At 45.6% G+C, this 71,437-nt stretch overlaps 1 protein-coding gene across 1 annotated transcript; it reads left to right on the top strand.

Annotated features, from left to right (window-relative positions):
• The first annotated feature begins 37,851 nt into the window (after positions 1-37,851).
• LOC131592294 (G1/S-specific cyclin-D2) lies at positions 37,852-69,228 on the top strand. The gene is made up of 5 exons (XM_058863711.1): positions 37,852-39,153; positions 40,625-40,840; positions 43,339-43,498; positions 54,606-54,736; positions 64,936-69,228. The coding sequence occupies exons 1-5, from the start codon at positions 38,959-38,961 to the stop codon at positions 65,089-65,091; spliced, it is 858 nt and encodes a 285-aa protein (XP_058719694.1). The 5' UTR covers positions 37,852-38,958; the 3' UTR covers positions 65,092-69,228.
• Positions 69,229-71,437: the final 2,209 nt, after the last annotated feature.

The following is a 71,437-nucleotide window of genomic DNA, read 5'->3' as shown; positions in this document are numbered from 1 at the left end:
TTGCATAAAATGGAGAATATGACAAAAATACCTGTTGTGCTAGCATTAGCAGGGTATTTCCCCCACCCTTCATAAAAATACAGTGCTGGGGAGTTTAGTTTAACCTCCAGCAGCCAGATGTGCCATGAGGGTAGAACTGGGAGCAAAAACTTTTTTTTTCTTTTTTTTTTAAGCAGTCTGGTAAAGGAAGTTGTAAAGCAACAAGTACTGTACATTATGATTCAGAGCAGCAAGGGACAGCTGGAGAGACTTGATTGGCTCCAGCCCAATGAAACAGAGGCTTCTTGTGACCAGCTGCTGTGCTGCAGCATGAATGACAAGGGTAATAATTGATTACTAACTGGCAGCTCAAAAGGAAGAAAGAATTAACAAGAGTGATGAGGTGCTTTACAGCTTGGTAACTGTAAAATCAGTGGAACAATTAGGGGGAAAAGAAAGGGGTTTCACTTCTTACCTTAGCGTTACAAGGACAGTGCTAGTTAGTGTAAATCGCATGACAAGCAAGCTAGAGGGGCAGGTCAGTGAGGAATATGGGGGCTTTGCACACCCACAGGTCCCACAGAATCATTCAGCAGATTTGCTGGGGAGCAGCTAAAACCCCATCAAAAGCATCCAGGCCATGCCAATTACATTGGTAGGCAAAGCAAGGTCTCTGAGGCACCATCCGTAATATCATAGAAGGGCTGAAACCTCCAGCAAATGGTGCATTGTGGCAGACCAACCCTTTGCCTTTCAGTGGGTGCTCGATGGCACATACACTGTTTCTGCCCTGAGAATAAATGCATGCTTTTTTCTTTTCCTTTTTTTTTTTCTTTTTCCTTTTTCGCTATTCTTGTAAATGGCTTTTGTGTTTACCAGTAAATGCACTGGATGCATTGTCGCTACACCTTTCTTCAAGGGGCTTGCACTGACCTCATGCTCTGGGCCATGTAAAACCTTCTGGCCACTGAGAGCCAGGCACTGCCCCTTTTTCATGCAGAGTAGCACCTCACTTTGGGCCAGATCATGGCCAGCATGCCAATGCAAGGAGTAAGGGATCATAAAGTGTCCCGTGTCTTGCTTCTCACACACAGGGGAATAATAGCCTTGTGCGGACTATGCCCTTTCCTTAGCCCAAGTGGGAAGAAGGGAGAACTTGATGGATCCTTCGTTTCCTTTCCCAAGGCATCTGGCAGCGAGAGGCATGTGCTGTGCCAGCTCCAGACCCGTCACGCTTTGCTCCCTTCCCAGAGCAGCAAGGAGACAGGTCTGTCCCAGCGGTAGCTCAGCAGTGGGTGGCTCCATTCCTGGGGCTGAAGCACGAGGTCTGGTCTAGCTCCCTGTGAGCAGAGCTGAGAAAATCAATGGGACTAATCATGAGGAAAGGTAGCATTCAGCAGGAGCAAAGCTGGCAGCCTCTGCTCTGACATATGGAAAATGCTCTTCTAGCTGGTCGAAGCCTCTTCAGCCCAGCCCACCCTCAACCCCCCTCCCCTTCCACTCCAGAATCTGCCATCTTTGTGCTTATGAAGTAGCTCTTTACCCATGACAAGGCCAGACACCTTCCAACTCACAGTTAATAAGATCTATCTATTCTATCTTTGCCTCTTTAAAAGCTAAACAAACAATCCAAATTGGGGGTTTAGCCATCTTCTATGGCCACTAAAATGAAAGCTGTCCTGCCAGAGCTGAATTCTTATTACCTGCCTCAAATGACTGCTCAAGGATGGTGCATCATCCACTTCTCTCACTGGGCTACCAGCTTGCCTCAACAACTAGTAAGGAGCCGATTTTGATTTTTTTGAAGTACAAAGACAGAGAATAGACACTGCCATAGCCTGTTCAGGGTCTTAATCTGATCTTTGAGACCAGTGAAGTAAAGAAGCAATGCATGAAGGCAACTGGGATTGGTTCCACTCTGCAATCAGAAGCACAACACCTTGGGCTGTGTGGCAGGGAGGGCAGTGGGCTCAGGTTGCTGCTGTGGCATTCCACCAACTTGAAAGGCTGCCATGACAGAGGGAAGCTGGGCTGCTCCAGGGCAGGGGGAACTGGGGCTGTCCTTGCTCCCACTGAGTGGAGCATTAATGGAACAAATTTCAGACAGAGGAGAGGGCAGTGGAGCTCAAGATGTAAAAATGCAAATGGTACCAGAGGCATGTCTTCATCAGTTCACCCTTGAAGACTCTCCTAAGGACTGCAGAGGGAACTTTACTAGAAAGTCTACCAAAAATTCAAGGCCTGGGGGTGGGTTGGCAGGTCTGGGGTTTTTGTTATTATATACACAGTGCAAAAATGTGCTTGACTAATCTAAACCTTGTGTTGCTTTTTTATACGGCTAGAGCAATTATAGCTGAGAAAAAACCCCACACATCACCCAATATGGAAATATGTTTTTTTCATGTTTGACATTTTTACATTTTTACTGACAGGGCAAAGCCTATGATTTAATCGGTCTCCATTTCCCATAACTTCTGAGAAGGGACTGGCCCCTCCTCCACATTTCTCAAAGGACTTATGATTAGAAAGAAGGCCATGAAAAACCCAAAGGACCTGACTCCATCTATCATATAACACTGTTGAATGAGAAAAAAAAAAAAAGAAAAAAATAAATACTTTCTCCCAAAACTCTTGGTGTGTGCATTGCAGTGCACATAGGGGTTATGCCTCTGTGGCAGAAATATGAGGATTTTGAAGAAACACAGTATTTTTGCCACTTCTTGGGAAAACAAGAAGCTTTTTTGCTTTTCTTTTACTGAAGCACATTCCTTCCACATCCCCCTTTTTTTGTTTATTGCTTTTTGTAGTAGGAATGCCACAGCTTGCGGGAGGAAGGAAGGAAGGAAGGAAGGAAGGAAGGAAGGAAGGAAGGAAGGAAGGAAGGAAGGAAGGAAGGAAGGAAGGAAGGAAGGAAGGAAGGAAGGAAGGAAGGAAGGAAGGAAGGAAGGAAGGAAGGAAGGAAGGAAGGAAGGAAGGAAGGAAGGAAGGAAGGAAGGAAGGAAGGAAGGAAGGAAGGAAGGAAGGAAGGAAGGAAGGAAGGAAGGAAGGAAGGAAGGAAGGAAGGAAGGAAGGAAGGAAGGAAGGAAGGAAGGAAGGAAGGAAGGAAGGAAGGAAGGAAGGAAGGAAGGAAGGAAGGAAGGAAGGGAGGGAGGGAGGGAGGGAGGGAGGGAGGGAGGGAGGGAGGGAGGGAGGGAGGGAGGGAGGGAGGGAGGGAGGGAGGGAGGGAGGGAGGGAGGGAGGGAGGGAGGGAGGGAGGGAGGGAGGGAGGGAGGGAGGAAAGGCTCAGTTCTGCTCTTGTTAAAGGTGATGGACCCTCCTTAGAGTGTCAAACAAATTGATTTCAGTATGTACCAAATGAGACACAAAGTACCAACATCCAGGCCCAAGAAGAGAGAAGTGCAGCTGTTTCCTCCACAGAAAGTGGAGAGATGCAGCTGCAAGCAAGAAAGAGCAAACCAGGTGGTCACAGAGATGATAAGAGCTAGAAGCTGAGCAGAAATTATGTCATTATTCCAGATCAAACTTCAGAGCTTGAAAAGAACTAAACATTAAAAACATTCAAAATAGAAGATACTGATCTTCTCCAATCTGTAATTGTACAATCAACATCTTTCAGCCCTCCTAGATGCATGCTGGCACTGTCCCCTCATGATGGGAATGGGAGGCTGCCACAGCTGACCAGAAGAGATCTCACTCTGTGGAAATATTGCATAAAAGTGCTCTGAGCATCTGGGGGCAGCCAGAAGTAAGATACACACTTGCTCTGCAGTCAGAAAAGTGATTTGTTTTAAGTGCTCTTTGCAGGTAAGACCTTGCTTTCAGTGAATTACCACTTTTCCACATTACTAGGTTGATGTGTTACCTGTGCAAGACCTTTGTCCATAGTAGAAAAGAATATTCTGATGTTAAACTGTTGGTTTGGTTTTTCTCTAGACATTAGCAAAAAATAGTTTAGTTATAGATAGTTATAGTATATAGGTTATAGGAACAAAGAGGTGGAAAGGCAGATTTCTCAAGCATGTCTGCAAAAAAAGTACCTCTGTGGTGACTTCTGATGTGACATTTCAGAGTCCAAATTCAAATCCTCAAAGGCCTCACCTGGAACCTGGGACACAAAGAGAACAGAAGGTTCAACAAGTCTTAGCAGGAAAACAGGAACAAACCCCAGCTTTCCCCAGGGCTGCCTCTGCTGACCAACCTGAGCCATGCCAAGGAAAATTGAGGGCTGTTTTCAAGGAAAGCTCAGAGCCCTGGCTGCCACTGCAGCACAGGGGGAAACAGAAAGCAGTGATCAGGAGAGTAAGAAAGAAGTAGCAGGGGTGAACCAGACAAGATAAAGACTGGAACAAAAAGTCAGTTAGAATAAAGAGAGAAGACTGGAGCTGTGTCTCATTGAAGCTGGCATGAAGCTACAACTTCTTCAGGAGGCAGAGACAGGCCCTGATCTCTGCACTGTGTGACCAGGGACAGGACCTGAGGGGGAATGGTGGGAGCTGTGTGAGGGGAGGGTTAGGGTGGGTATCACCCAGAGGGCGCTGGGGCACTGAACATGCTCCCCAGGGAAAGGTCACAGCCCCAAGGCTGCCAGAGCTCCAGGAATGTTTGGACAGCGCTTTCAGGCACATGGTGATTCTTGGGGTTAGTGCTGTGCAGGGCCAGGAGCTGGACTTGATGATTCTGGTAAGTACCTTCCAGCTCAGTATATTCTATGATTCTGGGATCATTAGGAACTAGGAATTTGCTCACAAAGGTGTGGAATGCAGTGGGTAGGTGCCTTGTGAGATCCTAAGCAGATTAAAATTACTTGTGATTCAAATTGAAAGTAAAAGGCACTGATGCACTCAAGTGCTTACAAGTAAAGGGGGGTTAGTACTGTTAAGCAAAACAGAAAGTGTGGGAGAATAAACACCTATTCTCTGATTGCATATTCTCATTTCTTCACCTACATATGTGCAGGACTTCCCCTCTGCTGCTATCACAGTTACAGAAGAAAAATGTAATTTTTAAACCAACTTAGTTACAGTAAAAGTCAGCAACAGATAGTGCAAGGCCCTGGGAAAACTCTTCTGAGAAGGGCCTTGGTTTTATGGTAAAGAACCAGACAGAGACTTCTATAAAAGGGACATCTCCTGGGTCCTCAAGGTTGCCTGTGTCTAATCAAGTCATTCAGTGCTTCTGTGCTTCAGTTCCCAACAGTTGGGAGGAGCTGATTCCACAGTGATTGATCTCATACACAGCATCATGGGACTGTGCCAAGGGTGTATTTTGGAGGTTGGGTTTGAGATTTCAGTTCTACTTGGTCTCTATTTTTTGTGAACACCCATGTGCCTCATTCAGCACCAAGGGGGGTTCAGGTGGCCACACAAAGCCTCTGCCCTGTGACTGCCTCTCATACACAGTGGACCTGTTCCTTTCCTGCACCTCCCTGGAGCACCAGATTCACCACTCATTTGCAGAACAAATTCATGACAAAAGGACCATGGCTCTGCCTGCTGGTGTTGAGCCCCACATACCAAAGGTGATTCCCAATTCTGGAACAAGTGCACATGGGCGGAAAAAGTTCAAGACTTAGGGTACACAGCAGGGTAAGAGGTGTGTCTTTAGTCTTTTTACATTAAATTATCACAGTAAAATACAGGAACAGTGTAGGGAGGTGAGATGTGCAAAAAAACTTTGGATTTTGGTACCTTGTGATAGCCAAGCAGGTAGGACATGAGGTCACATTAGGGAGACTTGATCTTTTAAATGTGATGTTGACCTGGATCCTCCTTTGTAAAGTGCTTTCTAGATAGGCTGAATACGATCATTTCATAGCTCCTGCCTTTCAGAGCTTGCAACTCTTCCAGTGTTTCAGCTGAGCTTCCCAACACATATTTCTGCTTCGGTCTCATTCAGGTGAGGGAAAAAGAATCATAGAAAGGCCTGGGTTGGAAGGTACTTTAAAAAATCACCTCATTCCACCCCCCTGCCATGGGCAGGGACACCTTCCACTATCCCAGGTTCCTCAGGGCTCAACCTGGCATTGAACACTTCCAGGGATGGTGCAGCCACAGCTTCTCTGGAAAACCTGTGCCAGGGCCTCACAGGAACAATTTCTTCCTCATATCCAATCTAAACCTGCTCTCTGTCAGTGTGAAGCCATTCCCCCTTGTCCTGTCACTCCAGGCCCTTGTCAAGAGTCTCTCTCCATCTTTCCTGTGGCTTCCCTTCAGGCACTGCAAGGCCACAATGAGGTCACCCCAAAGCCTTCTCTTCCCCAGGCTGAACAATCCCAATTGTTCTCTCAGCCTTTCCTCCCAGCAGAGCTGCTCCATCCCTCTGATGCCCTTGGTGTCCCTGCTCTGGAGTGGCTGCAGCAGCTCCCTGTTCTTCCTGTGCTGATCTCCAGGAGAAGATGGATGCCATGGATCTGAAGAACAGTTAGATCAGGGCACTGTGCCTGATGGGAGCAAACCCAACAGGAAGGATATGATCTTGCAGGATATGTTTGTCACATTACTTGAAGTTCTTAAGATTACAAGGGGAAAGGCAGCTCTTTCACTCAGACTCCAAGCCTGGGGATTTCCCACTGTCTCAGAAGAGCAGTGCAAACATAAAAGGGTTTCAGAGCACTTAGAAAAGTGACACTGATGAGAGATGCAATGAATGAGCACAGAGCAAAGCTCTCTCAGTTCATTTAGATGTAAGGCTTAGAGCTTAGGAAAGGGGAGGTTTGAACCAAACCTGTGGAAAACTCCTGTGGAATTTAAAAGAAAAAAATTATTACAGATTTTGAAAACTTATTGGGAATATATGTTCCCTTGAAAAGGTTTTGGGGGTTTTTCATTAGTTTCCTTGAAATCTGTCCTCACATACTTCTGTGGATCCTCCTGGATTCATACCTATTACATTTCCCTAGACTTTTCCATGCAGACATGCAAACTGAAACCACAGAAAATATTTTCATGCACCCTCCACCCTCCAGAGCAAACCCACCACATTCTCCCCGACTCTAGCAAGGTGTGATGTGGCAGCCTTCTCAGAGGTGCCAGCCAGCTGCAGCAGGCAGAGAGGCAGCACAACCTGGATGGAGGGAAAGAAAGCCAGCTTTTAGGGGAAAAACCTGTGTTCACTGCCTTTTCCCTTCTTTCTTTTGCAGCACAGCACTGAATTGATTGATCAACAAACCTGAGAAAATTTATAAGCCACCCTTAGCAGACACTGGTGACAGTCCTAAATCTGAGGTGTCCACAAGCTGGCACATTCATCTCTGGTGAGAGTAAACGTGTCTCTTATCAGGACCAGAGAGAACTGCTCCCAATTACATTAATGTTGAATATGGCCCCTTCAGTGACTTATTTTTAATTGTTGGACATTGTTAAATAAAAAACCAAAACAAAAAGAAAACAAGACCAAAAAAACCAAACCAAAACAGAAACCCAAGAAACCTAAAAAACTGGAAAAATGTGCGTTCTATCAAGTGTTTTGAAACTGTGCGGGTTGGAGAAGGTTCAGTTTTTAATAAAGGAAACATTCATTGCATCCCATTTTAAGGACTTCCCTTAGATAGAAAGGAGATGGGAAGCTGAAGCTTTACTCTTGGTAGTTCTCCCTTTGTTACCAAACAGCACTACTTTAAATGAAAAAGTAAAGAAATAAAAGGAAACTGTGTAACTGTGGAGGCCAAAGCGGTTTCCTTACCTTTACTAAGGTCAAAGCCTCGCATCACATAGACTGTAAGAGTGTAGGGTGCTAAACTGGCACTGTGGGGATCCTGACTGTGTCCCATTCACAGGAAAAGGTGTAAGACTAGCCTTTTCCAGCTGCTCTCAGGTTAATTTTTGAAAGGTTCCTCCTATGAATGTAAAAAAAAGAAGTCTTTTAGAGGCAGATTTAAACAGACCTGGAAACTTAGCATATGATCAGGCAAACCACAGTCTTCAGTCCTATTAGTGCTATTACATTTCTATAGGCATTTCCCATCAGGATGGTAAAGGCCTCTTGAGTTTTAGGTGTTATTCATTCTTCCCAGCTTCCCTGTGTTCTGCTTCCTCATTGTTCTCATCTGCCTGTCCATCCTAGCCTGATTTGTCATAATTTCATGTTGACATACTGTAGTAAGACAATTGCAGCTGCTCCCTCTGAAAAATGCAAACAGGGATCTGTCATCCCCTCTCCCCTCCTGCCCTCCCCCTCCTGGGAGGGATGGATTTCACTGGGAATGAGGGACCATGGCCACCAAGAAGTGGCCACGGTCTGTCTGAGCAGAGGGCTGGCAGATGATCCCCCATCCCTGAGATCTTTTGGATATCCCAGTTTCTGCTTAGGCTAAATGCTCCCCCCTCCATGTGTGTGTGAGTGTGTGAGTGTGTGAGTGTGTGAGTGTGTGTGTGTGTGTGTGTGTTTATGCAGCAAGCTCCGGGATGCAAACGGCATTCCTCTTATCATACGGAGAGAGGATGTGAGCTCATTCATAAGGAATCCCAGCTCTGGGGTGCCCCACTCACTTAATCCAAGCATCCTTTGCATGCTCCTTCTTCTGAGAGGGTGGAAGAAAAGCAAGGCAGAGTGCTATTGGCTTCTAATAAGTGGGATAATATATTTCAGAGAGGAGCTCAGACAGGAGAGGAAATGAACTTGGCTAGACAGTCACTTAAAAATAATAAAAAAAAAAGGGGTGGGAATTTGCAAAACTTATTCCATTATTTCATGTAAATATACTTGACTGGTTTAAGACAGACTGATATAATCATAAAATGCTGAATAAGACAGATTTAGCAGTGCAGCACCATTTATTAGCCTGCTTGATAAAGAAACAAACAGATTCCAGGCCTGGTCGTTGCTGGCTGTCAAAATAAGGAAAAGTCTAAAACTCTGTGAGCCTCTGGTGCTGGAAAAAGGCCCTGGGAGTGTTACAGCACCCAGATGGACTCCCTGGGGCTCCACCTGGGTGGAGGATCTGCTGGTATGGTGAGCTTTGCACATCTGGGCTCAACACATCAGCAGCGTCAGTGTTTGACAGAAGGATGTGATGCTATGGTTAGGGCTCATTCTGAGGACATTAAAAAGCTTGGGATGGTTCAGAAAGGAGCTGATGTGATCCTGAAAACCTGCTGTGAGACCAGAGGTGGCTGTCACCATAGGCAAAACAGGAAGGTACCACCTGAGAGGGCTGACACAAGAAGCCCAGGCTCACACAAGAAGCCTGTGGAACGCAAAGCACACAAATGACCTCCCAAGTCTGGAATCAGAATCCAACCCATGACATACACATTTCAATTGGGATTTTTGTCAGAAAACCGTGCTTGAAATCACAGAATCACAGAATATCCTGGGTTGGAAAGGACCTATAAGGATCATCAAGTCCTCCAGACCTTGCACAGGCACCCCAAAATCCCACCCTGTGCCTGAGAGTTTTGTCCAATCTCTCATAGAATCACAGAATCACAGAATCACTGGGTTGGAAGAGACCTTCAAGATCATCGAGTCCAACCCAGCCCTAACACCTCAACTAAACCATGGCACTGAATGCCACATCCAGTCTTTTTTTAAACACATCCAGGGATGGAGACTCCACCACCTCCCCAGGCAGACTGTTCCAGTATTTTATCACCCTTTCCATGAAGAACTTTTTCCTAACATCCAACCTAAATTTCCCTTGGCTCAGCTCAAGGCTGTGTCCTCTCATTCTATCAGTTGCTGCCTGGAGAAAGAGACTGACCCCCACCTGAGTGTGATAGGTGATAAGGTCTCCTCTGAGTCTCCTTTTCTCCAGGCTGAACAACCCCAGCTCCCTCAGCCGTTCCTCACAGGGCTCGTGTCCCAAGCCCCTCACCAGCCTCGTTGCCTCCTCTGGACGCGCTCAAGCGTCTCAACATCCTTCCCGAACTGAGAGGCCAGAACTGGACACAGAACTCACAGAGCAACCTCACCAGTGCTGAGCACAGGGGGAGAATGACCTCCCTACTCCTGCTGGACACACTACTCCTCTCTCCACTCTCCTGGACCTCTGGCAGCCTTGGGGCCTGACCATTCCCTGGGGAGCCCGTTCAGTGCCCCAGCACCCTCTGGGGGAAGAACCTTCTCCTCATATCCACCCTAACCCTCCCCTGACACAGCTCCATTCCTTTCTCCATGTTCCCACCTTGCTCCTGCACAATGCTGTAATCACTGTCAGCAGGAACAGGATCATCTCTGTACAGTACTGAGATAAATTGTTAAAAACAGACAGGTACACATTGCAGTGAATTAACTTTGCCAGTGCATGGGATTTATTATGACTCCATGATACTCTTCTGTTTAAATTTCCAACTCCTGGAGAAATGTGGTGACCCAAGCAACTCACTCGTATTCTTTCAGTGAATCATCTGTGCTTGCTGTTGATGAGAAAGCTTAGAAATGTAACAGGAGATGAATGAAAACTGAAAAATGTGAACAGAACTTAACTACTTCCTAAATCTCATTTTTCAGCCACTCCCGTAAATACTTGCAGCCTGAACTTTTGGCACTGGCAATATTTCTTGTGTTTTAAAGTGCAGGTTGTGGATCACAGTTTGACAAAATTAATGCAAAATTACTGGCACAAATATGCAAAATTTAAGACTTGCAGTTTTGTAAGTGGTTTGTAATTTAAAAAAATTAATTTTAAAAACGTTTTTAAAAATGTCATTGTTCTACTGAGCTCTTACCATATTTTACTAATGTTTTCAGACATGTGACACCTGATAAAACTATTATTAAAGAATTTGAAGGGAAAATGAAAATTGAAATGAAATGAAAATTATTGCAGATTTTTTTTTAATCTTTATTGATACTTCAATTCAGCTAGCAATTCTGCATACTATTTTCAAACCTTAATCTTGAATTAATTGAAAGGAGCCCCATTGTCAGAAGAATTCAGTTTCAGCTGTAAATATGTAGGACACAGAAAACCAAGTCCCTCTGAGGTATCACATTATGAACAGCTGGAAGCAAGGCACAAAAGTTGACCAGGCAGTTGAAAAACTCTGGCCCATAGTGAATTCTTGTTGCTGTACTCTTTTAAAGTGCAGAGGGTTGAATATATTGATCCTATATTGCTTTTTCTCCACATGTAGCTCTTTCCAATTCAAGCCAGGTTTAACCCTAAAAGGACACCACATATCTGGAGACATCTTTGTAATTTCAACTCTGAGGCAGAAAATGCCTGTGGTGATTGATGCCTTTTCCTGGAGGTATTTCCATCAATATTTGTGAAGTACTCAAGGGAAAGGGATGGTGAGTGTGACAGACAACCACAGGAAGGTGGCAATTGTCTCTCCTCACAGCAGGGTTCAGATGTGGATGGTGAATTACAGGGCTGCACACTGTCCCTGAGGATAAAACAAATCACAGGACCGTTAGGGTTGGAAAAAACCTCCAAAATCAGCAGCTCCAACCTTTTGCCCCTTTCACCACCTTGACACCCAGCCCAGAACACTGAGTGCCACATCCAGCCATTTTCTGAACACCTCCAGGGGTGGAGACTCCACCACCTCATGGGAAAATCCTGCCTGTCTGCCCACTGAACCAGCATGCAGGGATGGAACTGGATGTTCCTGTCTCCAGTCACTTCCCAGCCCTCAGTGTGCCTGCACTCAGCCACAATGGTATTGCTCTCCCCATAAAGCCTGTGGCTTATAGCTGTCTGGGAAGATCTACTTCCCCCTTTAAAAATAACACATAATACTGACAAAGTGAGAATTTCTCTTCTTCATTTAAAAAAGTAACCTTTAGTGTTCTCATTTTCATTTTCTGAAAAATAAGGCTCACTCAAAGAAACATTCCCTGGAAGGAAAAACTCATAAGCTTTCTAGATACAAATGTTGCACCTAACTTTGTACAGAATTAACAAGCGCTCTCAAATACATTAAAAAAAAATTTAAAAATCCACTATTTCCTTGATAAGCACTTGAACACAAAATTTCATGCCTGTTTCTTTCCATTTCTATTCAGTTGACTTGTAAAGGTCTAAAAGGCTTGCATCCACTTCTGTGAATGAGGAGAAAGAGCAGTGCATCCATTTTACAGATGTGCAGCAAGATTAATCAGAGTTACTCAAGGACAAACAAGAAGTCTGTGCAACAGCTGGGAAGAAACCCCCAAGTTCTAGTCATATTCTCTAGCCACAGAATTATCCTTACTCTTGGAAAAGCAGAGGGGTGCTTTTGTGGAAAACAATGAGTTGTAAAGCCTGAAGAAAATAAACTATCCCAGGCTTTTTCTTAAGCAGGGCTGGAGAAACATTTTGGCATGGAGGGGCTGCTTGGAAGGACATTTAAATGTGGGTTTTGGTCCTATTTGTAGCCTGGTTTGCTTTAGTAAATAAATATGTACATGTGTTTAGGTGGGTTTGGATAAACCTCCACCAGTCAAAGAGTCCTTCACAAAACGAGTGGAGCAGAGAAGAGCCCAGCTCCCCCCACCCGCTCACATGCGACTCCACGCCTGTGCCACCCCACTGATGTCAGAAATGTTAAATTCTTTCATCGTTGTTTGAAACAAGACCTCCATTATAAGCTCAGTTTTGACTCCCTCTCTAGAGGAAAAATAATCAGCCTGAACTTTCACAGGCATGATATTAACTCAGAGTAGAATGTCCTTTTAGGAAACTTGAAGCTGACTGAAGAAAATGTTCAAGAGCTTTGGGGTGAGGGAAGCAGGGGGTGGGGGGTGACAAGGAAATACACCAGATTTTAATATCCTAGTTAACTGTTTAGGAAAAACAACCTTTTAGTCAGGAATAGTCAGGGGGACTAGACAAGTTTTCTTTTCCTCATGATATCATGAGATGCTCACACTGACCAACCAACCCCTGGAGCAGCAACACAGGTTGGAAAGTGGCTCTGGAGAAGCTGTACCAGCCTGCATGAAATTTAAGACTTTAACACTGTTTTGGCTGAACAATTCTGGTGGTGAAGCACCTTTGGAAGTCTGTAGTCCAACCCCTTCTTCATATTAGCAGGGCTAATTCCAAAGCTAGATGAGATCCCATAAGGCCTTATCCAGTCAAACTTGGACATTTTCTGTACTGCACCACTCACACAGGGAAGAATTTTTCCCAATCAAAAATCAGAATTTTTCTAGTTGCAACATGTGCCACTTGCCTCTGGTCCCTTCACCATGCACCTCAGACAAGAATCCAGTTCTGCTGTTTCTAAATTTCCCCTTCAGCCAGAAGTCTGCACCAACCTACCTGAGTCTTGTCCAGGTGGAACAAACACAGTGCCCTTAGTCTCCCTTCACACAGAAACAGAAAACACAGAAACACAGGCTGGTTGAGGCTGGAAGGGACCACAGGGAGTCATCTGGTCCCACAACTCTGCCCAAGCAGGGCCATTCCAGAGCACATGGCACAGGATTGCTGGCCAGCAGCTCTGCTGAGAAGGACCTGGGGGTCCTGGTGGGCAGCAGGCTGTCCATGAGCCAGCAGTGCCCAGGGGGACAAGAAGGGCAATGATGGCCTGGGGTGCAATGGGAAGAGCAGTGTCAGCAGCTCAGGGAGTGATCCTGCCCCTCTGCCCAGCCCTGCCAGGCACATCTGGAGAGCTGTGTCCAGCCCTGGGCTCCTCAGCACAGGAGGGACAGGGAGCTCCTGGAGCGGGGCCAGCAGAGGCTGCAGAGATGATTTAGGGCCTGGAGCATCTCTGACAGGGAAAGGCTGAGGGAGCTGGGGCTGTCCAGCCTCGAGAGGAGCCGCAGCTGAGAGGGGCCCTCAGCCCTGGGTGTCCCTGTGAGCAGGGAGGGCTCAGAGCAGGGCCCAGGCTCTGCTCCGGGGGGCCCAGCAATGGCACCAGAGGAACGGGCAGGGACTGATCCCAGGAAATTCCACCTGGACATGAGGCAGAACTTCTGTGCTGGGTAGTGACTGAGCCCTGAACAGATTGTCCAGAGAGGGTGGGGAATCTCCTCACTGGGGATATTCCAGAACCATCCGGACACAATCCTGTGCCCTGTGCTCTGGAATGGCCCTGCTGGAGCAGGGAGGTGGGACCCGGTGACCCTCTGTGTCCCCTTCTAACCTGACCTATCCTATGATCCTTGTTTCCTTTCCAGGCCTCTCCACAGCTGCCAGAGATTCCCAGCTCCAGAGGCAGACACTGGTGTTTTGAGCATGTGAGGTACCTGTAGTGCTCATTCAAGAACTTTTCCAGGTGGTGGGTGCAGCTTCCAGCTTGTCCAATTCCATTGTGGTCCACTGAAGACCTAAGCATTTCCTCAGCATCTGCACAGAAAGTGAAGTGAATAGGCAGGACTGCACAGCTGAAGTGGGCGTTTGCACAGCTCTGAGAACTGACTGCTCCACACCAGAGGAGAGGACTGGGGATTTTGGGGATGAAGTTACATCTGACAACAGCCCAGTGATACCACATTATCTCCATGATCCAGCCTGGAGGCAGTTCTGGGGAATAAAGGTGGCCACGTTCATAGAGTTATAGAATCACAGAATATGCTGGAAGGATTGTCCCAACTCCTGGTCCTGCACAGACACCCCAACAATCCCACCCTGTGCCTGAGAGTGCTGTCAAAACTCTCCTGGAGCTCTGGCAGCCTTGGGGCCTGACCATTCCCTGGGGAGCCTGTTCAGTGCCCCGGCACCCTCTGGGGGAAGAACCTTCTCCTGATATCCGCCCTAACCCTTCTCTGAGCCAGCTTGCTCATGTTGTTCAGTTCCTCACACCAGCAGGGTGAAAGGGAAGGGAGGCATGATCAAGATGTCCATGGATGACAGTCAAGCCTTCCTGGCAGAATGACATTCTGGGGTCATTCATAGCTGGAATAATGACTTCAGAGGAGCTGCCTGGTCCTGGATCTTAGAAGACAAGGAATTTAATGTCATATTTTGTGGCACTTTTTTCCCTCTATAATACAGGCTGTAGACTTACTTTAGGTGAAGACTTGGGCTTTGATGGCTTCTAGAATACTCTCATTTTCGTAAATAATTCAAGCAAATTCTATTAACATGAGTTTTTGCAAGGAAATTGCAACCTAAGTATGGCTGGTATGCGGTAGAGATAATCAGAGGAATACTGAATCAGCAAAAGACAAATTTTGCCTTCCATGCATCTTTGCCTGACTCTCCAGCATTTTGCTGTCTAATCTGTCCTCCACAGGACCTCTGCCAAATATCTGGGTGGCTTCATGGTGCCATCTTTGAAAAGAAACCCAAACCACAAACTTGTCAGGGGAATATTTTTCTAATTTTTTTTTTCAAAAATAAGATACCTCCTCACCCTAAAAGGCACAGCAGCCAAGTTCTAAGCCCAGTGGCAAGCTGAAGACCTGATGTACTGAGGCAGATGATGAGAGAAGTCAAGCTCGCTACTGCTGAAAACAGGAAATTTCCAGACCACCAGCAGAGCTTGTGTAATTTACTGCCATCTTCAGAATACACACTGACAACAGGCTTCTAAAAGCACGATTTAATTCAGGTAGAAAATCTATTTTGCTTTTACTTCCTGACAGACAACACTGGTAGTATTTTTGTCCTCCTAAGGTTTATCCAGTAATTATCCCTGGTAATTAAAGAAACTTGGCTTTCCAAGGAATAGGTCCTCTAAAATCTCTGCTTTTTTGCAAGCTTTTTAAAAATTCTTTTTAAAAGCTTTCCTTTAATAAACAGAAACCTTGCTGACGTGACCTTAAAGATGCAGTAGCACTTGTACAGATCAAATCCATACATCAGCTGCATGCCTTCAGCATCCATGAGTAATGAGGCATCTCCAGCTCCACAATAAGAGTTTGATGCCAGACACCACTGTCATGTATTTTCTCACTCTCAAATATATGCATCTGTGTGTGAGAAAACCCCACCTTCAAATATGGTATGTCTTTTTAGAGACATTTTCACATGAGAGAGGGAGGCTGAGGTAATCTTATTATCACCAAAACATTGTAAAAACAGCAGAGCATTGGAGAACTTTAATCCTTTTCTAAATTATGGACTGAGAACATTACAATCATGCTGGGCACAAAGGCAGAGCTGTAACTTGACAGGCTTGTATAATTTACAGCCTCCATAGTAAAAGAGGTGTTTTTATTAAATGACTGCCTGAATTTCTACAGCCACTTCAGACTGATGATACTGAGGAGGCTTGCATTCTGCTGCCATCATTCAAATCCTTCCCTTTCACCACAAGAATATGGCTGGGATTCCAGTTCAGACCCCATATCCAGTTATTTATCTATTACTGCTCGTCAATTCAGAGCTGAGGCTATTTGTGCTGGTACCTCGCTTCACACACCTTAAATAGCTTTTGTTTCTCATTTTATAAAGCTTTCCTTTATCAAATAAGCATAAAACATTAACTAAACAATAGCCAAAATCCATTTATCACCAGGAAAATGCTCCTTATATAGAGGCCTGTGTTTTATGGCTATGTATTCAAATTTCTGTTTAAACTGAACTACAATCTGACAAAGAACTGGTGCTTTTTTGCTGACTGCAGAAAAGTACCTAGCATTATTTTACTGTACAGAAAAGAAGGGTATTTGTACAGTGAAATACTTTTATCAGACTCCACTAAGGAATATTTTTGCACTGATAAAATAAGAGAAGGCAAATAGGGAAAGCGACTTCAATCTCAACATTACAGTGCTCTAGAAGGATGTTTACACTGCTGGAATGAAAACAATTCATAACCAAGCTTTTAACTTAAAATAAGTAATATAAATATTTATCAGAGTAGTGTTTTAAGGCCTGTATTACTAAACTATTTCTGTATTATATTTGGAGTGACAGCTATTGTTAAAATTGAAATGCTTTCATGGCAGAAAATTAACTGAAATCCATTTAGCCAGCATGGAATTTTGCATTAGTATCCATTTACTGGGCTTAGAAAACTCAGGTCAGAATTTCAGACAGATAGACCTTATCCTGGGAATGTGTTTTGTCTTAGCTTGACCTCTTCTGAGGATCCCACTGATATTTAGTAGAGTGTCTACATCCTTCCCTCTTTTAAGGCAGGTCCTTGAGGATGAATTCTGGATATCATTCCACAGTACATAAGCAGCTGCTAAGCCTGGGAATGCCACCACTGACTCCAGTGCAAGCAGATACACAATTAAATTTCTCTAAATGTTCTTTCTTGCAGGAGAGGCACAAACCCTTGCAATGCCAAGGCTTCATGGTCACTCTTGGATACCCATCCTCACTCTCAGGAAGCAGTACATGGCTTTTCTTAAGCACCTTTGACTGACATCCCTCAACAGTCTTTAATTTTTAAATCTGCCTGCCAGGCACTCTGTTGAGGCAACCTGAGGTGGAGCAGAACAGCTCCAGCCCAAATTCACAAGTGAAAATGCATCTTCAGGCCATCAATTCACACAAACACTCTCTCCTCCCCTCCCTCAGCTACCAACATGACACACCTTCCACACACTGCTGTGGGGACCCGAGCCCTGCTCAGAAAGCCAGTGGTGCTCCATGACTTGCTTGGAAGCATCAGTTAATTCCCTTCCCACCTTTCCAGCTCTCCCAAGACAGCCCCACATGCCTTGCCTAGAGCTGCTGCTGCCATCCCCACATCCATGGCAGCTCCTGCCATGTCAACACTGAGGTCCAAGGAATCACAGAACCATTAAAGTTGGAAAAAATGAAAAAGATCATCAAATCCAAACATTAACCCAGAACCCACCATGTTCACTACTAAACCATGTCCCCAAGTGCTACATCCACATATTTTTGAACACTTCCAGGGACAGTGATCCCACCACTTCCCCAGGCAGCCTGTTCCAGTGCTTAATAACCCTTCCAGTAAAGAACTTTCTCCTAATATCATATCTAAACTTCCCCTGGTGCAACTTGGGGTCATTTATTCTTGTCATGTCACTGGTTGCCTGGGGGCAGAGCCTGACCCCCACCTGGCTGCACCCTCATGTCAGGGAGTTGTGTGGAGTGTCCTCCCCTGAGCCTTCTTTTCTGAAGGCTGAGGCCCCCCACCCCCAGCTCCCTCTCATAAGATTTGTGCTCCAGACCCTTCACCAGCTCTTTGCCCAGCTGAGAAATATTTAAGCCACATCAGCCTTAATTCTGCCCCATACAATGTGCAAACCTTTATTAGGTTTATTTGGTTTTCTTCCTCCAGCTCTGCTATGGCTGCTGCAGGAGTAAATTGTACTCAGAAATGCTGTTTTGGAAACAGGCAGTTGAGGAAGAGACATGTAAGAGAAAAAAAAAGGGAGGCTTTTCCAGAGAAGGCACAGATGAGAATGGAGAACACACCTCCAAAGAGTTCCAGATCAATGCTTCTGCATCTACAGCACCAGCAGCACCAGCAGAACTCACTGCTGTGAAACCCAAGTTTACCAGCTGAAGATGGGTGCAGTTATGCCTATCCCAGTCAGCAAGAGCTGCATGCACTCAGCCCCATCAATAACATGAGGGTGGTGTTGCTTAGTTACACCATGGATAACGGCTGGAAGAGGAAAGAAATCCAATTTCAGTTTTAAATCAGCTGTTAAACCATAAAAACAGCATCCAGGATGGTTACCTTTTTTAATTGACTATGTAGTTCTGTATATGTAGGCCATAAAAAAAAAAAAAAAATTAAAAAAAATCCATATGTAAATGCATGGATAAATTTAAACCCAAAAGGGGCTGAATTTCACACACCATCTGATTTCAAAGATTTTCTGTAAGAGCCTTAAGATAAGAAAGAAAAAAAACTCAAAAAAATCCAAACTGTAAAACAAATGTCAAAGGGCATTAAAACTAAGCTTACATGAAATCTCACACCAATTGACCACCTAGATTAACCGAGGAATTTATGTTCCATTTTCATGACATCAGTATAGTTTCAGAGTAATTTCAAGGTGCTGCTTTCATGTACTTGAACAGAGGGAGCTGGATTTGCCCACAAAAAGCCACATTCTTGATTGCTTTTCCAGGTGGCGACTCAGATATTGTGTCCGGCATTTAACTGTGTTCCAACTTCCAGCAGACTTTTAGGACTCCTTCTATATTTGACAGCTGTGATGTTTAATAAAAGTTGTCAAGTTTGGTTCACTTAGTATTATTGTCACACCTGAGCATTGCACAGTGGTTAATGAAGTACAAAAAAAAAAATATGGAGAACTATAAAAATCAGGTTGGAAATTCTTTAAAACCCAGACAAAGGACTAAGAGCCTGAGGGATGTCTGGACTCTGCCAACCTTTCAGAAGTCTGGCTAGGCATCCAGAGCTAGTAATAAAAAAAACCATCCACTGTCCATATGATTTTGGGAAGGGGAGAAATCAACTGATTTTTTTACCTTGTGTCTCACCTATGAAAAACAAGAATTATAATCTTTGTCCCTTAAATTTCATCTTTTTATTCCCCTTAAAGTGTATGTTGCTCAGAATGAGGATTTTTCTCTCTATCTCTGCTAGTTATGAATCTAGTAGTAATTACTAATAATGAGAAGTTGGTTCTTAATCACCATGCCCTCAGTAGGAAGAATGGGTGACAAATTAATCCAAGCTAGAAACAAGACTGTTATCAGTGCAAAGAAAGAAAGATGGCAAAGCTGCAGTGAATGCTGTGGACCCATTTCCTGCTCTTTGATGTCCCAACAGCTGGAGTTTATGTAGAGATAAGTAATTTTTGAGTCAACCACAACAAACTCCACTGCACACCTTAGTTCTTTCTGGGTGAAATGTTCAGTTATTCAAAGTAGACTCAACTGCACAGAATATTCTGAGCTGGAAGGGACCCATGAGGATCATCAAGTCCGATTCCCGACTTCACACAGGACAGCTTAAAAATAAACTGTGTATCAAAGAATGTTGTCCAAGTGCTCCTTGCACACCATCAGGCTTGGTGCCACTTCCCTGGGCAGCTTTCACTGCCAGATCACCTTCTCAGAGAAGAACATTTCAATGACATCCTGCATCCCCTGATGCAGCTTTAAGCCATTCCTTTTCACCAGAGAGAAAAGATCAGCATACCCCTCTGCTCCCCTCCTCATGAAGAGGGGAAAGGATCAGTCTCATCTGAATTTGCAGCTGTTCAAAGACAGTTCAGATCTGTCATACAGAAAAAGATGCGACTGCTCCGTTTACATCTTAATACTGGATGTTACCAATTTTTCTGACTCAGACTTGTAGCTGCTGCCACGCTGTTTTTTCCCATGTTTCTTAAGTCAGCCTATACAGAAACTGAGCAGGTTTGGGACTGCTGGTCATCTAGGTAACCTGACAGTGGGAAAAGCCAGATCTTAAAGAGAAAGTTAAGGAAGAGATACTAGCTGGCCTACCCTGCCCTGTAAGATCCTTGTACTTTTACCATTCTTTCACTTCCCCCATCCCCACTATTAAGGTGGTAGAAGTAGAGTTTGGGATAAAGCATCCATTGAAAATATTTTCCAATTAGATTTGATGTCTCAGGCCAGCACGGACATGTTGATTTAACACATTTCATGACCAGTATCTCTAACTAGAGAAAGGAAATCCACATGTCTCTCCAAATCTTTCTGCTCCAGAAAGAAGCAGAAAGAAAAGTTAAGTCCATCATAACAGGACACTCCCACTGCACCTGGGAGCTATAGCCACCAAGTGCTCCAGCCAAGGCAGGGTGTCAAATGTTGAGTTTTTAATGACACCTACTGCACACAAAGAGCCATGGAAACTGCCCTGGGCCATCCATCACACACACACAGACTTTGCCTGTTATCCCTGGGTGCTTGGAAAAGGCAGCAGGACACATCTCTTGTCACAGCTGTGGTGCAGTTTCAGTGCCACTCAATGCGGACCCATAGGCATTTTGCTGGGTGTAAAACACCAGTATGGATGCCTGGATTTATTTTTATTTTTCATGTTAGCAGTATGTTGCCTTCAGGTGCCAAAGTGCAATAGAAAATTAATGCAAGGGTTAAGCAGCAAGGAGGAATGCAATGAACAGACTGTGAACAACAGCCCCAAAAGACCCAAAAAGTAGAAGCAGTGCAGGCCTGGCTGCTCCGCCCCAACTTACCTGGGATGTGTAGGCTGCAATCTGTCCTTCCTCTCCTTTCAGCTACAAGCTCAAGGCAAACACTGATCAGCCAAATGCTTTGGGGTTTTCCACAGGGCACCAGGGCTGTTCAAGGGTTAACTGGGGTTATTAAAGGCTGTCATTTCACAGCTCACATGCAGAGCTGCTCCATTGACCTATCTCAGGAAAGTCCTCAGGACCAGCACAGCTCGGAGGAAGGGAAAGGCCTCGGCCTACCTGTCAAGGTCTGTGTGCCACAAGCTCTGGAGCTCAGACCTCCCAAGGAACTGATCTAGGGGACAGAAGACACACTAAACTGACCTAAACTGCTGCCAAAGGATTGAAGCTGCCACAACTGAGCAGCTTCCTGCCAGGTCAGGCCCTGGTGCTGGCTCCCTTCCTGACACAGGAATTTCACTACTGCCACAAGAGAAGACTGAAAGGGCATCTCATCCATACATACAAGTATCTCGAATATGGGTTTTGAGATGGTGCCAAGACCTTTCAGTAGTGCCCAGGGACAGGATGAGGAGCAATGGACACATACTAAACACAAGAAGTTCCACCTCAGTGAGAGGAAGAACTTCTGCACACTGAGGGTGGCAGAGCCCTGGAACAGCTGCCCAGGGAGGGCCTGGAGTCTCTGTCTCTGGGGCCATTCCAAACCCACCTGGACACGCTCCTGTGTCACCTGCTCCAGGTGTCTGTACATAGAACATAATGTCAGGCAAAATCAAAAAGTTTCAGATCAATTGTTGTCTTGCTTTCTCTGAAATTCCTGCACATGCTGGTTGATCACTGAAAAAGAAAACCAACGAAGGTTAAAATATATTTGCCTTAGTGATGGCAAAGAACAGGAGAAAGTCTTGCTGGAAATACAGTGGTTTATCCTTTGACTCTGCTTTGCTACTGCACCAAACCAGAGATGAAGAAGAAGAAACCAGTTTTGACAACAGAGCTTTGGATCTTCTGCAGCAAACAAAGCTCTTCCTTGGGCAGAGAGCAAATGTTACTGATAGCTACAGTTTTATAAAAGGAAGGCCTTATAACATGGCTCCAGCCTGTCACTTAGGCTAAGTAGAAGGGAACTATGGGAGAGTGACTCAGCTGGAATAGGGGTAGAGAAACCTGAGAGATGCAAGAGACATGAGAGACACGAGAGACGTGCTGCGTGACTGCCGCATGTCCGCATCATGTCCACATTGTGGTGTATGGTGGTTGCTTGATTTGGGCTTGTTGCTCCTTAAAACTATGGAAACCAATAACCAGCTAACTGCTTAAAAAGGCTGGGGTTTTGGCAATAAAGAGCACTCCTTTGCACCTGCCTGGGGTCTCTGCATCGCCCGTTATTGCAAAAAGCAAACACAAAGCCTAAGCCCAGTGCATTCCCATTCCCTCCTGAAGAAACAGCCAGGCAGCCTCAGGAAGGCAAACAAACCCAAGACTCTTCAAAAGACTGAAATTAACTTAGGCAGGTGGAATTGGGTCATTGGGGGATTGTTTTATGTCTGTATCTAATCTGCTTGTGCTGCATAAACAACTCAATTTAGTAAAAGTGTAGAAGAAGTGCAGTAAAAATTATACAAATGTATTTTCTACAGATACCTGTGAGCATCCATGAATTCCTAAGATTATAAAGTATGTATCCCCAAAATGAGATGGAGAAGTATAGCTCTATTTATAGCCCTGCTACAGTGACTTTCCCCAGAAAATATCTTGTATCTATTGGTTGAGTCATGTAATCCCCCCATGAAAGGCAATCTTAGGCTACAAGGTATTGACTGAGTGTCAGCTTTCACCGAGCAGCCAACAGTGTGCCCGTCTAGGTGCTGGTTTTTAGGGGCTGGTAAGCAAAAGATACCAAGGCATGTTTCGTTTTGAGCTGTGTCAATGCCCATCAGCCCTTTTCAGTGGTGCCGGAAGGCTGCTTCCTGGGAAGTGGTAGTGGAGGAGCTCACAAGCTTCTTCATCACTACAGGCCATCCATCCCTGCTCTCCTGCCATCTTGCTTAAAGAGAAAACTTCACTACATGGCTGGGATTCCTGGTCTGAGAGAAATCCCAGTCTCAGGACTGCAGCTTCACTTCCCAGGAGGCAAACATGCTCCACAGTTTCAAGTGAAGTATCTCCCAGTCAAAGCATCTGGGGCCATCTCAAAATCACACTCACCTGGAACACAGTACTGCTGGGAAGCCTGATGGAAAGATTCAGAGAGTTTTGAAAAGCTCAGAAAGATTTATTTTTTCTTCCCCCATGGAATAAAAGAAATATTTTGTGGTCACTGAATCGCTCTCAAGTAGGCAATGCAAATAGCTCTGTTGGAGTACCCACACACATGGAAAAAACTCATGGTACAAAATGTCAGATGTATGATCATCCAGTTTTGATTTTCGTTGTTTTCTCTCCTGGATGGTTTTACATCACATCCCTGACCCTGATTTGAAAAGCAACAAAAATTTAGCTATTAAAAAAAATAAATATTATTTTCAAACTCATTTTACTGCTTAGATTGTTTTTTGTTGTGGTAGCTCTTTGTTAAAGTTCATTCTCTCCTTCCATACAATCTTTTCTGTTCCTCTGCACTTGCAGCACTGTACATTCACCCTTTTGATTCAAACACACGTATCTCCATTATGGGCTCACAAGGATGTCCTTCGTCCCACTGCAGTGGCCCTTTTCCTGAAAAGCCCTTTTAAGTGAGCGGTATCACAGAGCCTGGTCACTCCAACACACCTACTTCCAAAGAATTTTGGAATGGATTGGGTTGGAAGGGACCTTGAAGATCATCAAATTCCAACCCCTGGCATGGGCAGGGACACCTGCCACTATCTCAGGTTGCTTCAAGCCCCATCCAGCCTGGCCTTAGATACTTCCAGGGATGGGGCAGCCACAGCTTCTCTGGGCAACCCGTTCCAGGGCCTCACCACCCTCACAGGAAACAATTTCTTCCTAATATCCAATCTAAACCCACTCTCCATCAGTGTGAAAGTTCCTGTCACTGCTGTTCCTGATGAAGAGGTCCCTTCAGACACGAGAAGGTTTCTATGAGGTCTCCTTCTCCAGGCTGAACTTTCTTAGCCTGTTTCTATAGGGGAGATGTTTCAGTCCCTTTATCAACTTTGTGGCCTCCTCTGGCCTGGCTGCAGCAGCTCCCTGTCCTTCCTGTGCTGGGCCCAGGGCTGGATGCAGCCCTGCAGGGGGGGCTCAGCAGAGCCGGGCAGAGGGGCAGAATCCCCCTCCCCTGCCACCCTGGGGCCTTGGATGAGATATCCAGCGTTTTCCAAGGTATTTTTAGGTGTAAGAGTTTAAGCAGCAGACTGTCAGCCTATTCAACACTGATGGCTTGGTCATTTCAGACCATTAGTGAGACACCCAAATGTCCAAGAAATCTGTGGTTTTGTTTGCTTTCCTCTGACTGCTTAAGAGTTGGTGCCTACTCTTTTCAAAGTGCCCTTTGGACCACTGGACTAAGGATGACACCACGTGAAAGATTCCCAGTCATGGCTCATTTGGCAGGGAACTGTTTCATCTGGTTATGCATCATGGAACACACCCTTCCCAGCAGCATTCCTTCTTCGCAGGACAGCCCAGCATAACATAGGCTGGCTCCCCTCATGCCATAAGTCCAGCTTCTATCCAAAATACAGCATGGAAGTAACAATGGTGTGGCAATACGGGGGGGTACATCTTTAGATATCTTCAGGGTAAGTGAATCATCAGGAATAGGCAGCAAGAGGCTCAGAAAACTGGGTTTTTCCAGATAAATTTGATTAATATGTGGATGGATTACGCAATTAGGGGGTGAAGGGAATACAAGAGGCTAAAATGTGCTTGGATTTTACCAAAATATTTGATCCTCTGTCCTATGAAATCAACAGTGGGGAAAGTAGTCCAAATTGGCTTAAGAAAAAAACAAACCAAAACAACTAACATGTGGGCAGCAAACAGGCTGGAAGAATAGAAATAAAGGGAAATGACAAAAACCAATGAATCATATTGGAAAGGCTTTGTTTGTTTCATTCCCGAGGTGTGAAAATAATCAGTGTTAGTTCTGGTGTTATTAAATTGCGTTCAAGAATGGATGAATGATCTGTGCATGAATGTAAGTTACAGCTGATAATAAATTGGGAATAAATACAAACACAAGTAGAATTAAAAAAGAATTTTAAATAAAAAAGGCAGAGGTATTTGGGGGTTTCTGGCAGGATCTAGAAAATAAGGGGTGGAAGAAGAATCAGGTGGGGATCTGGACTAGAGCAGTGAAACTTAGGAGGACAATGGTCCTGAAGTGGTGAGTTAAAAGCAGACCTCCTCCCAGGGGTGCCATTCACAAAAATCCTTGAGCAGGTGCTTAACTTCAGACATGTAAATTGTTGCTGAGTCACTGAGAATGAAACTAAGCCCCTTAAAAGCTGTTCTGAACTGAGATCAAATTGCTCAGCACCTTGACTGAGCCCATCTATTTCCCACATCTCTCCACAACTTTCTCTCACGATGGGAAAAGTTGATCTACTTGATCTACTTCAGACTCATGGATGCTCCAAGGGCTCTTAAGGGAACATATCTAGCAACTGTGTGTGGATTCCACTCGCAAAAAAGTATTTTGGAAGCCCAAATTCAGTTCAGCTTCAAGCAGAAAGGAGACAAAAAATTCCACACTTCTCCACAGATTAAAATTACATCAGCAACAGGAAAGTTCTTCAGAACAGTCCTGAGCACTTAGTTTCTGCTCAGATTTTCTTTGACAGATGTGTCACACAAACTCAAAATAAAGTCTCACTGAAATACTTTTTTCAAAGAGAAAAATGACACTATTTTATTTAAAAAATGAGACTGGGTCTTTTACTGAGTTTTCATATAGAGGATTGCAGAGAAACTGTAACCAGCTTACAAAAGAACTTAACATTTTAAAGGATTGCTATTTTCTAGTGAAAACTGTCTGATCTGTCCTTCTCTCCTTGTATTCACCCTTTTATCTTTGTGATAACAAACACTGATATGATATTACTGATATGATTGTCTGCATGCATGGTACAAGAAATTCTCATTTTTTATTCTTGCCAACAATTCCTGTGCTATCTTGTGGGACTTTGATGATCCTTGTGGGTCCTTTCTAGCTCAGAATATTCTGATACTCATTGCATACTGTTCCTACTGTTCTCCAGGAGACTTGCAAACAGCCTTTCCCTTTCTACCTCATCAGAAACTTTCCCTCCAGCTCTGCGTGGCAGTGAAAACTTTATTCATCACCTTTTTCTGGATATTTCTGCTGGGTCAGTTCTTTGTGGGAAAAAATAAACTGAGAAAACATCACAAAACAAGAAACATAATGAAACAAACAAACAAACAAAACCAACAAACCGGAAAGTTGCAAAGTTGTTGATAAAAAACCACTTTTAAGGAACAACAATGAGGTAAAACTCCCTGTTAGTGCAGCAGCTGACCATCTCAGCAAAGTCCTTGATCTATCCACTTTCCCAAGACACAGTTCACCCATGCCTTATCAGGGTTTTTTTCATTAAGGATTTCTGGAGTGCTGAAAAATCTTCTGAGCTCTGATGGGTTATTGGAAATAAATGGTGGATGAACCCCTTTGAGGTCAGTACCTTTGCTCAGTGGTCTGTGATTTGCAGAGGACTGGCCTTAGGGATGAGGATGATGCCTTCTGATCTCATGCTAGCTTTTAGAGTAAAAATTTTGTTTCTATTGTTTACAAAGTACTGTCCCCATTAATAAGTTTTTATAGATAGTAATAATTCCTCAGTGCAAAATATTAAGTCACTGTGTGAGCAATCCCTCCAAGACACATTGTTTTCTTTAAATCTTTAGCTAAAAGCCTTTATAGCAGTTGGGGATACTGTGTTACTTCACCTCAGCTCCTGGGTTTGCTCAGATTACTGCCAGATTTCTTAATTCCCCCTTGTGCCAGCTGAGATGGTGCAGTATCTCTGGGCCAGTACCACGCTGCAGCCTGTCAAAATGTGATAGGAGATGGCCCTGAAGCCTCCCTGACTTAAACTGCAGCTGTCATTTTCCATCAGTCCCCACTGCTGGAGCTTAGCTCCTGCTGGCACAGCATCCTATCCACAGTTTAAGCCCTGCTTTTCTCTGCAGGTCTCCACTTTTCACACAACTGACACATTTTACTCTCTCCCCCTTCTCTCACTCCAAAAAAGCTTCCTCTTGTTCCTCTCACTTTTCTTCTCTGGCCCTGTTCCTTCTGTGTGTGAATTCCCATATGCTTTCCTCCCCCCACTCACACCATCCTTGCTTCCACCACAGTATTAAGCCATAATTACTAGGAATAGAAAACCAAAAGCTTCTAAGGAGCCCCTTCCTCCATTCTCAGTTTCAGATGAAGCATATTTGCAATAAGGTAAGGTAAGATGTCCCCAGCACGAGAGCCCACTCTTAGGATGACACTTCATCCACACTGCCTGGAGAGCTCTGTCCCTGTGGGGCTGGAAACCACAGCCCAAGCTCCCATTGTGAGCCTGGCCACACAGGCAGCAGGACAATGAGGGGCAGCAGGTGGGGCTGCAGTGGAGGGCAGGGAGCCCAGGGAAGAGATGAGCTGGGACAATCCAGCATGCTGAGCAGCAATCACAGGACACTGGGGGCATCGCCACTGCCAAGTCTCTGGAGGAGCGGAGGGAGACAAGAGCAACATGGAAAGGTTTGTGGGATGGTGAAGAGGCTCAGCACCTTCCTGTGCGAAGATTAGTACAGGGAAAAGTGCATATTTGTTGGAAAGTGCCAAAAGTGCTACCAAAAGCAATACCAGTTGTATCCCTAATACCACTTACACCCTTCATGTTTCTTTTCCTCAACCCACTCAGTTACAGGTGCTGAACTCACTGATGGGATGAAGACAGGGAATAACTTTTCCAGAGCAGAAGCTGGCACTCAGGCTTTGTTGTAGTTCATATGAGAGCTAACTCATCCAGACTATTGCATTTTTACCAGCTGACCACAGGATAAACTTTCCACAAGCCTGACTCTTCTCCCCAAGGCCGTAGTGCCCACAGGCCTACCCCAACAGAGCAGTGTGTCTGGGCAGGCTGACATTTACCCAGGGCAAGCCACAGTGTCTGAAGCTGTTAAAAATCATGTCATGCTTTCACTCTGCCCTTCTTCCACCTGTAGGAGGGACAGTGCTATGGAAGCCTTCACATATTTCACCACAGGTGTGTAACACTGGGGCTGCCCTAAGAGAAATGGAGGTGAGCCTGGGTCTCCTTGCTGGCACATGGACAGTGTTTCCTCAGGTGTCTGACTGTGCCCAAACACAAATCAGTGGCACAAACTTTTAACCTTGGAACGCTGCACCTAAGACAAGGGACAGATGAAGCAAAGTGGGAGAGCAAATGGACACAGCTGAGCCAGTTCAGATTAAGGATACACCTAACCCTGTATTTTGTCTCCAGCTATTCTCAAATTTATTTTATTGCTTTATTTTTGTGTTGCAGTGTCAGGCCTGGGTTTGGTGCTTTTCCTGCCTCTCCCCAAGTTCACCCCAGAGCCCACCCCTGGCAGTGTCCCAAGCAGCTGTGACACAGGGAGGCTGAGCAGAGCTGGCCATAGCCCTTCTATCCTCCCTTGTCCATCTGTCTGTATATGCCTCCCCCATCCTGAGCCCACACTCCACACACAAATGTCCCTGCTGGCAAAGCCCCTTGGCAGAGGGGGTAAAGGGTGGCCTGCTCTGTGCCAAAACCATTGTTGAACACCCTGGACTCTCCTTTTTCTTCTCAAAAAACCCTCCTGTACTTTGCTTGGGCTGAGCTGGCCAGAGAATTCCCTGTGGTGTCCTTCCCATTGGACCAGGATCTGTCTCTGTTCTTGTCCCACTGTGTGCAAGAGTGGGCACTGGATGGTGGCAGCCAAATGGATCAGTAGCTGCTGATTTGCTAATGTCTTTTTTTTTTCATATAAGTGGAACAATTACTTCAAGAATGGAAAAAGAAGCTAAGGACAGAGGAAAAACAAACAAACAAAACTGCTGTCCCCAGGGTCCTCAGGCAGAACCCAAAGGAAACGTGAGAGAGCTGCAAGAACAGGACAAATGTACATTCAACTTCCCCACACACGCTCCCGTTCCCATCCCCTCGGGGCACAATGGCAGCCACTGTGCCTGGCTGGGCCCAGCAGCTGAACAGCTGGCAAAGCGCACAGAGTCCAGCCTCAGAGCAGGGCTGAGATGGACATCCATCCAGAGAAGTGTATCTGCTTCCCTTGGAGGCACAGGGAAGCTCTGGGATTTGCACGTGCCCCATCTGGAGCTCCCAGGAAAGGCCCGATCCTCCCTGAAGCTCTAAAAACAGGGGCTCCCCTCAGAGGGCCACATCCAAGTCAAATGGCAAATAGAAAGGCAAGCATTAGGCTGGGACACAGCACTTCCTTTTCTGTCACATGAAAGATGAGTCCATTAGGGAACATCCTCTCTGGAGCCTGTAGGGAAAAGCTTGGAGACTCACAGATAAAACAGCTTGAGTTATGTCTTCCTTGGCTTTCAGTGAGGACAAGTACAAGGATTTCCATTGTCCGCACCGTTAGCAACATTGCATCGTCCAAAAGACCTTGTTCATTTATCAGCTTCCTTTAAAATCTTTTGTTCACAAGCCTGCTTGTGTGTGAACACAGAAAAAAAATCCAGCTCTATCTAGTATCAGCCTGCAGCTGTTCACTGACAGAAGGACTCAAAAGCTACAGATATGAACATGGGAAAATCCACCCAAAGCAGAAGGAAGACACAGTAAGCAACAGCTGCATGACAAGAATATGCTGTTTCTGTAGTGTGAGGGGAAAAAAAAAGCTACAGTTACAGTAGGCATCAGAAAGTTGTCAGCAAACATTATAATTACAATTCAGCTCAGAAGATAAACCAAATTACCTCTGCTTCTAACTTTCCTTGGGTATCTGATGCTCTTCTGGACATATGCGCTGATTCACAGAAGGATTTGGAAATTCCAAGCTAGTTTTGAACCATCTTGTAAGTGCAAGAGTCAGCAGATTTCAATCTGTCTCTGACTTTCACAGGAAAAAAGGACAAAACTAAAAAAAACCCCAAATCTCTGTCCACCAAACTGAGTCCTCTCAAAACCCTACATATAATATTTTGATTATTCATAACAGGGTTGTGTGTGGGACATAGCAGATGGTTTTTATGCTGCTTTAAACCAAACAGATCCTAGGGACAAGAGTTTTCTAACTGTGTTCTCAGGACATAGCTCCTCCCTTGAGTCCTCCTTCCTGAGACCCCACAGCTAGTAACAGAGATTAGTATTGGCTTTCCCAGCTCTCCAGGAGTTCCAACTTGTATTTCTGTTTGCATCCTACCCTTGCAGGCCCTCTACATTATAATTTACCACCTCAGGGATAAATAACTATTAAAATACATAGCAAAGTGATTGTGTAATGTTTGTAAAAATAATCACGCTTTACTTGAGATGTGCAAGAAAATCTGTAGAGCCAAATAATGCAACAGCAGAGCCCAGTACACTTCCCTGCTTCTGGTTCTTCACTGTCCTTTGTCAGCCCTTTCCAAATCCCCTCAGGAGGACCTTTTTGACTTCTGGAAAGGGTGTTGCCACATCAGATTGAAGCCTTTCTTCTGTAGCTCCCCTTCACTGGTACTTGACATTAAAAAGGGTTCTCTTCTGCAGAGGTCTGTTCCCTTCTTGATTTTTTTACCCTCCCAAGCTTTCTTTGCAAATGGCTTCTTAGCCCTCCTTCTAAAGCAATGCTTGTCCCTCAATTCCCAGAGAATCTGCATAACCTGACCTTCTCCAGGATGGAGCAATTCCTTTGCTATCTGAAGATAACAAGCCCATTCAGGTGCCAACAGTCTCTAATAGTCCATCTATTCATAGACAGAGAAACCAGTTCTCCTCCCTTCTTTCCAGTGCAACATTTGTAGATAGGAGCTCAAGAGAAGGTGGTGCTAGAACACAAGTGTGTAAACCATCTGTAAAATGAACCTTCCCCTCTGATGAGGGAGGTGTTTCTGTCCAGGAACTGCTGGGACACTGGAAAGGCAGTGCCACTCCACGATGTGCAGCTCATGTGAGACACTGCTCTACAGCACAGAGCCTCGAATATTTGTAAAACAGAAATGGTGCTTTTCTGACCTGTGGGAAGCTTCTCTTCTGAGGATGGTGATTGGCATGAGTGAGCTGTATAAATAAAAATTTGAAACCCATAAAAGAAACAGTTCATGTCTGGGCATGAGAACCCACTCAGTCAAAAGGGCTCCCAGCCCAGCCAGCAGACAGTACCTCGGGAAGAGCTGAAGGACAGGATGAGGAGCTACCAGCATCACTCCAGGAACCTGCTCCAAGAGGTTATTGCAATGTCAGGATGAGGTGAGAGCCCAGGTGAGAGTTTCAGCTCCCAGAGAAATGACATAACAACACAACAGAGTTTTGTTTGGGGTACAAATTTGCACCATGAGAGATGAAGGACCAAGAATGGAGCCAAGGGAGGAGACAGTGAAGGAGATCCAGAGGTTTCAATGAAGAGCAGTGTGGGACATGTGTTAGTGATTTTTTTTAGTTACTAAGTTACTTTAGTTACTAAGGCAGTTTAGTTCCATTTACCAATAAAAGCCACACATCCTGCAGGCTACACCCTGAGCTGTCTATGGAGTAATGCCAGTGGCCAGCAAGCACCCACCACTGCTTCCTTCTGCTTTTCAGGTAGTCAGGAGACTTCAAGAGGATGGACAAGAATTACAGGCAAACTGTGGCCAGGCACAAGGATTCTTAACAAAGAAACAGAAGTTAAGTTCTTAACCTTTCTTGACAAAGGTTCTTTACAAGGTTCTTCCATGTGACGCTGGTGCAGCACTGAGACATTACCCAGAGAGACTGGGGTCCTCATCCTTGGATATTTTGGCTGCACAAAGCCCTGAGCAACCCAAACCATCCTGGGAGGTGGCCCTGCTGTGAGCAGTGGACTGGACTAGATGACTTCCAACCCAACTCTTTATAAGAGCAATGTTTCCCTCGGGCCTGTGTATATTTACATGCAGTAAAACATCTGGCAGGCAGCATAAGGTCGTGCATAGGAAGTTGTGTCTGCCTGTTAACTCCAGCTCCAGACTCAGGGAAAACAGCAGTGGAGCAAGAGGGTTTCTTAGCTGAGAGTAAAAAGCCAAATGCTGCCGGGGTCAGGTAGAAGAGCTGCAGAGAGGGGAGGACATTTCCTTGGACACCCCTGGGGAGATACAGCCCTTGAGAAACTGCTCACCATTGCCCAGCTGCTGCTGAAGTGTTCTGCCCTGTGGAGTGATGGAGGAGCTTTGGGAGCTCTCCAGGGGCAGCAGCAGTGGATTTCACAAAGACCTGTGAGAATTTCTTTCTACTTCACCAGGAGGGCAGCGAATACTTCACCAGCCTTCCTGTCACTGCCCAAATGACCTTCTCACCCACATCAGGAGCTTTGCCCAGACCAAACAAGAACCTCCTCAGACTATGGATGGAGCTCAGACAAAGCATACATGACTTTGACCATGCCTAGCAAGACACCTCAGTCAGCCAAAATTTGACTGTGTGTAAATGCTGGGAGCTGAGATCTGAAATAGCTGAGGACTGAGTTTGGAACAAAGATGTTTGTCACGCCCCTGCACAGAGGTACAGTCCCTGAGCTCCTGTTTGCCCATCACTCACTCATACGCTCAGCAAAGCCTCACCACAGGCAGCAGTGCTGAGCAGAAGGATTTGGGGAAGCCAGGGATGCTGAGGAGCTTATGGGTGACAGGGTTTTCTCACTGCCCACACTGAATTCTCAATAAAGCCATTTATTCAAAAGCCCTGTGGCGCCTGGCCAGTGACTGAAGGCTCTGGCTGTGAGTGCCACTGTGAAAAGGGGCAACACCTTTCAAAATGCTTCAATTTGACCACTATAAAATGCATACTTTTGGAGCATACTGGTGCTGGAACACTCCCTTATAGGACTAAAATGCTGCATTCCCCAAAGAGGAGAGAAAAAAGAAGCAAATTATAACACTGTATTCAGGTGGTCATTAATATTATATGCAATGTAGTATTTTAGGCAATTAATATTTTAAAAACAATTAGTTTTCCGAGGTAGGTGTAATCAACATGCAGGCAAGTAGTAAAATATCCTGACTGTTTATCCATGGGAATAGCTTTTAATTAATCAGTTTTGGAGGAGGAAATTACAAGTAAAATAGTTTATCTCAGTAGAGAGAATTTATTTACACATTTTATTTCATGATACTATTGTTCTGAGGGTTTTATGTGTTTGTCTCTTTGTCAAGCAGTAAAAGTTTATTCTGTTTGTTTATTTGTCTGATCATGTTAAGAAGACAAAAATCAACAGATACAGAGAGTATTTCATTGTCCCTGGAATGCAAAGGGGACATCCAAAATACTGGTTGAGATCCTTATGTGGAGTCTTCATGGACAATTTTTGATGCTTTCATGGAGGTAACAAGACAAGATGTTCTTCCCTTTAAAAATCCACCTGTTTTCAGAATTTGGGTGTGTTCACATCTGCACACAATGAGAGGTCCAGCTTATCCCCATCCCACAGTCATTCACATGGCTTCCAAACCAAAATCCCACCCTGATGAAGCTCCATATAAAATATCTCACTCTTTGGCAGACAATATATGCCTCATATGTTTTAGCAAACTATTCAGTGTGGGACCCTGTGTCAGGATAATTCTCTCACTGCAGATTAACAGAATCATTGCGCTTACCTTTCAAATACAGCTGCTCTCCTGGGAGTAAATCCCATGATTATTTAGCAGTTCACAGCACTGTAAAGACAACTAAAATATGCCCTTCCCAAATCCCCCCAAAAAGGAGCAATTTCCTCTTAACATCTTCCTTTTCTATTCCCTGTTTGTATGGACCTGGGTGTGCTACACATGTATATGAAATGTAGAATCTTTGCCTCGGTGTAGCCAGAAAGCAAATAAAATGGAATTGAAGCTCCACATTTGTTTTAGTAAGAGCAGAAACACCTGAGAGACCACAGAGAAAAGTCTGAGCATTTTTTTTGAAGGAAGGAAAGAAGGAAGCTATGTCACAGTAAGGTGCTCTAAAAATTGGAGATCAGCTGAAGGTTTGGGGACAGAAAGTCTTTTATTGATATCTCTCAACAGTCTGAAAAGAAAAAAACACATTGTGTGTTTAATGTTGAAACCATTCTTGAACTGAGGACTGATACAAACATGCCAGCAGGTAAGGAATGCAAGAGGTTAACAGCAAAGCCATTTTAAGCAGAAAAGGAAGCTGATTCATACGCAGTGAGGAGAAAAGGAAAAAAAGGGGGGGAGGGGGATTGTCATCTTCAGATTCTATCATATTATTAATGATGAAATAGGTATCAGTGGTTCATACCTGTAATTTATCAGAACCGTGCTTGCTTTTTCAAAAATCTGCTCCAAAAGCAAAAAAAACCCAAAAAACAACAAAAAAAACACATAAAAAAAACCCCTTAAACCCAATAAAAGAATGACGGCGTTTCTGTACAGTTCTGCATGCCAGGGTAAAAAAAAAAAAAAAAAAAAAAAAAAAGTCACTTTCCATTGACTTCCTGGCGCGTGGGAGGCACCTGTTCCCTGTTCCTTGTCCGAGTAAACGAACGCAGCCTTATCACCCTGCCCCCCAGGAGAGGAGCGCGGCGGCTGCAGAGAACGCGGCACCCCTGCCAGATAAAGCAGTAATGTCAGCCTGGAAATTCTTTGGGCTAAATGTGATTAATTTATCGAGTCTTCCAGCATAAAACATCAATCCCAGGTACATGACCATCCTTGTACCTTTTTTTTGACTTCTTTCCCATCTCACCTAATAAAGAAATCTGATTGGAGTCATGTGCTATTTGCACAGTTTTCTAATTACTGCTCTGAATAAGTTTATACTATGAGAAACCATAAGAGAAAGGGGATGAGAAAGGTTAAAGAAGAAACTTTGCACAAAACAGAAAGGAGCAATTAATTAAACAAGTATTAACCAATCACACAGAATCCATTAGTTAATGCTGTTAATTATTGAGCCTGCATAAAATCACCCTCTAAAGGTGAGAATAATTTTATTACAGGGTATATTTCACCTGCTCAGTGTTTATGTTGTCTGATATGGCTGTTAATCATAAAGCTGCCACCACATAGTTATTTATAGTTGAAAACTACCTGTATAATTAAAATACTCCTTGAAAATATACGGATGATACACAGAAGATCCTGTGCTATTCACATCCTTTCCCAGTCTTTTATTACGAAGCAGAGGAAAAAAAATATTTTTTATCATGTTTTTCCTGTTGAATGCACAGCATGGAATTATGTAATTTACCTTTGAACGGCTAAAAATCAGATAAATTAAAAAAAAAAAAAACCAAAACAAAACCAAAACCTCCCAAATCACTAAAAGACTGCTTCCAGTGACTGAAACTGGAATACTTTTATTTCAAATCTATTGCACATTTTATTATGCGTGGTGTTTGTTTGCTTTCGGGGCTTTCCGCAGCTTGGACATTGGAAACACGTTCATCTGTTTCTTTTTTGGCTTCCAGTCGGTTTCACTTTCAGATTCTCATGTTTCACACTCCAGCCTTCAGGTTTCAAGCACTGCAAAGGAATACTTATTCCATTTAAACAAACAAAAACCCCGCGGCCGGCGGGCGCACTCACACCGTGCCTATTGCTCTGCAAAGCTTGAGACCATCCTGTCCCTTGAAGCATCTTCCTGATGGTTCTCTGAGATTCGCTGGGAAAAGAAATTAAATAAATAGGAGTGATGACGAATTTAGGATTTATTTTAAAAAACCCAAGAGCTTTGCAGCGCTCTACAACAGAGCCCGATAAAATATCATTACATATTATCGATTACACGATAACCGCGCGTCGGGTTCGTGACGAGTAGCCGTGACACCGGACTTGGTGCCCTGCAGAAGTGTCCCAAGACCTAAATAATGCCGGCGGTGTTGCCACCCGGCGGCTGAGGTGGGGTTGGGAGCAGCACAGCCCCCTTCCCTCGGGGCTGCAGGGCTGGGAAGGAGGAGCGGCTGTCCCGGGAGCGCGGTTTCCCCGCGGCCGCGGCGGCAGCTCCGCGGGAGCGCCCGCCCGGGGCTGCGCGCACATCCCCGCGATGTTTGATGTAATCATTAATGCTTTTAAATGCGTGAGGCAGCTCAGCAAAAGAAGGGGAGCGAGTGCGAAAAGGGTGGGTTTTGCTTTTGTACTGTTGTATTATTTTTTGTTAAGCTTTTTTGCCCTTTTTTGTGTGTGTGTGTGGGGGGAGTGGGTTGGGGTTTTTGGTGGTTTTGTTTTTGTTTTGTTTTGTTTTGTTTTTTCCTTTTTTTTTTTTTTTTTCCGGAGAAGGGTGCTATTTAACATATGGCACTCGGTAATCTCTACACGGAGGCTGTTAAAACATCTGCTGCCTCCAAACGCATGCGGCAGCGCCCGTGGGCACGGGTCAAGGCGAAGGGGCAGCTCGGGCACGCTGGCTTCCGCGGCCGGGGGTCCCTGGCCCCCTGCCCGCCGGCCGCGCTTCCCAGGGACGGTGTTTCCCCGCTGGAAACGGGCACCGATCATATAAAAGCCGTCGTACCGGGAGAAAGTGTTTTGGTTGTTTTGGTTATTTTGTTGGGTTTTTTTCTGGTTTTTGTTTGGGGTTTTTCTGGTTTGTTTTTTTTTTTTTTTTTTTTTCCACGACGTTGCTGCAGATCAGCGGCACCTCCGCGTGCAGAGGTGGCACGCTTCCATTTATTATTGATTTAGGGAGGTGGTTTTTTTTTTTTCCCTAACGGGACATCCTCACCACACTCTCAGCACCGTGGCCCGCCCGCGGTGCCCTCGGCAGCCCTCTCCCGGCTGCCGCCCCATCGCGGGGCGCGGGGGGCCCCCCATCGCTTCCCCGCCGTGCTCCAGACATCACCCCACTTCGGAAAGTCGCTGCCGGACAATCGGGACACCCGTCGTCCTCCCCCCTGAAACTCACATAAATCACAGTCGCTGCATTGTCGGGCTACAAAGCCAGACGGGAGCGCTTATGAATTTAAGTTTGGAGAAGGAAAACGTGCGCTGACACAACACGCTCCCTGTTCGCGGGAGCAGCCAGGAAGGGGAAATGAATGGTGCAAGTTAAAGAGCCTTTCATTGCGGAGCGCGCCGCAGCGGGTCCCGCTCGCCGCCCTCGCCGTGCGCCGGGGGGTGCCCCCTCCTCGCCCCTCGGACTCGAGCCCTGCCGGGCACAGCTCTGCCCGGGTCCCGGTAACCCGCGGCCCGGCTGCCGGGGCCACACACGATGCCCGGCACGTCTGGGCTGCGCCCGGGGGCTGCCCGCTCCGCGGACGGGACGAGGCGTGCGCGGGAATGAGTTTGTGGGGAGATGCTGCTCTGGGCTGTTCCCCGCTACAGAGCGATGGGGGCGGGGGGGAAGGGGTCACACTCCCGCTGCCTTTTTGCTGCCCAAGTACCCCTTTGCTCCGACGGGCGGGCTCGCTGGGGGGCCGTGTCCCAACCAGCTTTCGTCGGGGCAGCCTTGAGAGTCGGCAAAGCTGTTCCCACCCCTCCCATCCGCTCTGGTGCAGAAGGGCGAGCGCTGGCGTGGGAGGGGGCGCCTGTGCCCACTCCCGGGCAACGACGCCCGCCCGCCCGCTTTGCCCCGGTGTGGGCAGAGCCGGTGCGGCTGCCGGGACCGGCGCTGCGCTCAGGTCAGGGGGTTCCCTCTCGCCCCATCCCTCAGAGGTCGCTCTCGATGCCCGGGCATCATGCGCCCTTAAAAATATAATCTGCCCGGTAACAATCAGCGCGCAGCGGCGAGAGCCCCAGAGCTATTGGCTATGCAAATAGCGGGAGGGGAAGCGGCGCCCCAAAGTCCCCGCTCGCAGTTTTAAGGCGGTATTTCCGTGCCCGCCGCCCCCGGCCCACCCTCTGCGCCGGCCGCGGCCGGGGGTCTGAGGGGCGGCCGCTGCGGGGACCCCGCGCCCCGCGGGGCTGCGGCCGCTCGGCGCCCGCCCCGGCTGCGCCTTCCCCTTCGGGAGCCTCCGCACTGCCGCAGCCGGCAGAGAGTTCGCAAAGTTGTCACATTTTGCAGGCGGGGAGCGAGTGCCGGAGAAGTGCGAGCAGGGTGGAAGTCACCCTGTGTGGGACATAGCTCCTCTCACCTCCCCCCTCCTCCCCAAGCCAACCTTTCTCCCTCCTCCCTCCTCCCTCCCTCCCTCCCTCCCTCCGCCGCGTTTCCTAGAAAGTTGTATCAGCGTGGCCATGCAACGCTAAGACGGTTCGCCTGCTCGAAACACGAATGTGTGCCGGAGGAAGTAGCGTGGTGGTTGTGAAGAATTCACCTCGAAGACGCCTCGAAACCCCCCACCCCTCAAGGGGATTTTTTTGGGTTTGCTGTTAGCGGGCAGCTCTGTCCCCCTCCGGCTGCAGGTTTAAGGGGCTGCCGGAGCAGGGAAAGTGAGACATGGATCTGGCACCCTGCTCTGCCAGGGTATTTCATACTTCGCCCCCCATCGTCAGGGTGGGTACAGAGGGGAGCCCACAGCGCCTTGCAATAAGAAAAGGAGAGGGAAATTCATCGTGACGAACTCCCTCAGAAGGCAAGTGTGGAGCGGTTTTAATTTGATTGCTGGAAGGAAGCAAAAGAGAAGCTGTCATTTGTGTCTGTGTGTCCCTATACGAGGGCCTCCTGGTTCCTTGTTAGCTTATAGAGAGGGAAAAAAAAAAAAAAAAAAGCGCGTTTGATGTTACGTCTGACCAGCTGCTGTTCTCCATAATAACAAGAGAGAGAGAGAGAGCTGCCTGCCCTGGCGAGTTGCGTCACTTCGCTTCAACTTTAGGCTAGAAATCAAGAGAGGGAGAGACAAGTTTCGAGGGAGGCAGGAGCGAACTGGAAAGCCCTGCCGTCTTCCTCCCACCCACCTACCCCTCCTCCTTTCCCCCTCTCCTTTCCCCACCCCCTTCCCCCCCTCCAAAAAAAGAAAAAAAAAAAGAAAAAAAAAAGGAAAAAACCTTTCCCATCAGAGAAAGAGGGAGATCTCTTTGGAAACATGGAGCTGCTGTGCTGCGAGGTGGATCCCATGAGGAGAGCTCTGCCTGACCCGAACTTGCTCTACGATGACCGCGTTTTGCACAACTTACTAACCATAGAGGAAAGGTATCTGCCCCAATGCTCCTACTTCAAGTGCGTCCAGAAGGACATCCAGCCCTTCATGAGGAGGATGGTGGCCACTTGGATGCTGGAGGTTCGTACACCCCGGCCCCTCGGAGCGGGGGGAAGGCAGAGCGGCCGCGGGCAGCGCCCCGGCCCCTCTCCCCCTGCAGCCCCTCGCTCTTCTGGTCGGCTTCTTCTTGTCGATCCCCTCTCCTCCTTGTCCCCCTGCGGAGCTCAGCCGGTGCGGGAAGGGGCACGGGGAACACCGACAGCCCGCGGGGGAAGTCGCCCCTTCCGGGGGGCTCCGGGAGCGGGGTGCAGGAGGGGAGGAAGCGCGGCGTGTTGGGGGCGGGGGGGGGGGGGGGGGGGAAGAGAGAGAAAGAGAGAGGGAGTTGGAAAAGTCATTTGCAATTAAAAGCAAAGAAAATCCGCCTCCGGGAGCGCTTGTGATTGAGGCATTCCTGGGAAAAGGGAGCAGCGCCCGGGACAGGGCGAGGGTCGGGGGGTGCCCCGTGTGCCCCGCGTTCTGCCCGGCGAGGGTTCCGTGCCCACGTATGCAGTGGGGAGGACGTGCCTTTTTCTCGCCATGTTGCGCTGCATGCGGACTCTGCTCGCAGGCGCCGAGCCCGGCTGTCCCCGCTCCTTTCCGGGGGGCTTGGGAGTGCCCCCCGCCCCCGCGGAACGGGACCCCCGCTGTGTCGGGGCCGTGGGGCGGGCGCTGAACCCCCTGCTCGCCCCGAGGCTTCAGGCACAGCGGCAGCGGGCCCGGAGCGCCGCAGGCTCGCCTGCCTTGTGCTGGCCCCACCAGCCATCCTTTGCCCCTTCGGATGTCCTTTTGGGGGGACCTTTCCCGAGCCAAACCCCCTGGGTTGGAAAGTCGAGACCCCCCGCTTGGTTTTCGTGTGCGATTTGTGCTTTTTCTCCGCGGCTCCGATTTTTGGTAAATTTTTAAAGAATTTTGCTCGCTGCCTGCTAAAAGGATCCAGGCGGCTCGGGCTCTCTCCACCCCACCTCGCCCTCGCTATGTCTCCCGTCCTTCCCCCCATCTCGGGATTGGGGGCGCAGGGCTGGGGGACACCCGGCGGAGGAATTTTTACAATTGTCGGAAACGACAGGGGATCGTCCCGGGATGCCACCAGCCCCAAAACCTGGACCGCCGGGGAAGTTTTGATATTTTTTATCGATTTTTTGAAAATATGACGAAATAAAAAAGAAAAATTGGGTCAAAAAAAAAAAAAAAAAGGTCTGAGGCTGCTCGCTTGTTGCTGGATGGGGCTTTTCGGCTCTCCCACACAGTGTCTTGAATTCATTTCTTACTGAATGAACTAAAGGAATGTGAAAGCCGATTGACAGCCTTCCCAGCCTCTCCACAGATCTCCCCCTCCCCCAAAATTTAGCTCCCCGGGAAACAAAAATAGCAGGAGCAAAAGCAAGGGAAGTAGTGGTCTGTTTGGTGGGTTCACTCATTGATATATTTTTTCCTTCTTGTCTCTTTCTCGCTTCCCACCCCCGTTTCCCTCCCGACTGCCCCATCGTTCTCTCCCCACGCTCTTCACTTGCAGGTCTGCGAAGAGCAGAAGTGCGAAGAAGAAGTTTTCCCTCTGGCCATGAATTACTTGGACAGATTCTTAGCTGTGGTGCCCACTCGGAAGTGCCATCTGCAGCTGCTGGGGGCAGTGTGCATGTTCCTGGCCTCCAAGCTGAAAGAGACAATCCCCCTCACAGCCGAGAAGCTGTGCATATACACGGACAATTCCATCAAACCCCAAGAGCTGCTGGTAAGCAGCCCCATTCCTCCCTCTTCTCCGGCACAGCACCCAGCACTTCGCCACCCAACCCCTGCCTTTTAGAAAAACCCACGCTTTTTCCGCGTTTCTGAAGGGCCACAAAGTCTCGGGGTTCGGCGCTGAGGGCTGGGGACAACCGCGGGAACATCCGTGTCCTCCGGAGCCGCCTGGCAGTGCCATGAGGCGCTCCGGCCGCTGCCCGCTCCGGCCGCTGCCAGGGGTTCTGGGCTTGGCGGTGCCGGGAGTGGGTCCGTCCCCGCCGTGTCCCCGCCGTGTCCCCGCCGTGTCCCCGCTGTGTCCCCGCTGTGTCCCCGCCGTGTCCGCGCTGTCCCCACGGGGGACCTCGCCGGGCGCACGTGCGCGGGCGGGCGGGGCGGCGGCGCCACCTAGCGGCAGACACGCGGCAGTGCGGGGCCGGGGCCGGGGCCGGGGGGACCCGGGATGCTCGGGGGGGGGCCCGGGATGTTCGGCCGTGCCCAAGGGGCAACGGCAACAACTGATGCCCAAGGAGTTCCACCTGGACACGAGGAAGAACTTCACTGTGCAGTGACAGAGCACTGAACAGATTGTCCAGAGAGGGTGTGGAGTCTCCCTCATTGGGGATATTTTGGAGTTGTCTGGGCACAGTCTTGTGCCCTGTGCTCTGGGATCACCCTGCTGAAGCAGGGAGGTGGTACTAGGTGCCCCACTGTGGTGCCTTCCAGCCTGACCCATCCTGTGTGATATGGCTCAGTTAAACCACCCCGTGTTTGCTGCTTCTCTCAGTTCAGATGCAGTGGAAGCAGAAACAAACCGATAATTACTGAAGGAAAAAAGTGGCGTATACATCATGATGTGGAGCACTGAATGTGCACCAGAGCCTCTTGGTGATATGGATGTTAGGTCAGAGACATGGCTGTAGCCATCCGAGTTGCAGGAGAATTTCTCCTATGAATCACTGGGAATTCCCTCTGGGGAGGCGTTGGGGTTGATAGCTTGTGCTTCCACAGAATTAAAGAGCCTTGCTCTCAAAGCCTGCCTGGCTGTCAGGGCAAGAGGTGTCTCGTTGGCAGCACGGATGGGCAGGGGAAGTGTCGTGGTCACCATGTGCAGATACGCAGAGCGGTGTCCATGCCTTCTCACGCCACGTGGATTGAAGCGTGTGTTTAAAGTGCTTCCTTGTATTTGGTCCTCTGGGTTGACCGTTCTCTCTCAAAACCTGTCACGTCAGTAACGCTGGGAAGAGCAAACCTTCGTTCACATAATTGTTATTATGTTCCAACATTTCACAGGTTTTCTTGAGAAACTAAAGAAACCCATCTGGTTTCTGTGGCCTTTTGCATATATGTTAGATTTTTCAGGCCATGGAGGACTCTGTCATAATCCAGCAGGAATGTCCGTAGGAAAGTAACTTGCTCTTAAAGTGGGCATCTATTCAGGGAAACAACTGCAGAAATGGCATTGTGGGGTCCATGTTTATGGTTTCTCAGCAACCCTGGTTGACGTCTCCGCGGCTGCAAAATTAAAGGGCCTTTTTTTTTTTTTCCTGTCTTGCTAGCTCTGTGAGCTCAGCTGGGGCTCCCCACCATGCTGGGCTCCATCAGGCATCATCAAGACTTGGGAACCAGTGCGTGGAATTTAGTTAATAGCTAATAGTTGATGTATGAGACAAATGCGAGTCGGAGGCCTGAGCTTTGCTCGCTCGTTGGGGCACTGTAACGTGTTAAGAACTCGGTTTAAATGTTGACACATGCAGGTCATGCGCCCCATGGCTGGATCTGGTGGTGGGGTGCTGTTGCCACATGGAATCCCATTCCGGGGAATGGCCAGTAGTTACGTACACGCCCAAGTTTTCCTTTGATTGCAGTGGGAGTTTTGGGCGTGCAAAGAATCTGGGAATGGCTCCTACATGATTTACTGGCAGATAATTTACACAGGCTACTTCTTGGCTGTGTTGTGTGCATTTCCTTTCTGCGGAGCCTGTCTTGGAGTAGTTTAAGCACCATCAGATTTATCTGCAGGACCTTTGGAGTACAGTTTTGGGAGGGAATGCCATCAAGCCAACTTCCCCAGTTTTGAAAAAAGGAATGTATATCTAGGTTATTTTTGTTCATGGCTGTCCCTAGGGCTTTAAATGGCTATAAAGTAAGGACTATAGCCATTTAAAAGAAGTTAGTAGGGAAGGACCACAGTGACCTTGGCAATATCTAATTGCGGGCTAAACTTTCTGGGTGGGCATTCAGCAGTGGATAAAAAAAAAAAAAAAGTAAAACCTTGGCAGGAGCTGCCAGGTCTCATTATTTTCAGTAGAGCCTGACATTTCTGGTGTTCAAAAAAAAAAAAAGAATATAAAGTCAACAACTTCAAAGCAGTAGAGGCATATGGAAAAAAGGGTTTGAGCAAAACAAATTTAGCAGTGATAAAGTTATAATAAGAAATAAGCAGAGGTTTTTTGCAGGCTTGCTTATGGCTTTTGTTTTCTTTTGCTCTCCCTTTCCCCCCCTCTGCAGGAATGGGAGCTGGTGGTGCTGGGGAAGTTGAAGTGGAACCTTGCAGCCGTCACCCCACATGATTTCATTGAACACATCCTAAGGAAGGTGCCTCTCCCTAAAGACAAGTTGCTTTTGATCCGGAAGCATGCACAAACCTTCATCGCCCTTTGTGCCACAGGTAGGCTCAGCTGCTCTGGCTGCTGCTCATAGTGTGGTTGGAAGGGCAGATTTGTTCCTGGTGGTGCTTCATCCCCTCCATCCCTACATAATGTGGGAAGAGCAGCTGAATCCCATGGGATTGTTTGCAAAGGGTGTTGTGAATCAGGCCCCAAAACTGTGCATTGGACAGAGTTCTTGCAGTAGTGACCAGTAGTGGAGCTGATTTGTGTGGTGCTTTTGCAGTGAAGTCTTGTAAGGCTGTATTAGACCATCCTGGGTTCTATTTTGCTTCATTCGCTGCTTCTCTTAGAGGGCCATAGATACTTGTAAGGACAGCTCCAAATACAGAAGCTATTGTGGCACATTAGCCCAAAATGTATTCAGCTAATGCATTGCATGAATGTGTTCATAAACTTTTCTTTAACTGGACTCCATCCAGATAAAAGGTAAAATTGTGTGGTTTAGCATTTATGTGATACTGCCACAGCCCTGAAGCGCAGGGAATGACAGTTTAAAAAGTAATTGCTTTTTTTTAAAAAAAAAATTTGGATTCTTTCCTGGCTTCACCCCAAGATAGCAGTGAAACTACTGTGTTTCATAAGGAACCATTGCACTCCCTTTTTGTCATACACGTGAACACAGTTTCTGAAAATGTAGGTGAGAATAATTGTTTCTTTGGAAGAGAGGCCTTTTAATTTTGACCTGTCTGCAAAACACTGGTTTTCATTTGTGTGTTATTTTGTTGTTTGGGTTTTTCCTCCCTCAGTTACTTTTACAAAATTAGTGTACTCTGAATTTTCATCCAAAGGGTTAATGGTAAGACTACTTTTAGACGCTAGACCTGGACTAGAAAAACAGCATGCAGTGTTTTTCAGAGTAATTTTGAAGGAGTGGATGGCTCAGTGTTTGAATTCACCAGTTTGACATACCTTGTCCTTTGTGATAGGAACGGTTCTCCCTATGTGTTTGCAGAGGGGAAGGGAAGACTGAGTGCAGCTTTTGGGTTTGAACACCTGTTCCTTGGTATTTGAGATGTAGTGACTACTTTTACAATGTTGCCCAGTTCTTCCTGCCTCAGATGATGTGTTTTAGAGATTTGTATATGGGCTGTGTTAGGATAATTGACATTTTGGTCGCCATGATGCTAAGACTTCCCCTTGTTTTCCCACTGCTGCATGATCCTTTTCAGACCAAAGGACTCAATAGAAGTGTTGCTCAAACACTGCAGGATCAGTCTTGGTGATTTCTTTGCCTTCTCCCCTTACTCAGGATACATTTCCCCTTACTCAGGATACAGTCACTGTTCTGCCTTGTGTGATACGAAAAAGGTGGTCTTTCCCATGGACATTTCCCTGGGTCTTCACACCATCAGCCATCAAACTCCAATACAGCTCCATGTTGCCTTCCAAACAAGACAATATTCCCACTCTTTTGTTGCTTTCACTTCCTACAATAGTGTTTTGGTTTGTTTTCTTTTTTATCCAACACAACATTTTCTTGAGAGCCCTAGAATTTCATTATGGTTTAACATCTCAAATTCTGGTCCATAGTCCTTTGCCCTTAAAGTTTTCCATATAACCAAACCATTGCAAGACTGTGGGTCATGAAAGAGTCTCCAAAGTCCATGGCTTCTTTCCACTCCATGAATTCTTTGGTGGTTAGCTCCATGCTCTAGAAGTCCTTTAACTGAGATCCAGAGCAGTGCCCCCTTTCCAGCCCTCAGCCCAGTCATGCAGTTCCCTCATGTGTGTCCTCCATGTGATCTGCATCTCATGTTATATGTTTCCGATGCATGAAATGAAGTCCTTTGTGTAGAGTTTAAAGAGGCAACAAGTCAAGAGTTTCTTCTCTTAAAAGTGAAAGATGTAATTGCTGTCTAGAGAGCTTTGCAAAAGGGAGGGCACCATGGTGCTGGCCGGAGGTTTCCCTTTATTTCTCACCCCATTGTTCACAGACCACCGTGTAGTTTTGAGGGGGACCCACAACACTTTTGCATTTTGAAAGCAGAGATCTTACCCAGGCACTCAATACCACATTCCCACTTTACCTGTGAACTGCTACCTCAATTTCCATTGTGGAAATGTTGTTACTGCAGAATTTCCCTTTCACCGCCACTCTTTGAAGAAAAGCCCCTTCTCATCAGACTTCCTTCCAGATCCAGTTGTCATTTCCTTTTCTTGTCCTGTTTCTTGCAGAGCTCTCATCAGCTACTCTGTTTCTTCTTTGTCTTTTTCCTTTAGAGCTGCTGCTCTCTGCCAGCCGGGGTTTATGCCTGATGTTTCATTTCCCCATTTGCCTCCTCTCAGCAACAGAACCTCCTCGGACATGTGGCTCCTTCTTCCCTTGCTCCCCATGTGTGTTTTTAGCCTGGGTTTGACTCTTTACTATTCCCGGACCTGATGTGGCTGCCTGGTCTGGAGCACAGCAGTGAATCTATTTCCTGATTCATCTCAGCATAGCTTTCTCTGCTTTCAAGTACTTTTCTCCTTTAAAGTATCAGGCAAAATCTGGCTATTTTGAACTTTTCTCCCCTAGCCTTAGTTCTTCTTCACCAACAGCTCCCTTTTAATTTCCCAGCTAAAACGTTTTACCAGAAATTCCCAGGTGTTCACTGCCTGTACGGAGCTGGCTTTGATCTCAGTCCTGCAGCACTTAGTGTCAGCAAATGAAGAGGGAAGCAGCCAGAAACAGTTACTGGGTGTTATGCTGGGTGTGTAGGATCACTGTGATACTCATCCCTGTTCTCCTTTCCATCTGAACATTCCCCAAAAGGAGGTAATAGTCCATTCTTAGGTAATAGTCTGCATGTTCCTTTTGGTCATGTTTGGTCACTTTGGCACTCTCTCTGTTTCTCTGCTTTTATTTTAAGCCCAATGAACCTGAACCAAGCTGTGTGGTTATAAATCCACAGCTTCTCCCCAGTCCTTGCAGTGATTAATGATTCACATGAGCATGACTAGAACTGGAATGTCTCCCTCTTTGCCCTTGGTCCCATTGGAACATACGTCTGCTAAGCAGGACAGAAGCTTGTGTGTCCTCCTGAATAAAGTTTTCTCTTCCATTGCTTTGCACTCACAAAGGTTTCAGGAGTCTCCTTCTCCATTAGGAGGGCATGGAAGTGGCAGTTTCCTACAGCTGCCTTGCTCACTGTACAGTAAGAGTTCATAGATGGACAGTATGCACTGGCATAGCCTGATCTGTCACCATGTCATTGTTTTCTCATCCCACTGGTGGCTCCCTGTGCAAGTCAAAATCTCCTTCAGAAGGCTTACGAATTTTCAAGGCACCAAGAGTATGCATTTGGGGCCTTTAAGTAGTGTTTATGGCTTCTCTCTTATGAGGAGAGACTGAGGCAGCTGAGCTTGGTTAGTCTGGAGAAGACTGAGAGACGATCTTATTAATGCATATAAATATTTCAAAGAGGGTGTCAGAAGATGGTGCCAGGCTCTTTTTAGTGATGCCCAGTGACAGGGTGAGGAGCAGTGGCCATAAACTGAAGCACAATAAGTTCCACCTCAACAAGAGGAAGAATTTCGGTACATTGAAGGTGGCAGAGCCCTGGAACAGCTGCCTAGGGAGGGCCTGGAGCCTCCCTCTTTGGAGACATTCCAAACCCTCCTGGACACGCTCCTGTGTCACCTGCTCCAGAGGACCCTGCCTGGGCAGGGGTGTGGACTGAGTGAACTCCAGAGGTCCCTTCCAGCCCAAATGATTCTGGGATTCTTCAGCATGGGAGGTTCCTGTTTAGCTGTGAACCCAATGAAGATCATCATCGTTTTGCTCGCTGGAATTGCATTGCTTTTCCACTCTGCCCACACCTCCATCTCTTTACTGCTCTGCACCCTTTGTTCCTCTGTCTCTTTGCACAGCACTGCACAGCTTGGAAATGTTCTCTGAGGGGCTGGCCATTTGCCGGTACTGAGCTCCAAGCCAGGGAATCACTGCTGGAAGGAGTGGAAGAGGGCAGTGGTTACAGAGGTGTGTGCAGAGCCTGCCACGCTGCTGCTGGGAAGAGAACTGTGCATTATTTCCTTACACTTTGGCGTGCTCATGATTTCTTCTTGTAGCCTGTTCAGAGTCACAGATGCACCACTGCTTCCTTGTGTTACACTCTCCTCTCAGAGGCTGTACATGCTATGGTTTTGGTGCAGGAGATCTCTTTTTTATGTGAGAGCCTGTAAGGGAATGGTTTTTGAGGGAGGGTGGCCTGTGTGTGACAGGCTATCAGAGGAGCTGTAATGGAGACACTAAGCTCTGTGAGGAGCTTCACAGGATTTTAGATGGGTGGCAAGCAAACCTTAGAAGCAGAAGCCTTTGCAGACTTGCAGAGGCAGAAGGCAGCTTGTGTAAAACCCTGGACTCAGTCCTTGCATGGTCCTTCCTTGCCTCAGCTGAGTCCTGTGGCAGGTGGGATGTGCCCATGGTGGGTCCAGCATCCCAGTCCTCCGAGCCCGTGTCAGCACAGAGGCCGAGGTAAAAGAGCGGGAAAATGTCGGCTTAAGTCAGTTTCATACAGTGTGCCAAACCTCTGCCCACTGTTTCTGGGACATTAATAATCTACACTTGAAAGCTGAGAAGGCTTTTTTTAACTTCTGGGCCAAATCCTACCTCCTTCTTCAGACAGAAGTTCTGTGGAAGTCAATGGGAGTGTTGTCTGAGTGAAGACTGCAAGATGAGGTCTACAACCCTGTAGTAATCTATGGGATGACCACACAGAATGAGGCCTGTTTGCTCCTCAGCATTCCTGCTGGGCAATTCTACTCTGCATCCCCTTTTCATCCAGTGTAAGTTACTGGAAGGTGTGATACAAATTTTGTTTAGGACCTGTTCTTTGCAGAGGGGAAGAATGAAGCAGAGGCTTCATTATGTAAATGTCTTAAGAAATAAAATATGTGTTGCAAAGTGGCAGTGTTTACAGAAACTTCTTGCATAGCAGAAGGAAGTTTATTGCTAGACAAAGGAAGGCTCTTGGTTTCTCCAGGAAGAGGCAGCTCATATCAATATATTGAGCTTTCCACCCAATGGAGCCACAAGAACCAAGGAAGTGCCATCAGCAAGTAGTCAGGGCCTCTGGAATGTTTCATGATCAGTTAAGTCTGGCAAGAGGAGGTGGGAAGAAAAAGAGAATGAGAGCATGTGGTGATACAAGGTGGCCTCGCTCCAGAGCTGCCAGAGGAGTTGCCCTCCTTTCTGCCAGCTTCAGGTCTGACATTTTGGTAGCTCAGGCACTAACATCATCCTAATCCTTGGTTATGAATCTGTAAAAGAAGTGCAAATAATTACCAGTGCAAACAGTTGTTCAGAAATACTATTTCCCATCAGCTAATGAGCATATTGTTGTGAGTGCTCCTCTACTTTGCATAGGTTGTTCAGCATGTTTCCCTGTCTTCACTTCTCTTGGATGGTTGTGATGAAGCATTAACATTTAGGATACTTCAGACTCATTTGTATAAAGGCCAAATGCTGTTTGCTTTACTGTAGCCCAGGAGGAGAATTAGATGTCTGCTCTCCCATCTACTCAAAGGATGGAATGACCTCTGCAACCTGGTTTACTTGAAAGTTTTGTGTTTGCATTGAAGGGCTGAAGAGTCACCTGGTTTTGCCTTTAAAAGTAGAAATAGTTAACGTGAGGAAAATTTGCAGTGTCTTGGAGAAATACAAGAACAAGAGAAAAAATGGCCATTGCAGATAAAACCAGCTGTATTGGAAAAAAAACCAGAGTACCACACTGACCCTGAAATTGCATTTGTATCAAAGCAGACAAGAATTAAATTCACTACCTCCATTGTTTATCTTAGACTTTTCTTTTAAGCTTAGATAGTTAAATATAGATCCATGCTTGTCTTCATAGTAAAAGCATTGGCTGGGTGAAGTCTGAGGCTGGCTGTGACGATTATTTAGATAATTTCAATGTATCAATACTTGTTTTCCTGATGGAAGTAACATACCTTTTTTTCCTCCCTTTTTTTCCCCCCACCGTGAGAAGAACTACCTTCTTTAATGACAGCAGTTTCCAACTCTGTAAATAAATATCTATCAAATTATAGAGATGAAAACTGGCTGCTGATAAAAAGCCCAACCAGCAGCCAGATCAGTAACATGGGTCATTTCAAGTAGGTTTAAGCAGGTAGAGTTCCCCCACCTTTGACACACCGAGCACGTTCAGCCTGGGCATTTGTCAGTGCTCTTCTCCTGCTGATGGTTTTATTTGTTGGCTGCAAGTTAAGGCTTCCCCTTGCAGAACCTCTCTGGGTAACTTCCTCCAGTTCCCTTCTGCTTTGGACTGTCAGCCTTGCATTTTCCTGGCTTGAAGGTAGTGAAGACCACTGGACTGGGAGACAGCCAGCAAAACAGCTCAGCCGCAGTGCTCGCAGCCCTGGAACCTCGGCGTGGATTACGTGTGCTCCACTGGCAGGAAAACCTCCTCATGCCCTGGCTGTGTCAGCTGCAGGCTGAAAGTGGGGGACAGGTTCAGGGTACCCTGAATTTGCTGGATGACTCTGGCTGGCTGGTCCACAGGTGGCTGTGTTTCAAAGGGTGCTGTTTCTTGCATTGCCTTTCTTTATTTCCAGAGCTGGAGTCAGTGGGATTGTGCAGGGCTGGTCACTTGTTTTTGAGGCCTTTTGGGAAATAGGTGATACTAAAGCGGGGATGGGATGGTTCTAGTGTTTATTGCCTGGAAATAGAAAATAAAACAAGTTGTGCTTTCTAACAGCCCAGTGTCTTCCCTTGAAATGTTCATGTGCTCAGATTCTCATAGACCACGCGCTGTGACACTGCTTCTCAAACTTATAATGAGACTCTTTTGTACTTTTCCCATGGAATGGCATAATCACAGAATCAATTAGGTTGAAAAAGACCTCTGAGATCATCGAGCCCAACTATAAACCTATAAATCACAACAAAGTTGGAGTCAGAGTCATGCTTTAGATGTAGGCTCTGGGTTCATGTTAACCAGGTTTGCACACAGAAGGATTTAGCTCATAACCTTGCTTCAGGTGTCCAGGGAGAAGTGCTTTTTATAAAATTCCAAGTGTCCAGTAAGAAGTGCCTTCTGTAAAATTTCCCCTGTAGTTTAGGTTTCATCATCTCCTACAAGGATTTTTGGTAAATGCCTATGTTTCAGCTTGCATTTTTAGGCTCTCTTTCTGTGGCCCCACCTTTTATTTATTTATTTATTTATTTATTTTATTGTTTTGCTTTTTTTTAATCTCAGGACAAATTTTGAACCTAATTTGGGAGGGTGGGGTACAACAGTTTTACCTGGGTGAAAACTGAATGAGGATGGTGAGACTTGTCTTGTTGTCATAGTAGAAGCAGAGATAAATGCTTATAGTTGAAAATAGCATGTAAAAAGCTTGTTTTGAATTTCTCAATGGAATCTAAGAGACTGGGGGGGGCGGTTCTGCATCCCCTCAGATACGGTACTTAATATTTATGCTTTCATTGCACCTTGACAAACATTTCACGTAGTTATTGCTTTGCTTGAATATGGAAATATGTTAATTATGGCCTTTATTGCGCTGCCTGCTCTTTTCCTCAGCCTTTTCTATTCAACCCTCTAGGTGGCCCAGCACAATGTGGCTTCTTTTCTTTCAATGAGCTCTTTCCACACTAATAGGGTCCAGGGTGATGTGGAGAACCATGTGCACAAAATTGGTGCACCACCCCCCATTCCTTTGTGGGCATGTCAGGTTAAATTCATATCAGCAGGAGGGTCACTGCCATGATTTTCAATAGCTCGAGATGAGGTGATGACTTCAGACAATGGTGCCACACTCTCCAGTTGGAGACACTTGCCTCACCAGTTGCAGTAGTTAATTAATATGCTAAAAATAGAAGCCAGTGATACAAATCGCTGCCTGTTGTACAACAAAGACTGGGCATGTGTAGCTTTGATAGCCAAGTTTATGGTGCTTGTTATGGAGGGAAGTTAGTTTAGAGCTAGAGGCAATGTAAGACTTTCTAGATGCTGAGCTTTAGTCACTCTGGGCCTCTGGCCATTCGCTCGCTGTCTCATTTGCATTATGAATGACATTAAGGGAGCTAACAAGGTTATTGGGCATAGAAATGTTCGCATGTGACCCCACGTGGAAGCAGACCTACAGCAGTGCTAGTTGGCAGGGACACTGTGCCTCTTTATTCAGCTTCCTAGGAAGACAGTTTCTGGGAGTGGATCTAAAATCAGCCATGAGAACACCGGCATTTGGATAACGTGGAGGTCGTGATGCGAGGCAAGGAAGTTCAGAGGGCAGGTGGAGCTCTGTCCTTTGCTCAGCCCATTCTGCCTGGACATGGGACCTCCCCACACCATCTTTTTACTGCATCCTGCCTGAAACTCTGAACGAGGAGGGGAAACCTGTGGAAAGTCAACTGCTATCTGTAGTTCCCATCCGTGAGAGGCAGTTTGGTACATCCAAGATCAAATATGGAAGTTGCTTCCCAGCTTAGGGGTGTGGTTATCCCTTACATGTGTTTGTATAAATCCACGTGAGGTAAACATGAAAATGTTTGGATCACAGAATCATTAAGCTTGGAAAAGACCTCTAAGATCATGGACCCCAACCCAGCACTGCCATGTTCACCACTAAACTACAACTCCAAGTACCACATCTCCATGGTTTTTGAACACTTCCAGGGATGGTGACTCCACCACTTCCTTGGGCAGCTGGTCCAATGCCTGATCACCCTGAAGAAATTTTTCCTAATATCCAGTCTAAACCTCTCCTGGTACAACTTGAGGCTGTTTCATTTTGTCCTGTCCCTTGTTCTCTGGAAGCAGAGCCTGACCCACCCCTGGCTGCACCCTCCTGTCAGGGAGTTGTAGAGGGCAATAAGGTCCCCCTGAACCTCCTTGCCTCTCTCAGTTGCTCCTTATCAGACTTGTGCTCCAGCCCCTTGCCCAGCTCCGTTCCCTTCTCTGGACACGCTCCAGCCCCTCAATGTCCATCTTGCAGTGACAGGCCCAGAACTGGACACAGCACTGGACACACCTCACATTGGTGAGGCCTCGCCAGTGCCCACAACAGGGGGACAGTCACTGCCCTGGTCCTGCTGGCCACACCATTGCTGACCCAGCCCAGATGCCATTGGCCTTCTTGCCCACCTGGGCACACACTATGGATCAGCAGGCCCAGGCCCTTTCCTGCTGGGCTCTTCCCAGCCACTCTTCCCCAGCCTGGAGCTGATGGGGTTTGTGACCCAGGAGCAGGACCCGGCCCTTGGCCTTCTCACTCATCTCTCTGGCCTGGACCCATGGATCCAGCCTGTCCAGATCCCTCTGCAGAGCCTGTCCTCAAGCATATGAACACTTCAGCCCAGCTTGATGTCACCTGAGAGCGGACTGAGGATGCACTTGATCCTTTCATTCAGGTCATTTTATCAAAGAGAACTGGCCCCAACACTGAGCCCTGGGGGACACACCACTGGTAACTGGGAGAAAGTGCAATCCTGGAAGTGTAATTCCCATTCGTTCATCATGTGCTGAGATGAGTGTACTCAGGACTCTGTCCTGCACTGAGAATTTGGGTGTCAAGGTTCTTCTGTTGTCTCACTCGTTAGTGGGGGGCAATTAAATTTCATTTCCAAGAATGGAAGAATCCAATTCCAAGAATCAGCTTTGCTATGGACAGTGGGTTCTTATTACAGTAGTGCATAAATTATTATTTTTATAATAATGGCAGTCCATATTCTTGACTTCCCACATAGCCAGTGGGAATTTGCCCTTCAAAAGTGTCTGTCAGAGTGTGATGTCTGGTAGGAAGCAGCATGCAGTGTTGGGCTTGCAGGTGGGAACCTCCTGGTGGCTTTGTGAGACCCAAGAAATCCTTGTCAGAGTTTCAACTCCTCCTTTTGTGTCCCCACTTCTATCACCCCAGTTCTGGTCCATCTGGGTGAATGTTACATCCCAAGTGCCATTCTTACTGGACTGCTTCAATCCTAGGGATATATTCCAGCCAGATGAAGAACATGCTGTCTCCACAGCTATTGAAGTATGTGCCAGCTCTGAGTTTGGGAGGCTGAGAACAACTATCCATGTGTCTAAAAACCTGAGTGGTTACACAGACAGCAGCAGGGTTACAGAATTTTTGAACAGAGGGGATTTGGGATCTGCAGCTGGGCAGTTTTCTGTAATCTGTTTCTACTGATGGAATGTATTGCTTGTTATTTATTTCTTATCATGTATTACTTTGGTTTACTCTTCCTTCTACTCCAGTTCCCCCAGCTGAAAACTGGTAGAGAAAGGTATGCTAATACAGAAAATCAGTAGAGAAAGGTTTGTTAACGAGTTATTGTTGAGCCAAAGAACCTGCAAATCAAGTTTAATTTTAGGAATATATCAAGATGTGAGAGATATGGTATATAGCAAGATAAACTAGTGCTGATAAACCAGTGTCTGTGGCAGTATCATAAACCATAAAATTGCCTTATAAAGATCACAGGATTTTATTTTAATTTCTCTTCTGATTTGACAGATGTGTGAGAGGACGTTCTGAAGTGTATTTTCAGCTTGTTTATTAAGAAGTAGTAGTAATGACAAATGTGATCTTTGTTCTTTGATTTCATAGCTATGGGCTGTAAGTGTTCTTACTTCCTAATTGCTAAGGTAGTAAAGATGAACCGTTAATTAAAATCTCTTTCCCGGACAGGTCTTTAAATGCTCGAATTAATTAACTCTTTAAAAATTGACGTGACTAAAAATCTCATTTTGGTCCTTTGTGATACCTTATTCCAGTTAGTTTTCTGGTTATACAGAGAGGTCTAATGTGACCAAGACCCAAATTTCTGACATAAATTACAGAAAGCCTCCTTCTTCTCTTTCCTTTTCTTTAAAACTAAGGAAAGACTATTAAAAATTGTCCAGGTTTACTTTATGCATCAGTGAGAATAAAAGACTGAACTGCATTTCCATTTTAATTTGCAGGTCTGTTCCCCCTCCTTTGACTGCTTGTGATGAGCAGTGTGACTAATGAGCTCCATGGGACCAAAAAGAGTGGCACTTTTCCCTTTCTTCTACTTCCCCGGGTTTTATTCTTGGGTGTGGTTTTTTTTTATGTTGCTTGCCTCTGATGTTTTGCAGCTTTTCTGGTCTAGGCTTGGACTAATTCCCAGATCTGTTCTTGCAGATTTTAACTTTGCCATGTACCCACCATCAATGATAGCAACTGGAAGTGTGGGAGCAGCCATCTGTGGCCTTCAGCTCGATGATGGGGACAGCCTCACGGACCTCCTGGCCAAGATCACAAACACAGATGTGGTGAGTGTCCCACATTCCTCTTCTCCTTGCACTTCCCAGGCCACAGTGGAGAGCTGGGCCTGATCCTGAAGGCTGAGTGGAGCAAAGGAGGTGGGTGCTCTTGCAGGAAGTGAGTTGCAGGTGTGGACCCCGCACTTTGGTTTGAGTCTGCAAAGCTCCTTGATCTCCTGGAATTCAGTTTTTTTTTTAGGCTTGGTGGGGAGAGCCTGCTTTGCCAGCAGGCTGAGCCTCCTCAGGAGCCCTGGGTGATGGGTTGAGCAGGCAGCATTCCCTGGGATATTAAGCAAACCAGGAGGTGTTGTGCTGCTGTTGGTCCTGGGCTTGCAACCTTAAAACTGCGCTTCTGGCCCTCCTTCAGGTATCACCTAAAAATTCTTGGCTTGGAGGAAGTGAATAATGAGGTAATTTCAAGGCAGGACGTGATACAGGCAAAACTCAAGCTGTCCTTAATGTGTGCTAATTTATTATTTTAATTCACAGAGTAAATATGTGGCATTATTACATCTGTGAGAGCATTGTTAAATGAAGATTTGGATTTGTGATTTGGTTATAAAGGAGTAATTAGTCCAGTTTACTTAAAAGGGGAGAATTTTGATATTTCTTCCTTTTTGTGACAATCAAATTGATCCTAATTTTCAAATGCAGTTCTGGGGTTTCCCATTTTTTAAAATTCCAATTGTATTTGTACAGCAAAAGAAACATTTCCAATTCAGAGTGCTTGAAGTCTAGACCATAGAATAACAGAATGGCCTGGGTTGGAAGGGACCTTAAAGAACATCTCATTCCAATCTCCACCTGCCATGGGCAGGGACACCTTCCACTATCCCAGCTTGCTCAGAGCCACATCCAGCCTGGCCTTGGACACTTGAAGGGATGGGGCAGCCACAGCTTCTCCAGGCAACCTGTGCTGGGGCATCACCACCCTCACAGGAAGAATTTCTTCCTCGTATCCAATCTAAACCTGCTCTCTGTCAGTGTGAAGCCATTGCCCCTTGTCCTGTCACTCCAGGCCCTTGTCAAGAGTCTCTCTCCATCTTTCCTGTGAGTTCCCTTCAGGCACTGCAAGGCCACAATGAGGTCACCCCAAAGCCTTCTCTTCCCCAGGCTGAACAATCCCAATTGTTCCCTCAGCCTTTCCTCCCAGCAGAGCTGCTCCATCCCTCTGATCCCCTTGGTCCCTCTGAGAGGAGGGACACCCGTGCCTGAGAGAATTGGGTGTAAGGCCTATAAGACCCTTTTGCTGCATCTTGCAATTTGGAAAAAAAATATCTACTGTGCTGATCTTTTCTATCCAGATTGTTTAAGTCTGAAAGAAAATACCTACAGAAACATCTTAGTTGTTCTTCAGTGGTTAGAAGATGGGGTTTTCATTTTGCAATGAAAATGCCTTCACACCTTTTCTTTTAAATTTAGCAAGTTTTTTTTATCAAAAGCATGCTTTTTTGCCATCCTGGTGAAAATCTTCCCAGATCTGACTGAGCCTACATTCCTTCAGAATAAAAAATTAATGCTCTTTCCAAATAACAAAGAACTCCTGACATTTTACTGTTCCCATCTCCTCTCTAAGAGTCTGTCAGCATTGGGTAGAGATCAGCTTCCTTCTCTTTGCTCCTGGTCTCAGCCCACAGCAGCACAGACTTAGAGAGGAGAGTCTCACTCATCCCCCACATCAGAACAAACTTGAGACAAAAGGAGCTTTAATTAAGCTTTAGCTTAATTGCTAGAAAATATAAGCTTTTGCAGAAATTAGAGGTGCTGTTATTTTTTTCAGTGTTTTCAGTGTTGAGGCACAGGTAGCCTTAACTCCCTGCAAGTTTTGAAGCCTCAGCCTAACCAAAGGTTGCCAAAATTTTTGAGCTTGGGCAAAATAGTGTATTTTTCATTAGCCTGCTGTTTCAGTGTAGCTGAAACAGATAGATATTTGCTAGGTATTTTCTCTGTGAGTTTTGCATTGGAAAAATACAAAAGGGCCCAGGATTGGAAACATTAATCCCACATGATAAAGCGAGAGAGAGAGAGAGAGAGAGAGAGAGAGAGGGAGAGAAGCAACTGAAAATGGGGTCTCAGAGAAGCATGGGGCAGGCTTAGCAATAGGTAGTAATACCAGCCTCATGTGTAAAATGTATTGTTGGAAAAAATGTACTGTCTGGATTGTGTAAGAGTTGGCCCAAGGCTGTGTTAATAAAGAGTAAAGACTATTGTAATACATTTTACACTGGGACTTAATTAAAGTTGAATGAAGAGCTTCAGTTCTCTCACTTCCGAATTTCTGATGCCTGAGAGCTGTTCCTGCAGTGGCACAATTAATTCATTGTCACTGTGTGAATGATTTTGTTTTCCAGTGGGGGCTTAGGGAAGAGTCAGAAATGAATGTTCCTGGGCTTTAGGACCGTCATGCGGGAGAAAAGTGGGGAAGTCACAGAAATTAACAGTTCTGCAGAGGAAAACCTTCTGGCCCCCTGTGCCTCGTGGTAGCCCACAGGAACCATCAGGCAGCTGGGGCAGAGTCCTTCCCAGCCAGAGGGTGCCAGGGCTTCTGCTTCATTTTTGTTTTGGAGTGTGTGATTGCCTAGCATGGAAACAGATGATAGGACTTTCCCACTGGCTTTTCAAAAAATGTCACTGTCTGAGGTGAAGCATGAAAAATCTCAGCTTCAAAGCTGCAAGCAGATGAAAAGAAGGAATGGTAATGAAACCCTGATGCAACTTAAGTGCACAGAGCTTTTCTGGACTTTCACTGTTTTATAACAATAATTTAAGGGTACAATCTATTTGCTGGGAAATAACAGCATTAACCAGGAGGCTGAAATCAATGATGTTATTTTAGATTTACGTTAGAGTGAGACTGGAGTTTGGCATTTACAACTAAAATAAAGGTTTTTAATGGATGTTTCATTAAGAATTAGACCAAAATACAGTATTAATAAACAACATGTCATTTAGAGCCCAGCTGTTGGGTAAGCAGAGTGTTTCTTTCAGAACTACATTGGTGTTGGATATCCTTGTATGAATCCGGTGCAGTGCCCCAGACTTGAGATGGAGTGGTCCAAGGCATCCTGACACTTTCATTTTAGGGATAACCAGTTATTTCTGGTAAATAGCTGCCCTGGGCTGTTTGGTGAGGGTTGAATCACAGGCTGGAGAAAGTGTGACAACAGGGCCAGGCAAACCCTGGTTTCATTACTTCTGCCACTGACTGAAATTAGCAGCAGGGAGATACTCTTGGAGAAGCTCGGCAGCCTGAAGGGTAGTGAAAGTAGCTCTGCATCTGAACTGCCTTCTCTGATTGTTACTGTCCCTAAGAGCCACTAAGAGATAATCCCACACAATTGAGGGAGAGGAAGATTCTCCCCCTCTACTCTGTTCTTGTGAGGCTCTGCCTGGAATACTGTGTACAGTCCTGGTGCCCCCAACCAACATAAGGAACTGTTGGAGCAAGTTCAGAGCAGGCCACTTGATAAAGGGAAGTGGAGCAGCTCCCCTGTGGAGACAGGATGGGAGAGTTAGGGCTGTTCAGCTTGGAAAAGATAAAGTTGTGCAGATACCTGAGAGCGCCTTCCAGCATCTGAATGGGCTACAGGAAAGCTGGAGATGAACTTCTCATCAGGAACTGTAGTAACAGGACAAGGGGGAATGGCTTTAAACTGAAAGGGAGTAGGTTTAGATGGGATATTACGAAGAAATTAGGAATTAGAATTAGAGAGGGTGGTGAGTCCCTGGCATAAGCTGTCCAGAGAAAACTGGGGCATCTGCCCCATCCTTGGAAGTGTTCAAAGCCAGGTTGGATGAGAATCTGAGCAATGTGGTCTAGAGCAAGGTGTCCTTGCAGGGGGGTGGAACAAGACAACCTTTAAGGTCTGTTTGAATCCAAACCATTCTGTGCCTCTAACTTCACACAGCTCTGCAGGACGAGGACTGCATGTTCCAGTCTGTTCTCTTGCCAGGGGCTGGGAAAATTTCCTTTGTGGTTGCTTGAAGAGGAGAGGCTGGTGAGCAAAGAGTTAACAGACCTACTGGCAGGAAGCTGCAGAGCTCCCTGTGCATCTCTTGGTGGGTCATTGCAAAGGAAAAATAAACAACTCAGGAAGTCAGGAATTCCCATAGCATCCCAGACCAGCAGTCCAGCACGAGCAGTATCCTGTCCCTGGTGGAGCCAGATGCTTCAGAGGAGGATACAAGCATCCCTGCTGTGCACAATTACGGGATGTGAGGAAGGATAGCTAAATGGGTAGGACACATTTTAAGACCTTGGAATCAATATTTTGCTTTGCTTAAGACCTTTCTTGGGTAAATCCAGTCCCTCACCTCCTGGAAGAGCAGCCATCCAGGTTGCATCTGGATGACACACGGAGTTGGTCTTCCCAGCATCAGCAGCCAGGGAGAGGTTTTTTCAGGCAGAGACAGTGGCTGTATGTGGGCAGAAGTCATCTCTAAAAGTCTGTTCCCAGATGGTAACTGGTGTATATTGAGTGGTTTGGAAAATCTAAAGCATATTTAAGGGCTTGAAGTAGAAAAAAAGCAAGGAACCAAGCATTTTTTAAAGGCTTGTCAAAACAGCTGGCTGTGAGCTCTTACAAATGTGGAGTGGGGCTGTTTTGAAGACTGGATCCATAATAAATGGCATTTAAAATATATCCACTTACATGTGCCACATATGTCAGTGCTGGGATTTTTTTTTTATTCCCAAGATCAGAGGCATCCCTTCATAAAGATCTGCAGATTTCTGCACAGAAACGGAAGTGAAGAACCACCGTGCTCAAGAATTCAGAGCTGCAGTAAAAAAATCATGGAAATCTATCTTGAATGGATTGCATTTGAACATTGTCCCTACAGCACATACACCATTTATCCCCTCCTTTGTAGTGTCTAGGGCCTGTGGTTTTGGAAGCAAGAAACAGGACTCACTGTATCTTATCCTGCCTTATTCGTTGCAGACCACATTTTGTATGCAAGGAAACAACAGGCAAAATAGCCTCCCAGAGAAAGGAAGAATGAGATAGTTTCCTAAGTTGTCTTTGCCTGAGTTGGCAGCTGCTCCGTTTCATTCAGCTTTTTGTTCCCCAGTGAGTGCTGTGCGTGTGTAGCAACAATGGGGTGATGCAGTGACACCGCGGGCTCATGGCGGAGTTCCGTCGGGTCCATTGGCAGGCGCGGCCGTGGCTGGCACGCCAAGGGAGTCAGGCCCCCGAGGAACGGCTCCGCAGCCCCCGGGGCAGCTCCCATCGATCCGGCAGGGAATCCCTGCTCAGCTCCTGCAGCTCTTGTGTAATGCAGGCAGGTCCTCCCAGCTTTTGAAAATCCTCTTTTTCACTAAACACTCAAGGTGTTTGATACAACAGCATAAATCCCACACCCTTCCACCTTTTCACGTCTTCGAAGTATTACCTGGTAGAGATTACCAGGAATCCCAAGTCACACTGAGCAAGGAGTATCTTGGCATCTGCCCCTGCATCGCCCTGCTGGTGTGTTGGCTTTACTCTCTCTTTTCCCAGTTCGGAAAACATTGTTCTCTCCTGTTTACGGTGAGAAATACCTACAGCAGCAACAGGAAACCAGCAAACTGAGTGGCGAAGCAAACAGTGGAACTCAATGTAGAAAGGACGCTGTTGAAACTGCTGAAAAGACCAAAAAATTGCAGAGAAAAATGCCCTGTATTTCAGATTCTTAATGTTAGTCACCTTATTTATTGCATTATTGCAGTAATGTGGCTACAGTAACTGGAGAAGCTCTGGCATTAATTAGTTTTTTGCACTTTTTTGTTTTATTTTTTGAATGAGAGAGATTTCCTTGTTAGTTCACATGAAGTGTCCTTTGGAACAGCAAATTACTATTTTCTGTACTCCCAGATGGAGAAAGAGACATAGACACTTATCTGGGATTGATGCTCTTTGTTACAGTAGCAAAAAACATACATTCAGGAGGGAAAATATTTCTGTTTTTTAACTGCATCCATTAGATGTGAGATCACTGTAAATACAGTAAATGGATAAGATATTCCCACAGCAGCTTTCCAGGCTCTTGCTTTGGAGAAGGTCAGTGAGGTAAAGGCCAGCGCTCAGCACACAAAGGCCCCACTTTGGGAAGGAATCCCTGTTTATGTCAACAATGAAGCATGTGCTTTGGAGAGGTCTGAATTGGGGCTTAAATGTGAACCAGTGGAGGAATCCAGCCGGCTTTTGTGTGTAGGAGTACAGATGACATGTTCCACACTGGAATTTATGTAAATCCCAACTCTTTAATGCATGTCTGATTGCTGCTTTCTTAGATCATCCAAGCAGTGCATACATGACTAATGAACAGTACTGTAATTTTGGGTATCTCCAGAACCATTTCCACTTATCAAACCAGATCCTGCACCTAAAAATGTCCTTTCCTGATTTCCCCTTTCTAATCGGTTTTAAGAAAGAAGAAGACATTGGGGGCCTTAACTCTTACTTGTGAAGTGATTAATATATATGTGGAAAAGTAACCACCCTTTAACACAAAAATGCCAGAAGGTTTTTTCAGCATTCCCAGCTTTGGGATTTTGGTCACTGGAAAACAAGAGCCTGTTGGCTGAGTTGAGTTGGGTTGAGTGGGAGGACTTCCTTTATAGTTTGCCAATGAACCATAAATGCCAGTTTAAAACTGGAAGCTGGGTGCGAGTATAGGACATATGTATACCACAGAAGTGTTGAAAAGTTCAAGAAAGTGAATTATGTGTAATATTCTGCAGGATCTTCCCCAGGGCTTGTGCTTTCTTTCAAGATTGTCATGAATGGAAATTGAAATCTTCAATGATTATTGACTTGAATAAGTAGCTCATGCCATAGAGCTGCTGATTCCTCCTTCCAGTTATTTTCACTGCCAGCATTTCCATCAGAGCCTTGAGGTTACCCCTCATCAGACACAGGAAAGCTTTTCTTTTCCTTCAAATGCATTTCAAGTGTGCTAGTAAAATCACCTAGGGATGAAAGAGTTTCAGAATGAAAAAAAAAAAAAACAACCCCAAAGTTAATTGCCTTTTTAGTTCTGTACATGCTGAAGTAAAAATAAAACTATGGAGTGGAAAGTACCAGAACTATTTTAATCACTAAAACTACTAGACCATATAGAAGAATGGGGAAGTTGATCCATGTGACACACACTTAAAATTAAGTTTTTATAAAAACAACAAAGGTTTTGCAGTATTCCGAAGGAATGGTCCTAGCCCTTGTATTGCAAAATCTGGGGTCATACTGCAGTGCATTATAGTATTCTTTCAAGGAAGATTTGTTGAAAATAATGCAATTCATGGGTTTTTTTCTTTGATATGTTCTTAAAACTTAATTCACTGTTGTCAGAGCCATCTAGAACTTGCAAAATGAAAGTCCACCAGTAAAATATGTACACATGCAGCAAATCCCCATGAAACTTGTAAGGGTTAAAACTACTGTGTCATGGGAAGGCCAGGCTGCTTTTGATGGCTTTTTAGTAGTTTTTTGTATCATGTCCCTTAACTTTGGATTGACAAAAAGTTCCGGTGATGCCCTCATCTATTAAATAAAACCACTTACCTTATCACTGTGACAGCTGAGTTGATAAGATACTCTAAATTAGGGTTTTTTCCTTTCAACTGAGAGATTTAACATCCAAGGAGCTTTAGTGTGCAAATAGCAACACTTTTTTGGAAAACTATTTCATGCTGAATGCAGTGTGCTGGTCATTTTTACTGTAGATTTCTTTGTTTTAAATAATTTGGTGGTTTTAAGTTCAAAATCTAAATGTAGACCAGAGAAATAATACACAGTGGCCTGTGGATTCCCATATGAAATAAAATCCATGTGACAATTCCAATTGAGGCCACTTTATAGGTTTTATGTACAAAATGAAGACACCAGAAATGACCCATTTCTCTGCAGGGTTACTTAGAGATTTCAGCCTCTTCATACCTGAAATGAATCATCACGCTGCCCATCAGAAGTTTGTGTACTGATGATGTAAATGACCATACATGAGGGTATTCAGGAACAGACAAAGCTGACTCCAAATGCTTAAGCCTCATGTTCCGCATGTCACCACCCTTCCTTCCCCAAGCCTGCCTGCAAGGAAATTGCCTCATTAAGCTTTTTAGACTGAAGCTGCTTTAAAAAAATCTGGCCTGTTTTCAGAAGGACACAGTACTTTGAAACTGTTCTTTTAAAGAAGAGGTTCTTGGACCCAAAAAAAAGCACATTACGAGTGTTGTCTGTTACAAGAGTCTCCAAACTGGTGCCCCCACACTTGAAAATGCCTTGACCCACACAGTGATCTATTGTCATTGCCCTCTTACACGCAGGTGAATGCTTACAACAGACCTGAAGCCCTCCCTAGCTGATAATGGAGGATTTTCTTTATCTGAGGACAGGATTTTGCAGCCAGGAGCTGCTGGCTGGTAGCCAAGAAAAATGCGTGTTCATTACCCATGGGAGCTAATTGCACTCATCATGAATGTCAGTGTCGCCAGCAGAACAGATCCTCTTCACCAAATGTGTTTTTTTCCAGTCAGGCTGGGATGACAAATCAATCCTCCATTCATTAATATTTCAAATTCTCTCCAATAACCAGGTACTGTGTAGAAAAAGGGCTGTGTTGGTCAGGGCCCAGCTCCTCAGTGTTGGAGTCACATCCCATAGTGGGTTCACAAGTGTGGAACCCTGTGGAGGTCAGTGCTCTGCTCTGTTCTTCAGCTCCCCTGCCTGACAGTGGGAATGGTGATCCTCAGTCTCACCACCCCTGCCAGATGTTCTGGGGGCACTGGTTAAAGCATTGTGCTGTGAAAATCCTCCTACCAAGCCCTGCATTGCTCTGTTGCCTGCAGACCCCTGGAAGGACCCAGCTCTTAGTCAGGCTGAGGCCGCAGGTAGTTTACAGTACTAGTGCCTTTTCCAGAAGGACTCTTCAGGGCTGCCTTTAGAAAATGCCGTTTCTTGTAGCACCACTTGTCCCGCTGCACACTGTCGGATTGATACTCCCAGTCCCAGCCCACTGAACATGGTTGGCGTTGTGTTCATACAGTCACAGCTTGGGTTTTATTTTTAAGTTTCTCCTATAACTCAGGGTTTGTCAAGGTTTTCTCACACTTTTTTTTTACTGGTTAAATAACCACATTATTTGGTCTTCTAGTGTGTTACCAAGAGTGTGGAACATCCTGTAAATATTTCAATAGTCATCTTCTTCATCACTGTTTAGTGATCTAGTTTAGATGTGGTGAATCCTTCCCATTTATTTCTGTATTTATACTTCATGTTTACTGTGGGATTCCTGATGGACAGGCTTCCATATTTATTTATTGCTGTACTGTACCTGCTGCTTCTCTGAATGTTCTGTAGTTTGTAATGCAGTGGTCTCTGGGAGCTGGTTGTATGTTGTCAAGGTGGTGTTTGCTCAAAGGTTGAACTCGATGATCTCAGAGGTCTTTTCCAGCCTAAATGATTCTACAATTCGGTAATGCAGCTGCATGTTTGGGGCTTGTGTGAATTTTCACAGATAAACTGACCTTTTTGCCTCTGCCTGGAAGACCCAAATGTGTGACAGACAAAACTCAGCCCCAGAGCACCATGCATGTTCAGGGACCTCAAAACTTCTCCAATTTCCCATCAGTTTGCTTTGTATGAAGTGCATCTATCTGTGTGATCTTGATACAGCACATGGAGGTTATTTCAGGATAAAATTGCAACTTTTTTTGTAGAGGAGACCAACTTAGGTGGCTTTACCCTGCATGGGAGAATGAAAAATTAATGCTCTGTAATACTTGGGTTCCTACTCGAGAGCACCACATAAATCACATAATCATAAGAGTCGTGGAATGGCTTGGGTTAGAAGAGACCTTAAGGACCATCCAGTTCCAGCCCCCTGCCATGGGCAGGGACACCTTCCACTATCCCAGGTTGCTCAGAGCCCATCCAGCCTGGCCTTGGACACTTCCAGGGATGGGGCAGTCACAGCTTCTCTGGGAAACCTGTTGATCAAAGACCAGTAAAATATTAAGATTTAGAGCCTAATAAATACAGCATGAACAGTGTTTAACCCAGGGAGTTTGTACACAGTGATTACCTCTCAGAATTCAAGGTTGATTTGTGTCAGAGCAGGCACTTCTAGGAAACACCTGACAGATGCTCTTCCAACTTTTGCTAGCTCAGTAAGGAAAAAATAACCACCTTTACCTTTACTAATAGATAAATTTGCTTTCTTTTCTCTAGGACTGCCTTAAAGCTTGTCAGGAACAGATTGAGGCGGTGCTCGTGAACAGCCTGCAGCAAGTCCGGCAGCAGCAGCAGCAGAGCAACCCCTCCAAGACAGTGGATGAACTGGACCAGGCCAGCACTCCCACAGATGTGAGAGACATCAACCTGTGAGGACATCGGCACACAAAGTCACGCTTGCTCCCCCAGACCCTTTATTTTTGTTATTATTTTTAGAGTGAATTTTTTTTTAATCTGCTCCCACATAGAACATATTTAAAGCTCTTTTAGGTATAAAGAAAAACAAAAAAAAAAGTACAAAAACTGAATAATGAAAAAAAAAAAAAAGCATTTGGTGCCTGTGATGTTCTACAGAAGGGAATCCCACAATATATTTGGTAATTGCTATTTGATTATGTATCAGTGGTATTAAATGCTTATAAAAGCATACAAAGTAGCTAGATCAATGTAAGCCTGCATTTGTGGGAACAAAGTAGAGTATACTTGTCTGTGTATTATGAACTAGTGCATACACCCCTTTTTTAGATTTAAGAAAGGAATCGTGTGTGCGATTTTGTGGCTTGACTAGATTGCAAAGCAATAGAATAAGGGGTTTAGGGCAAAGTGGGAAAAGATCCCTGAAGCAATTGAACTATTTTGAATGCAGAAGAGATTTGCTGATCTGTCACCTCTGTTATTAGTCAGAAGTGTTTGTTGGATCTCTGTATGTTAGTTTTGTTTACTCTTGCTGTCTGTGGTAGCTGCTACCTAAGAAAGAAGATGCTTTATTTTACCAGCCAGAAGAGCAGGTGTCTTTTGGGCTTTTTTTTTTTTTTTTTTTTAGTTGATTTATTTTTCTTTTTTTCTTTTCTTTTTTCCCCCAACTTCCCCTCTCAAGTTTTTACCTACTTTTCCTTCCAAAATGGTTCATTTTAAACACAGCAGCATCTTTGGCATGAGGGCAATTCCGTTTACCCAGCCGTCGGTCGAGCCAAAGTTCCCAAGTGTTCATGGTCAGTGGTGGGAATGCACGCATTAATCCCGACCTGTTGGCTGGGCAGACCACCTCCAACCTTTGGATTGCAAGATGTGGTGGATCATCTAGGAAAAGCATTATATTCCTTTACAGTGCTAATGCTTCACATCCATGTTAACGTCTGGCAGCTTCTTAGCTTGGCCACAAAGACATTTAAATGATGCTCTGTCCATCTTCCCTTGTAATAGTTCCTCACTGTGTTAAAGAAGATGGGGTTTGGTTTGCTCCCTCATCTCTCTTCCCCCCCCACCTCCCCCCACACTTTTTCAGCATTTCATTAACTTTATTGATCCACAGTGAGTGTTTTTGTAAACCATTTCATTCGAAAAGCACTTTGAAAATTGTTCCTAAGGGATTAAATGAGATGGTTTACGACAATTTTGCCGAGGAAAGAAAAACAAAAAAAAAAAGATAAAAAAAAAGAAAAAAAGAAAAGGAAAAAAAGAGAAAGAAGTCACAAAAGCAAGGCTTTGTATAGCTTTTTATAGTCAATATTTTCCAGTATCTGGTGTACTCGGTTAGCTGCGGTGTTGCTGGAAATACCAACACCCGCTTCAGATGACATTCCTGTCATGACATTCCGGATAAAAGCCTGACCATCTGTATTGTTCAGTGTCACAGAAGGATCTTAATACCACCTGCATGTTTATCTATGGACAAGGAAAGAAAATTGCTGGTGCAACAGCCATGGTGGTAAACATCGAGGTGCGTGACTTGGAGTTTTATTACAAAGGTGTATTCAGTGTACTTGAATTTATTTTCCTGCTCCACCTGTAATGAAGAGGCATTTAGATGGCAAAGGAGTTGGAGCAACTTTTGGGTTTTTTTTTGGTTTTTTTTTGTTTGGTTGATTTTTTGTTTTGTTTTGGTTTTTTTTTTTTGTTTTTTTCACAATTGTATTAACAGTTTGCAGATACCCAATACGAAGCTGTTGGTTGAAATGTCAATGTTTGCATTTTTAACACAAAAATCCAGAAAGAACATGCTACTTCGAAGAATATTATATGTATGGACTCAGCCTGTTTGGCTAGATGAGGGTAGAAAATGGAGTAAGATTCTAAGGTTTTGGGTTTTTTGGTTTTGGGGGGTTTTTGTTTTTTTTTTTTTTTGCGCTGCTAAGAAGCTATGATTTGTTTCATTCTTATTCACATTAACAGTACTTAGCTGTATTGTTTCACTGAGTGTGCTGCTATTTTATAAACATTTTTATAATATATTATTTTACTGCTTAAATTTCAAATCCTGAAGTAGATGGTTAAGTGGAGATATGATGAGTTCTTTGATTTACTGGAAATGCCCTGTACAGGTGTTTTTTTTTTTCCCTAATAGCGTGTTCATGATTACTTTTTTTATTTTATTTTATTTTTTCCTTCTTCCTTTTTTTTTTTTTTTCAATCTCCTTCCTTCCTGATCACATCCTGCAAAATGGTATACTTACCTCAGGTTTGCTGGACAAGAAATGGTTCCCATTTTCACAATACCTCACACAGTGACAGTTTGGTTGCCCCGGGGCCTGCCGGGGAGAGGTTGCAAGCAGCCGAGGCGGGGCACTGGCTCCTTTTTGGTCTCTGGTATTCTTTTCATAGTGGAAAAAATGCATTGACTCTCCACTGGTGAGCAGGTCTGTCCTCCCCAAAGCTGCTGCTGGGCAGAGCTTTGGCCTCGCCTCCTGCCTCGATGTTCTGCTTTGGGAGCACCTGGAATTCTGCGGCAGTGTCTCTGTCCTGGAGGAAAAAGGTGGCTGATGCTTTGAAGCAAGACTGCAGAGCCACACACAGATCAGATCAGATCAGATCAGATCAGATCAGATCAGATCAGGTCATTCCTTGGCAGCCCTGCCCCGTGGCTTCATGGGGAGCTGTGCCAGAGGGTCCTGATGGTGGGATGACTTCTCTAAGCGTTGGCACAGTGTCCATCATGTTGGCGTGGTTTGCTCTGTGCCGTAGGCCAGGTGTAGGCAGGACCTGTGTTTAGGGTGCCTGCCCCTGGCTCTTTGTCCGACCTCCTGCACACCCCAGTCCCACAGTGGCCACGGATCACAGGGATGATCCCTGCAGAGGATCACAGGGGTGATTCTGCCGTGGAACACAGGGCTGATCCCTGCTGTGGAACACAGGGATGATCCCACGGTGTCACCCCTGTGCAGAACTGAAGGGGCAGGGGCTGCGGGCCACCTCTGTGGTCAGCTCCTCTACAGAGGGTGAGGGCGAGCTGTGCTGGAAGGGGCAGTACATTCAGCATTCCCAGTCCCCTTCAGGGTCCTGGTGGGTCTGTGTGTGTCCCCACCAGGGTGAGGAGCATCCTCGGTTGCAGTGAGGTGCTCAGCAAGTGCCAACCCTCTGGGTACAGAGTACTGTATGTTTGAAGGGTGCAAACCCTACAACTTGAGTGCTTTCACAATAGCTTTCAGAATAAAATGACTGCCTAGTACTCTCTTTTAACAGATGTTAAAGGAAGTGTGTTACTGCGAATGAGGTGTGAGATTTTTTCCCCCTGGATTGCAGAAATCGTAAACCTCCCAATTGATTGATTAGAAAACAATAGAAAATGTGTTGCTGATTCTGCCTTCCGAGTGCCAAAGGATTGGTACAGTTGCTAAAAGCATTTCTCTTTCAGCTTCCTATTGATGGTACTTTGATGCTCTTGTCCTCCTTCCCATTACTGTAGTGTAGGAGCACCTCATAATGTATTTATTTGTATTTCCAACATGCTTGTGAAAGAGAAAAATAACGATTAATCCCATGTCAATGTTGATGATTTATGGTTGAGTAATTTGACAGCTCTTAATTACTCAACAAACCACCTGGCCACTGGATTTTTTCCACTATGTTTATTACCGTGTTCTCATGTACCTCAGAAATCACTCTCGGTTGCACAGTTTCTGTTCTCAAACTTTTTTTGGGGTTTTATTTTGGTTTTATTTTGGTTGGTTTTTTTTTTTTTTTGCTTTATTGTGTGATGCCATATCAAGCCAACGTTATTCTCTCACAAATGTGCTCTTTAAGAGGTGTGGATGTTTATGTGGTCAGGGGATGCTAGGAAGTGTGGTAGTAGACATCAGTGTAAACAAAAGTATTTAGAAAGTACATGAGGTTGTTTTTGATGGATAAGACTCTGATATGGTGTAGTCTTGATTGCCTTTTAAAAGGTCTTTGTTCAGTGTTGTCATTTTTATTAATAACCTATTGTTTTGACTAGTTTAAAGATGGTTCTAAGAAAAGTGTTTTGGCGGGATTAGGTATGCTGTATGGACAATAAACTCACCTTGACCTAAATTTTACTTATTTGCCTTGCTTTTATATCTTTAGTGAATTTGGTTGTATCAGTCACTCCATGGTGGTGTTTCCTTGGTGGGACGTGATTCTAAAGCCTCTGATCTGGAGAGATGGTGTTAGCAGGCATATCAAATGAAGGCTGCAGTCACAGAACGAGCCTGCCTCTGAAATGTAGCTGCCTTGCCACTGGATAGGCAAATTCTGGCCTGTTATTCCATGAGAGTCAAGGAGAACAAAGTCCTAAAAAGTGGTAAATTGCAGGATCAAAATATTTTGTGGGAATCAAATTGAGCTGGTGAAAAGCCACATGGAGTGCGCATTTTTTCATCAAATTGAAATACAATTTAAATCTCCACTCAGTTGTTTGTTGCACTGGAATGCTACTGCAAAAATCAGATTTTTTTCTTTCTATAAACCTGGGAAAAACGTGAATAAAAGGAGTGGGATTTGTGGTGAGGCCAGCGGGAAGAAATGAGTCCATTGTCCAGTCTGCTTCCTCAGACTGTGGCCAGGAAGGCAGCATGCTCAACCTCTCCCACTTCTGCCTGTGGATGCCTACCGTGAAGTGACCAAGCTCCTGTGTGATGTTTTTGGCCTGACCTCTCCTCCACTGCCATCCAGTAGCAGTTTTCTCCTGGCTTTCCAGCCCTTTTTCTTTCAGAGGCCCTGAAAATGAAGAAGAGGCATTTGGGAAGACATACTGGGGAAACACCATCATAAAGTGAATTATACTGCCAAACCCAAAGATAAATGAAAGGAAAAAAAACCCAAAAGACAAGCTTCAAGATAAAATTAACAGGGAGAAGGAAAAAAACTAGAAAGGAAAAAAGCAAATGTTGCAAAAATGAAGAACTATACGAGCAAAAATAAACAGAAACAAACAGAAATAATCATGGATGGAAATAGGAATTAATTATGAATTATGGACTAAATATGAATGAATTAAAAATAAATAGGAAATAGGGATTAAATCAGGAGGCTGGGGATCAGGAGATACAGATCTTTCTAGCCATAGTCACACAATCTTGGGTCCTGTGGCTTTAGGAAAAATCTCTGAACACTTTCCTGCCAAATGTCTTGTGAGCGTCATATTTCCCAACTTACCTGCACCAGAGGTAGAGATTGTAAAACATCACAAGTCCAGGGTTTTCACTGACCACCACTGAACAACAATGAACAGCAATTTCTGGCATTTTGTAGGCTCAACTTGGAGCATGTGAAGGACTAGAACTGTGCAGTGACAGAGCCTTGAACAGATTGTCTGGAGACTGTGCGGAGTCTCCCTCACTGGGGATATTCCAGAGCTGACTGGACACAATCCTGTGCCCTGTGCTCTGGGATGGCCCTGCTGGAGCAGGGAGGTGGCACCACATGAGCCACTGTGATCCCTTTCAACCTGACCCATCCTGTGCTTCTGGGATTGTGATTCTATTTAAAGGGGTTCTCAGAGGTGATCTGCATTCCACCTGGGCAGCTGATGTTCCTGCTGATGCAGCCAGGAGACAACACTGAAACTTGTGGGAGTCTCATTAGGATACTTGCCAGGGAGAACATCAGGTCTGTGCTCTGCTGGGCTCCAGGGGCACTGTGAGGAAGGGCATCCCTCAGCAGCAGTGGCATTCAATCAAGACCTATTAGGATTACAAATTAAGGTGAGTAAAGCTGACGTATTTACATTGAGGTAAGAAAAAACATTGAGTTTTGCTGCAGCCTGCTAGAGAGAGAGAGGTAAAGGAGCTGATGCAAAGAAGAAAATAATAAAAGGGAACATGTCTCCTTAAATGCCTGTCCTTCTGTGGAAATGATGTGGTGCTTGGTCTTGCTATTGAGTTTTCTCTAAAAATAAACTGGGTTGTTATTTGAGCACTTCCAAAATGCAACATGCAGAAACTGCAAGAAGAATTGTGAGAGCAGTGAAGGAGAGAGGGAAAGGTCAGCAGACTGGCTGTGTTTGGCTCCTCAGATTACTCAGGAACCCTTCTTAGAGCAAAAGCTCTGGTTCATCTGACAGAGGACTCACAAGTATCCACCAAGAGCAATAGACTGACCTTTCTGATGAGGGTTTTCAGAACTTGAGCAAAGCTGTGAGTGGGACATAACCAGCTGGAGGATGAGAGATGAAATCAGCATTGTCATCCAGCACACTCAAAACAAAAATTTATCTTAATTTTTCCATCTTCCTCACATTGTCTCTGTGGGGAAAACTCAT

The sequence above is a fragment of the Poecile atricapillus genome, chromosome W (assembly GCF_030490865.1).
Source record: "Poecile atricapillus isolate bPoeAtr1 chromosome W, bPoeAtr1.hap1, whole genome shotgun sequence".
Lineage (NCBI taxonomy): Eukaryota > Metazoa > Chordata > Aves > Passeriformes > Paridae > Poecile > Poecile atricapillus.
This window is presented reverse-complemented; position numbering and strand designations above follow the sequence as displayed.

Bases quoted from the DNA above. Each gene is read 5' to 3' on its own strand.
- LOC131592294 (XM_058863711.1), top strand. From the start codon at position 38,959: ATGGAGCTGCTGTGCTGCGAGGTGGATCCCATGAGGAGAGCTCTGCCT. The intron at 39,154-40,624 runs GTTCGTACACCC...CTTCACTTGCAG, and splicing joins TGGCCACTTGGATGCTGGAG to GTCTGCGAAGAGCAGAAGTG. The intron at 43,499-54,605 runs GTAGGCTCAGCT...CTGTTCTTGCAG, and splicing joins CATCGCCCTTTGTGCCACAG to ATTTTAACTTTGCCATGTAC.